The sequence below is a fragment of the Phascolarctos cinereus genome, unplaced genomic scaffold (assembly GCF_003287225.1).
Source record: "Phascolarctos cinereus isolate Bilbo 61053 unplaced genomic scaffold, phaCin_HiC Scaffold_726;HRSCAF=1367, whole genome shotgun sequence".
Lineage (NCBI taxonomy): Eukaryota > Metazoa > Chordata > Mammalia > Diprotodontia > Phascolarctidae > Phascolarctos > Phascolarctos cinereus.
In genome coordinates, this window is record NW_027556098.1 from 318090794 (window position 1) to 318162882 (window position 72089).

At 39.6% G+C, this 72089-nt stretch overlaps 2 protein-coding genes and 1 pseudogene across 2 annotated transcripts in view; 1 reads left to right on the forward strand and 2 right to left on the reverse strand.

The window, feature by feature from the left end:
- Window positions 1-1583: 1583 nt before the first annotated feature.
- Window positions 1584-26570, reverse strand: THAP12 (THAP domain containing 12). Its single transcript, XM_020989532.2, has 5 exons — window positions 26151-26570; window positions 9186-9306; window positions 5874-5981; window positions 5087-5123; window positions 1584-4446 (listed from the first exon to the last, which is right to left on the reverse strand). The coding sequence occupies exons 1-5, from the start codon at window positions 26237-26239 to the stop codon at window positions 2498-2500; spliced, it is 2304 nt and encodes a 767-aa protein (XP_020845191.1). The 5' UTR covers window positions 26240-26570; the 3' UTR covers window positions 1584-2497.
- LOC110210708 (large ribosomal subunit protein uL23 pseudogene) lies at window positions 20464-26071 on the reverse strand (annotated as a pseudogene).
- A 44130-nt stretch (window positions 26571-70700) lies between the features above and the next one.
- The window catches only part of GVQW3 (GVQW motif containing 3), a 25773-nt gene continuing 24384 nt past the window's right edge, over window positions 70701-72089 (forward strand). Inside the window, 2 exon segments of the mRNA XM_078156926.1 lie at window positions 70701-72026; window positions 72029-72089. The exon segment at window positions 72029-72089 is cut by the window's right edge and continues 84 nt beyond it. Of these exon segments, the coding sequence (XP_078013052.1) occupies window positions 71720-72026; window positions 72029-72089 (368 nt within the window). The 5' untranslated portion in view covers window positions 70701-71719.

Here is a 72089-nt window from a genome sequence, read left to right on the forward strand (position 1 = left end):
CTAATACAGCAATACAGAAGTTGCTTTCTGAAAATTCCAAAGCCATATTATACTATAAAAAGTTAAATAATAGGGAAAAAGTCCTTGGAGGCCACGTAGTCCAACTCTTATTTTACAGGTGAGGAAACTGAGACTTAGAAGGGTTAAGTGGTTTACCCATGGTCACATAGGGAGTAACAGAGCCAGCATAAAAGGTGGATCCTCGGACTCCAAATTCAGTGATTAGAGTTTTGATATAGAATTTACAACAGCAAAAAATATCCAGGTCTAACATCTCACCTGAGGCAAATGAACGTCAACAACTGGTAGTCAGGTGGAACTTAATATGGATACAAGTGTCTTGTGTGTGTTTTTTGGCCTAGACCTGTGATTTCATCGATATGGGGAACTCCCAGCAAGGAAAATCCCTCTACCAAGGCAGAGCTCTCACTATGTGTTTATTAGTCTTAAGACAACCATGAAGTTCTACCTCACATCTATTAGACTGGCTGCCTATTACAGCCACGACGGGGCTTGTTTTTTGAACAAGAAAACAAGTACACTGATGCACTATTCGTTCCATGAACTGGGCTAGCCCAGGAGTGAGGAACCTGCAGCCTCAAAGCCACATGTGACCCTCTACGCCCTCAAGTGTGGCCCCTTGACTGAATCCAAACTTCACAAATCAAATGGCTGCCCTTGAGGACCCAGAGGGCCACACGTGACCTCGAGTCCGAAGGTTCCCCACCCCTGATCTGGCCATTCTGGAAAGCAATTTGGAACTAGACCCCAAAAGTCACTGAACTGTGCATATCATTTGAACCAACAATACTGCTACTAGGCCTACACCCCATCAAAAAAGATCAAAGAAAAAAGAAATGGATCCATATGTACAAAAATATTTACATAGCTCTATTTGTAATGGCAAAGTGCTAGATACCAAAGAGGCGTCTATCAAGTGGGGAAAGGCTAAACAAATTTAAGACATACTGTGCCATGGGAAGTGACAGAAAGCATGATTTCAGAGAAAATTGGGAAGATCTGAATGAAATGATGTGGAACGAAGTGAGCAAAACCAGGGCAACAAGATTAGGCAAATGAGTTACACAATAACAATGGCACTGTAAAGACAAACAAGTCTGGAAGAATTAAGAATTTTGATCAATGCAATGACTGATCATATATGATTCCCAAGGAATGTGCTGCCCACCTCCTGACAGAAAAGCGATGGACTAAAGATTCGGAATTAGAAGTATATTTTTGGACACAGGAAATTTGGGAATTTGTTCTGCCTGCCTAATCATATTTGTTACAAGGGTTTTATTTTTCTTACTTTATTTTCAATTGGAATGCTACTGAGGTTCATTTGGGGTAGGGAGGGAAAATAAGTACTTGTTAACTGAAAAATTAAATAAAATATTTTAAAAACTTGTAGAGTTACTGAGAAGTTAAGTGATTTGTCCATATTCACACAGCCAGGATGAGTAAGAGATGAGATCTGAACCTGGGTGGATCCTGACTCCAAAGCAAACTTTCTATTCACTATGCTATATTATCTCTCATAGTGTCTTATTACAGTAAAAATAACAAAAATTACTTGAGCATTAAAGAAAATTCACATTTTATTTAGAATGAAATAAACTATACAAAAGTTGTTTTTCCTCACCAAAAATAACAGTAATATTTTCCTCTTTACTCACTCCTAGACAAACCACAAAATCCTAATTTGCAAGTTCTCCAGGCTAGGTTTACAAGTCAAGATGAGGCATGGAAAAAGGCAGAATAAACACAAACAAGATCAATTGGGTTTTTTTTATGTTTGTGAGATTGGCTTCCAGTTCATAGAACAGAATGTTTGATGTATACCTGTGAAAAGTTCATGAAACAGTTACTGTGGAGCCCCAACAGAGAAATGTAAACCACAACAATCATTCATTTATGAGGAACAACATTGGCTCTATCACTTAAATTTTAAGTGAACTCATTCATTTACATTCACTTGATGAAGTTAGAGTCAACATGAAAATGTGTATGAGGTCATGGTTTGAGAAACTCTTCTCCAATATATCTTTTACTGTCAATGGTACAACATTAAAAAAAAAAAACCATAGGAGTCAGTGGTCAGTAGTGAGCTTCATTTTAACTAAATTTTTTTCCCACTTCTCCTCCCAATACTTTTTCTTTTTAATAATAACTAAGAAATCCAAAGCCTGATAGTCAGATCCCTGGTAATCACATATGTGCAGAATGAAAGTAACTAAAAATATCTCCAGAGCGGTAGCTACCAGCAGAAATCACAAAGAAATAAAATGTTGTATTTCTACATTTGGAAGGTCAATTTTCAAAGAATTTCAGTTCATAGAATAGCAGTTTAACATAAAGATTAACAGTGGCTAACGAATCCAAATGGAGATCCAAAGGCAAACTTATCTTCAATGATTAAGTGGTCTAATCAATATCTCAGGACTTCTCTCTCTAATCTCCAATTCAGGGAGAAAACCTATTTTGGTCAATTTCCTTAAGTATTTTCAGTTATCTCTGAATTACTTGTGGGAAGAACTTCTTCTTGGAGGTCCAATTTACTTGTGTAGAGTTTGATGTAAGTATCGACCATTAAATCTAAGTCATGTTTTATATCAAAGTTTATGTTAAGCAAAGCCAAGTTACTCGATCGGTGAGCTGTCAAGGTATCCCTCAGGTATGCCTTAAGACGTTTTCGACCATTTTCATACCTCTCATTCTCAACCTTCATCACTGGGAGTATGCAGAGGACTTTAAGCAATGCATAAACATTAGGAAAAAATTTGATGTCTGGCAGATGCAGGGCTTCATAAATTGTTGCTGGAAGCTCGATATCTTTTCCTCTGTGTTTCCATTTGATTCTCCAACAATGGAGTTCTGCAGAAAGAGTGTCTGGATTAGGAAGGTCACTTTTGTACATATCAGCATGGTGTTCCTCCGATGTATTAAATTTCAGCTGTCCCATGACAGAGGGTACTAAAGACAAACATTTCAGTGCTTTGAGGTGCTGTTCAGAGAAGATATCCTTTAGCTCCTGAATGATGTGCTCCACAGTTGGTACACTAAGTACCTCTTTGTAGTAGCTTTCAGATGTCACTTCAGGTTCCAGGTTAGCTTGCTGAGACCTGCGAAATTTTCCAGGAAGTTTAATTTCTATATCTAGCTTAGTTGCCAAATTTGTGGCTTCCTCAAACCAAAATTCATGATAAACTTCGATATTTTCCATCACTTCATTTAAAGAATGTAACACTGCTGTCAAACTGCTGGCTGCAAAGAAGACATCAGAGGTCTGACCCTGGAGATTCTTCCCAAAGGCTCTTGTAAAAGAAAGTATGTTTTTTAGAACCACGACAGTAACAATGAAATCAAAATCTACTAATGCACTACCAAGTACAAATGCTTGGCCAGCAATAAAGTTATCCCATCTAACAGTAGTGTCGCTGTTTATATTATCTAAACATAAAACAAGCGCTTGTAAAAGGTCCACTAAAATCTCAAAGGCGTCATGCCTGCCTGTCCATTGAGAACGGCAAATCTCCTTTAGCTCATTACCCTTCTCCTCACTATTCTGAAAAAGGACAGAGATAACACTATCAAGTTCCACCAGCAACTGTGGTGACCGATGGAAAAAAGAACAAACTTCTTCAATTATTCCCAAGGCAACAGATACTCCCACCACAGGAATGGATTTTGCCAACCATGTGTTTAAGGCACAGGAGGAGCAGAGGGTATAGACGGCTTGGGGGTATTTCTCCAAAAGTCTCATGGCCACAACTTTCATCTTTGAAGAAAACCCGCTAGAGACAATATAGGCCTGGCCCCGACAGTACTCCATATTCAGGCCCCATTTTTCAGTAATAGTGGTATGAAACTTAACAGCCAAAATTTCAGCATCGGCTTCATAAGGAAGAAAACCTATAAATTCTTCTCTCAAGTTATGAGAGTCATCCACAAACCTGACTAACACTGGCAAGTGCTCTTCTCCAGCTATGTCCACTACATCATCTGTAACAATGGAAAAGAAGTGAGAGTCCCGGACTTCCCTGAGCGTCTCTTCTCGGATGCAGCTCTCACAGATCTCCAGCATTTGCTTTTGCTGGGTTTTAGAGCAGAATAACATGTTGACTGCTGTTGTCTCAAAGCGTTTCCGCAAGACCTCATCACCAGCATTAATTCTACACTCAAGCAGAGCCTGGAAGTTATCTGGCATAAATATGCCCTCTGGAATTTCATCAGTTTCATGTCCATCTAAGGGTATATTTTGTTTACCCATAAGGATCAAGATTTCAAACAAAGATTTAAGGTAGTCTTTGTTTTCCTTCTCCTCTAGTGTTAAAGGTAAGACTTCTTCATCCTGTTCTCCTCCTCCTTCTGCAACTGCATTTTGAGCACTAGTGCTGTTATTTGTTTCTTGATTGGTCTGTTCTTGTTCAGAAGTCTCATCAACTAGAAGACAAAACATTAAAATTAATTTTATAAAAAGATACAAAACTTAAAACCAAATACTTTCTACACCATGCTTTCTGACTCAATTAAGAGACGGCTGAGAAAAATGAATCAGTCTAGGCATTTAGCCCAAGCATGGAATCGCATAATGTTAAGATGGGAAGGACAGTGCCTTTGATTTCATCCAGTAGAACTCTCTCACTTTACAGATAAGAGAACTGAGGTAGAGTTTACACACTCTGCCTGAGCTCACACAGGGCCTAGCACAATGCCTTACACACCGAAAGTTCTTAAGAGATGTTTTTAATAAATTATTTGCTGAGCTTGAAATCAGTAACAGCACTAGGACTAAACCCAAAGTCTCCCAACATCTTGCCCAGGGCCCTTGCCACTGTACTATGCAGCAGGCAACTTTTTAGTCATCAATATTTTGATAAGAATTTACACACAGGTGGCTCAGGGTGGGAGATATATCATCTATGCTCCTCAGAGAAAAAATGAATACAGCTGAACTTTATCATATAAAGTAATCATAGGCTACATATTTCCCATTCTAAAGTTGAGCCATGGACAAAAGAAACACGGTCAGTGTCAGACTTTTCTATATTATATTATTAACATAATAATATTAACCGCTTACTTTTTCGCTCCTTCAGTGACTTGATTTCATCTTCGCTCTAAAGACAAGAGAAAACCTCTTTTAGTAAACAATTCCAAGTATATTATATGTGAGTATTTTTTCTTAACTATTAATTCTCTCAAGATCATAAATACATATATGAAATATATACTCAAACAGGCAATACTTAAAATAAGTCTAGATTTGATAAAAATGAGTTAGCAAAATCTTATAGCAGAAATCCTAGAGGGGGAGGGACAGCACCAGAACATCACTTTGTACTGCATCTAGCATAGCAAGTCAACAAATAAAATAAATAAGCACCCAGGGTGAATACATTTATAGGGCAGACAAATAAACACGTAATCCATGCAAATATATATGTTTACAACAATTTAGGAAAACCTATGGGTCCACCATATAATAATCATTCCACATTTTCTGAAAGCCTGCTCACAGTTAATAGGGATGTATATAATACACCCTCTTTACGTTTTCCTTATCACTAGGTAAGGAAAACATGTGGCATATCTCCTTCCTTCTTAATGCCAAGCAGCTGTAAGAATGGGTTAGTATTGTTCTTGGTCAGTAATACCAAAGAAGGCTAAACAAATCACTAAATTTAATTACAGAAAAGACAATTGCCCCAGGGTAAAAACCTTAAAAAACAAGACAAAAAGCAGAAACTTTATATGTAGATTACTACAATGCAAATTTTCAATTCCTTCCTTGTTACCCTACCTTTGAAACTACAAGTACCCTCAACTGATACAATCTTGTAATACAGAAGTGAGGAATTTAAACATACCAACTCCTTTATTCGTTTTCTATGCCTACTATGTGGATTGTTCAGATGACTTGTAAGATCAAATATTGTTGGTACAGCATTATCTCGGAGAACTGTTCTATAAGGGCTCTGAAAAGAAAAAAAAAAACCAATATTTTAGATCGAGGCCATGAGAATAAGATGCGATTAAATGAAACACAACCTGTTAACCAATTCCTCAGCATTCTTCCAACCATTTAAAGGGGTTTGGAACAATCGAACAATATCAATTTGGACAACTACCAACTCCTACCCCCAACCTTCAGTAAACTATATTTGCTTTCTCAGAAATCTAAGAGTTAAAAAGAAGCCACTTGAGATGGTATCTGAATGTGCCAGAGGCAGGACCTCAACCCAGTTTCTCCTGTTTCCACTGAACCCAGGTCATCTTCCTGATTCTGAGACTAGCCCTCTAGGCACAATACAGTGAAGCCTCTTTATGAAGGACTTTTTCTAAAAGACAATAATATGAAGTCTTTGGGACCCTTAATATACATACTGAGGACTTCTCTAACATCGTGACTACATCATTTCTCAACCTCTTCAACTTCTATGAACTCTTTCTCCAGTTTCCTTAAGTCACATATCAAGTATCAAACCTATCTCAAGAAACTGTATTGCTTCCATATCACCTCCAAGACCTAAACTTTAAAATTCTACTCTTAAACAAAAATCTATCTTTCCACTTTCACACACATAGAATCTACAAATCTCCAGCCCCTCAACCCTAATCTGCTCTCTCAGGCAAACTTCTCTCTCTGCCCTACTACCTGTCACCTTAATGATTTATCAACATTTAATTCCATTTTGCTTTTTTTTTGGGGGGGGTAGAATTGGGTAAGGAGGAGACCAGATAGGGAATTTCCTGCAGGGAAATTATTTCCACTGTCATAAATTAGCATCTGCTCTGCAACTTATAGTCTCAGAGAGTTGTCTGGGGGCAATGAGAAATCATGAGACTTGACCAGGGTCACAAGACCCTGTCAGAGTGTCAGAGGCAAAATTCAAAAATCAGGCCTCCCTCATTCTGCATCAGGCGCTCTTTTATCTACCATACCCTCCCAGTGGCCTACAACCCATCTGACATCTCTTCAAAGTTCTAACTGGCTATAATATACACCTGGATTTTCCACCAGCACCTCAAACTGAACTTGTCCAAATCTGAGTTTACTATCTCCCTCCTAAGATTTCTGCTCAGTATTTGACAACATCATCATTCACCCAGATTCCCACATTTGGGACCCAAGTGCTGTTTGTTTCTTCTTCCCTAACCTTCTTGCCCCATCGGCTATCAAGTCCTGTGAATTCTGCCTTTTCCACATATCTCTGATCCATCTGTCTCTCTATTCCCACTGCCACCATCCTTTTTATCACCTGCCTAATCCACTGCAACAGCCTCCTTAAGAACGTGTCTTCCCCCTTCAACTCTTTCCTCCACCAATTCTCATGCATGAATCTGATCATGCTCTTCCTCTGCCCAGAATAAGTTAAAACTCCTTCCTTAAGCCTGGTAATAAAAGTGCACCAAAACCTAATGCCAGCCTAACATTTCCAGTACTGGTAAAATGGACTACTCTCTATCCCCGAACACACCCTGTATTTTTAAGTCTTTATCGTTGGTCATTGGGATGCCTATGAATGAAATAAGCTACCTAACTTCTCACTGCCAGAATTCCTACATATAATTTGAAAACCAAATCAAACTTCTACCTTTCCCTATAAGTTTTACTTAATCCCCCATAGGTAACAACCATTCCCTTTGATCTACCCCCAGGACTCTGTACCTTAAATGTACCACCAATACTTTGGCCCATTAACAAATGCTGACTGACCTGACTTAATGTAGTTATCATATATTATAAGCACATTTTACACACACACACACACGTATATGTCATATATGTTATATACATGTATGTATCTTAACCCTCCTGTTAGAATGTAAGCTCCATGAGGACACAGGCCAAATCACACATTTACACAATGCTTTAAAGTGTACAAAACGTTTTTCTTACAACGCCCTCTGATGTAGATAAGTGTGCATTATTACCCCCAAGTTACAGATGAAAAAACTCAGAGAGGTAAAGCAATTTGCCCAAGGGCCCACAGCTAGGAAGTGGCAAAGACAGGCCTCAATCAGGTCTTCAGGGTTCTTGCCATGATTCCTCATAGCTTGCTATGTAATGCTTAAATTAACATTATTAAATAGAACCACCTGAAAAATAAAATCAAGACTCCACACATTTCTGACCTATGGAATGTTTTATTAAAGAAGAAAAATATACTTTTTTCTAGGAAAGGCAAAGCTGAGTCTTTACTTATACTGAATTCAAAATAAAGTCTACCCTAAATATGCATCTCTTTCATTATTTCACCTTGCTTTCCAATCACGTCACTAGTATTTAGGAACTTCAGAGGGGGTTGGGAAAAGGAAAGTATATTAATTCAAACTGGTCGATTTGCTACTTCTTAATAACTAAAAGGGATCTAAAAATTTTAAACTACTGGTTACAGTGCTTTTAGATTACTTATTTTAAGTTATTGATAATATTCTGTAGGTTTTTATTATTCAGATAATTCAACATGGATCTGTGATCTCATCAACAAGTTTTTATCAATAGTGCTCTCCAAATGATGCAAATTAGAATCAATCTATACTCTTTCATTCTGTATGATTCTTGTCCATTTCCTCCTAAATCACCTCTACAGGGGATCCACCTCCTTGATTTTGCATGGATACAAATGGCACATGTAGACTGTCTATCCATTACTCTTAGCTTTCACCAGATGGCCATTAAATGAGAAAAAAGAAATTAAAAGTAGGCTAACAACCAAGAAAATACAAACACATCAGATTCCAAGATTTAGTTTATAACAGATGAACTATGGCTAATGAACTTCCTTCTCTGATTAGCAAACCCAAGAAACAGTTTCAAAAAAACAAGATTTTTAAGGATAATATATAACTATGACAAAAATTTCACCTTTGCGTACTCCTACTTATACCCTCTCCCCTATACACATCCATATTCCTTTGTAATTTAAGAAAAGGGATATATTTCAGAAAAAAGAAAAAAAAAGAAATTTAGATAACTTTATTATATATTTAAAAGGAATAACAAGTTGCACATAACAGATTTGCAGTTTCACATGCAATCATCTTTTTTATTATGTTATGGAAATGCTTGCTTTAGTCCATAAATTAAAAATAAAATAAATAAATGTGGAAAAAAAAAGAAAAGGATACATTTAAAACAAGAGGAAAAAATTAGAAAATAAAGTTTTGCAACTTACACTTTTACAGATCATAGATGTCTCGAAGTGTTTGGCACAAAGCCGATAATGCTTATTGAGTTGATCAGGTGTTTTATCTTCTAAGTCAGCTCTTCTACAATTCTCCACCCACTTTTGGCATCTAAAAATAAATTCAACAAATATTAACGGAGAGTTTATTGCACAGAAGACCCTAAACTGGCACTAGGGATACAAAGACAAAATTAGCAAGTCTCTGTCCTTGGGAAGCATGCATTTTATCCAAATTATGAAGCAAGTTAATTTTTTTAAAAAAATTTTGTTTTAGGCAATTGGGGTTAAGTGACTTGCCCAGGGTCACACAGCCAGTACATGACAAGAGTTTGGTCTGAGGCCAGATTTGAACTCAGGTCCTCCAGACTCCAGGGCCGGTGCTCTATCCACTGTGCCATCTAGCTGCCCCAAAGCAAGTTATTCTAAGAGCTTGAGGCCAGAACCCAGGACAGTGCTCTTCAACCACATTCAAAAATCTTCAAACAAATAAGCATTAAGGCCAGAAAACAAGGCCTATTACTGATAAAATGTTTGTTGTTGGGTTTTTTTTTTTGGTTAAAGAATACTGAATAATAATTGTATTCAACCAAAGGACTGGGCATAGGTAGCTTCCCCCCTCCCCCTCCCCCCAACCGGCCAGTGATAAGATAAGCTTGACTGAATAATTTTGTATTTAAATTCTATAAAAGACTTAGCTTACTTGCTGCTTTAAATAGACGCTATTTGATTAGATCTTAGGAGTCTATATGTGGTAATACAGACATAAGGCAAAGTAAAATATTCAAATGTCCAAGGAAGAGACAGTATTTCTCCACGAAAATGACATAACACCTTTCCCCTAAACAGAATGATTAATGAACTAGATGCTCCTAGGACAGATTTTCACCACACCATTTATTCACCAGCTAATCACACTCACGTTATCAGCAATAAATGAAAGACCTGACTCTGGTTTTCTTAGCACTAATATAAGCTTCTATTTTTCTTTTTCTTTTTCCCTCTTCTTTATAGAACATTAGAGTCAAAACAGCTGTCAAGTTTTATTTTGGGCAAATAGAGCTTCTCCTTGCTCCTCTGTACCTCACCCTTACTTTTAAAAGGGAAGGAAAAATATAATCTTCACAGAATTTTAATTTATGATCTATGTTACACCGATACATTTCTAGAAAGCTTAAGAAAAAACCCTTGTATTAAGCAAAATACCTCAATTTTTAAAATCATATGTACTCAATCTTTGCTTAGTATTTGGCAGTTATAAATGTAAAAAAAAAGAAAAGAAGGCAAATTAACAGCTATACATTACCCTTATCACTAATATATTGAGGCAAATCTATAACCCATCTACAGGGTAATTATAAAAAAGTAAGCTCATACATAAGACTTCGTGCTCTCTAAGGATATGGGCTGGAAGAAGTATAACTCTAAATCCTGTCATCCTATGAGTTTAAAAATGGATAAACTCAGTTTGGGGCTAGACTGTTGGGCCACACAGCAAGTCATTTTGTGCCTGAGGGCTGGCACAATAGGTGTCTAGTAAGTAACTCAATTCAACAAACATTAATGAAGGCATTCCTGTGTCCAGGCACCTGTGAGATGAGAATTTTTCTTTTCCTTAGACCTTCCAGCCCAATGCAGATCAGCACCTTCTCTGCAGTTTAGAGTACCAGAAAGGCAGCTGGGGCACCGGGTGGGCAAGTGACTTGTCCCATCATCAGTGTCTGGTTCGGGGACCAGAATGCAGGTTCTCCTAAATGAGGTCAGTTCTCTATCCATATCTCCATGATGCCTTCTCAGAAGTTGAGCTTAAACAGGCAATGAGCACAAAAAAAGAAGTTTCTATCTTCAAGGGCTTACATTCTACTAGCAGAATATAACCTGTACACAGAAAAACAAATACAAGTAATATAGTAAGAGAGTGAGAACAAACTACATCTAGGAGGTGACACCTGAGCCGTGTTCTGAAGGCAGTGAGGGACGCTATCAGGTGGAGGTGAAAAAGAATGAGTTCTAGACCTGAGAAACACCAGGACAAAGGAGAAAGCTGAAGGTGGGAACAAGGGAGCCAGTGTGATGAAAATGACTGAAGGGAATAACAGGAAATAAGACGGGAAGATAGGTGGGATCCACGTGCAGAAGATTTTACTATTTCCTATTTTATCCAAAGGGCAAAGGAAAGCCACTGAAGATCTGTGCATAAAGTAAGAACGTGGTCATCTGGGCTTTAGGAATATCCATCTGACAGCTGTGTGAAGATGGGATGGATAAGAAAGGGGAGAGACTGGAAGTAGAGACCAATTATGATGCTATGGGAATAATCCCACCAATAAGTGTATGCCTGAACTAGGCAGAGCCCACAGTGTGTGAGCAGAGAAAGGAGACAGATGTCATGGATACTGTGCAGACAAAATTGACAAATGAATGGATAAGGGGGCTGAGGAAGAAGAATGAATCAAAGATGACTCCAAGATTATAAACCTGAGTGACTGGAAGGACGGTAATGCCCTCAACAAAAATAAGCAAGTTCAGAGAAAGAATAGAAGGGGCGAGGGGGCGTGGGGAAGCGGGGAGGAAAAGAGGTGGGAGGACAGCACTTCTGTTGTGGGTACATCTGGGAACTATTCTCTCTTTACATTCTCATGATCACGATGCCAGCCAGCTCTCTCAAGGTTTTATTTGTTCTGTAAGTATGATTCCCAGATCAATATCTTCTTCCAGTCTCTCCCCTGAGCTCCAGTCCTACATCACCAAATTCGTATTAGACCAAATGTCTATTTAAATTGGATGACCCCACAGCATTTCAAATTTACCATAACCAAAACAAAACTCATTTTCCCCAACACTCACCACTCTTTAAGGCTTTCTTATTTCTGTTGAGGGTACCACCATCCTTCCAGTGACTCTGGTTTGCAACCCAGAGAGCCATCTTTGACTTTGAATTCTCCTCACTCCTTCATATACAATCAGCTGCTAAATTTTATGGTTTCTAACTCTATCAAATTTCTTGCATTCTTTCAGCTCCTCTCCCTTCACAAAGCTAACACCCTAGTTCCAGCCCTTATCATCTCTCACCTGGGCCTCCTAATTGGGCCTCTTCAACTAGTCTGCCATTTGTTCTCCCTGCCTCTGGTATCTCCCCTCTGAAAACATGAAATAAAATTTCTGATGAGCAGGGAAAAGTGGGATTGTCAAAAGAGACCAATGTGGATGGGCAGCAAAGTCTTATGCTTAAAAAAAAAAATACAGAAAATAAAAACAAATCCAGATAAAAGAAGAGGAATACACAACCATGGCACAATACTATAAAAATAGTGATGAGTGCAAAAGCTCAGCATGAGCTGAGGCTGACGAGGAAAACTAAGGACAACACAAAATGTTTTTGTTCTTAAGCTATAGTAAAAAAGGAAAGAAAATAGATTCTTTTCTTAGGGTGGATGTGATCATGAGAAATGATGACAGAACAAAGGCAGAGCTTCTCAATTTTTATTTTTCTTCTGTCTTCTCTGCCAAAGAAAATGGCTCTTTGTACTGGAAGGGACAACAAAAATGGCTGATGGGAAGTTGATACATGAGATAAATAAAGAAATAGTAAGAAAGGACCTAATGGCCCTTGATTAATTTCATTTCCCAGGCCCAAATAAACATCTTTTGGGTGCTCAAACATTAACTGCCATTACTGGGTCGCCATCAACAATATTTGAAAGATAGTGGACTATTGGTACCATAAGATTAGAGAAGGGCAAATGTCATCCCAATATTTAAGAAAGAGAAAAGAGGGGCAGCTAGGTGTGGAAGTGGACAGAGCACCAGCCCTGGAGTCAGGAAGACCCGAGTTCAAATCTGCCCTCAGACACCTGACACTTACTAGCTGTGTGACCCTGGACAAGTCACTTAACCCAATAGCCTAGGCAAAAAGGAAAAAAAAAAAGAACAGAATATAGTCTGCAAACTACAGGGTAAAGGAGTTTGACTTGGATTCCTGTGAAATTCTTAGAAAGATCATTAAAGACAAGGTTAAGGAACATCTCAAAATGGAAAATGGCTTCATTAAGAACAAGTCATACCAGAATAAACTCATTTTCTTTTTTGACAGGATTACTGAACTGGAAGATGAGGAGGAATGTTATAGAATACAGTTTACCTAGACTTTAGCAAAGATTATGATCAACTATTGCATACTATTTTTGGAGAAGATGTAACAACGTGTACTAGATACAATTAGACAGGATCAGAACTAGGTGGAGGACCAGACTCAAAGAAGAGTTATTAATGGTTCAATGTTTTTGTGGCAAGAGGTCTCCAGAGGAATACCCAAGGGATCTTGTGCTTGACCCTGTACTGATCAATGAGTGCAAAGAGGAAGAGCAAAGAATAAGATAATTGGAAAGGTAGAAAGGGCTCGGGCTGTGAAGAGCTTTAAATAGGTTAAGTAACAAACTGGATGAGGGTTAGGCTCCAAAAAGATCGTGACATACTACAGCATTGGATTGAATTTAATTAATTTAATGAAATGTAGGATCAATGCAACATCTTACACTTGGGGTAAAAAAAACCCACAACTTTACTAATACAAGAAGAGGGAGGCATGGTTAGATAATAGTTTGAGAAAAATCTAGGCGTTTATGTGGACTTTCAAGTTCAAGGAGTTAGCAGTATGGTCTATCGGCTAAGAAAGCTAATGTGATCTTGGGTTTATTAGTTAGTAAATGAAGCACAGCTTTCAGGAATAAAGAGGTGACGGTCCTGCTATATTCTGCCCTCAGCAGACCTGAACTAGAGTACTGCCTTTGGTTCTGGGCACCATTCATATGAAGAAAAGAATTGAACATGGAAAATATTCTAAAGAGGGTAATCAAAGTGAAGGGCCCTGAGTAGATAGATATCATATGACCACCAGTTGAAGAAAAAGGAGATGATTAGTCTGGAGAAAAGGGTTAAGAATACTCATATAGTAGAAGGAATGTTATGTGCAGGAGAGATTAGGCCTATTGTATTTGTCTCTGGGAGGGGCAGCTGGGTGTGGATAGAGCTTGAAGTAAGGAAGACTCATGTTCCCGAGTTCAAATATGGCCTCAAACACTGGATTCTCTTCGCCAAGAAAACCCCAAATGGGATTACAAAGAGTCAAACACAACTGAACACCGACAATAAAAAAAATCGTTTTAGGAGGTCTGAACCAGAAGCAATGTGCAAAAGTTACAAAAAGGTAAATTTAGGCTTGATGTCTGAAAAAAAGTTCCTAACAATCAGAGAGATAGTCAAAACTGTAACAGCTGCCTCAAGAGGTGAGGAGGTCTCCGTACCTTGGAGGTCTCTAAGCAAAGACTGGAGAATCACTTAGATACAGTAGGGATTCTTTTCTGATATAGGTTGGATTAGATGGCTACCAAGCTCTTCCAACTCTCAAAATTGCATACATTTTTATAACTTCATCCTTCCTACATATTTGTCCCCTTTATACATTAGCCAGTGACCTTCTCACTGATCCTCACACAACACTCCACCTCCTGCCTCCTGGCTTTTGCCCAGGCTGCCTGAAGGCCTGTGACATACCCCCTTATGTCCATTTCTTAGAATCTCTCATTTCCTTAGTTGTTTGGCTCAAATAGCACCTTCTACAAAGAAGACTTTACTGATCCGCCCAGTGGTTCCCCCTCAAAGTCCCTGTATTTACTTTATATATATTTCAATATGTACATTTGTCTCTCCTGTGAAATGTACGTTTCGTAAGAGCAAAGGCTATTTCATTTCTGCCTCTGCACCCCAAGAACATAATAAAGATGCTGGTAGAGAAGTGAAGTCAGCAGTTAAGCTGCAGAATTGAACTACAGTACAGAAATGATTACTGGATATTAAAATTTTAGAATCTGCATAAAGGTAATTAAACCTATCGAAGCTAATGAAATCACTAAAGGAAAGAGTACAGAATGAAAAGACAAAAGGCCTGGAAAAACTGCTAAAATGGTAAAGGAAATGATGAGTAAATATCTTTTTTCTTACTGTTGATGGGAATTCTTAGTGAATATTGTAAACTAGTAGGAAGTTTCCGAGTTCTTAAAGTAAGAAGTGCTTGGAGCTTTCAAATGTGTCTAACTAATGGGAGTGAAAAGCTGGGACCTTCCTCCCTTCCGAAGTTGGTAAGAAGGGATGCGAAAAAAAATGGGAAAGAGGAATTGGAAGTTGTTAGCCAAGGAGAAGATCCAAACCTAGATCCTGGTTCAGTGGCTTCTGGGCCAGTTCTTTCAAGATAAAAAAGGCTTCCATTTTCCATAACTTCACAATTCTATACTCTATATGTTACCTTCTACCTTCCTTCTCTTAATTGCTACTAGGGAAAACCTTTGAAAAGCTAACGCTCTGCCTCTTAACCTTAAAGAAAAAAGAAGGCTGAACTATATTGGGCTAGGCAATGACTGGAGAGATACAGAAAGCCAACAATAGTTGAGTGCCAGCAAGTAAAGGCAAAGTGCAGAAAAAAGGGAAGACTGGGCAGGATTAGGTCTGAAACCAGAAGTTAAATGATTTGCCTTAAATTAAATGATTTGTCTTAGGTCTTTAGATTCTCAATCACTAGCTGGCCGGGAGAAAGGGAAGAAAGTTTTACATAACACCTTGAATCTGAATAGCTTTTAAACAGCTATTGAGGTATCTAAGGACAATCAAAGGGAAAGTGGTTCTACAATTAACTCCTGGGTAACAGCTAGTGCTTTAACTTTACCAAAGAAATTTCCAAGTAAATTCTAAGTTCATTCATATGTAAATAAGATGTAAGGTCACGGAAAGGAAACAAAGTCACACAGGAAGAGTTAAGTCTGGCCTCATTAGGCAACATAAACCCTTTCTAATCATTCCAGCCAAGCTAAGAGCCAATAGCAGAAGTGACCAGACAACTCACTTTCTGGACCTGTAAACCTTAGAGATGAAAGGGAAATTAGAAGCCATTAAGCCTAGCCTCAAACACTTTAAAAATGAGGAAACTAAGGTACACAGAGGATAAGACAGTCAACAGACATTAAATGCCTGACATAAGCTGGGCACTGTACTAAGAACTGAGGGTACAAAGAAAAGTGAAAAATAATCCCTACCCTCAAGGAGTGTACATTTAAATAGGGTAGACAATGTGTAAACAACTAAGTAGATCCACATTATAGTCTAAGCAGATGAAGGTAATCAGAAGGGAAAAGGCATGAAGCAGTTAGAGGGACCAGGAAAGGCCTCCTGCAGAAGGTAAGATTTGATAGATGTCTGGAAGGAAAGAAACCAAGCAAACCAAGAGGGGGAGGTAAGGGGGCAGAACGTTCTAGACAGAGGGAGCAGACAGTAACAAGGCACAGGTGACAGAAGACAAGCGTCCCAAGCAAGTGACTGCAGCTGGTCTGAAGAGCGATTTAGGGGGGAGGGAAGTGTAAGAAGGCTGGAAAGGTAGGAAGGAGCCAGGTTATGAGAGCTTTAAATGTCAAACAGATGGACTTTATATTGATCTTGAAGGTGACTTCGGGAGGGGCCGGGGGAAGAAGAGGTTGTGGCATGGCAGACTCATTTAAAAAAAAAAATCTTGACAGCTAAGTGGAGAATGAATTGGAGTTGGGAGAGTGTTAGGGTAGGGAGACCAAGTCTATTGCAACAGTCCAGGCAAAAGGTGATAAGGCAACGCTTAACACAGAGAAATATTGTGCAGGCAAAAACAATATTTGACCACAGAATGGATATGTGGAATAAGTAAGAGAAGCCAAGGACGACGTTAAGGTCGTGAGTCTGAGTGACTGGTAGGATGGTAAGTACACTTGACTGTAATTGAAAAGTTTAGAAGGAGAATTGGGGAGGGGAGGGGAAGAGATAATGAATTTTGTTTTAAACACATTGAGTTTGAGAGAATCAACAGACAATTGGCAATGGCTGATTATAGTACAAAAGAAAGACTAGGGCTGGATAACAAATCTGGGAATCATCAGCACAGAGATAATTGAAATCATGGGAGCAGATGAGATCACCAACCAAGACAGTATATACAGAAAGGAAGTGGGGGCCCAGGACAGAGCTCTGGGGGCCACCCAGAGTTACAGGGAGTGATGTGCTTTAATATGCAAAGGAGAGTGAGAAGGCATCAGACAGATATGAGAATCTGGAGAGAGCAATGTCATGAAAACCTAGATTGGATGATTTTCCCAGGGTCAAATAGCTAGTAAATGAAACAGGATTTGACAGATACTAGTTTGTGACCCTGGGCAAGTCACTTAACCCTGTTCACCTTAGTTTCCTCATCTACAAAATGAGCCGGAGAAGGAAATAGCAAACCACTTCAGGATCTGTGCCAAGAAAACCCCAAATAGCGTCACAAAAAGTCAGACACAATTAAAATGACTAAACAACAACAATGTCCTGACTGCAAGGACAGTACACCATCCACTATTTCACACCATCTACGCGCCGCGCCTTTGCTTAAACTATTCCTATGCCCCGTATGTCTTCTCTTCCCCTCTTCCCCTAGTAAATTTCTATGCTATCATCTTCCATTCATCTCAAGTCAACTGCTACCCTCACAAAGAGAGCTTGTCCTGATCTCCAGAACCAACCTTCTTCCTCTCAGACCAACACTGCGGTATTATCTCACCTCATTTGTCTCTATTATTATGTAGTAATCTGTTCTGTTGTTGTTCTGTCATTTAAATCATGGCTGACCCTTTGTGACCTTGGCAAATATAGTAGAGTGGTTTGCCATTTCCTTCTCCAACTCATTTACAGATAAGGAAACTGAGGAAATAGGGTTTAGTTACTTACCCAGATAGTAAGTGTCTGAGGCCAGATTTGAGCTCAGATCTTCCTGACTTCAGATCTAGCACTCTATCTACTGTGCCACCTGGCAGCCCAGTAATGCTTATTAATCAAAGAATCTCTTTATCAGCTAACCCATGATCACAAATGTCAAACTATACCAGGAATTCAGCTATTTACAGTATCTACACCCTGACAGAATTATAGCTGTGGACAACAGAATGTTATCAATACCTCATTCTACCCCTTCATTAAACTAAGGTTTTTTGCCACAGGGCATTTTATAGAGCAGATTCTCGAATCAGAGTTAGAGGGATGTTTGAGGTCCTAAGGCCTGAAACCTGGGGGCATACCACTTCACAAAGTGGCTCATCCCACTTCTAGACAGCTGTAACTTAGAAAGCTCCTGTATCTAGTCAAAATCTTGTTTAAAGAGATAATAAATGTTAGATCATTCCTTCATTCAACTATTCAGCTCTTGAGAGTCATCACCTCCTGCAACTCACCATCTAGGAGGGAATAAAGACAGATATAAACACAACAATAAAATAAGGTAACATCCAAATGGGACAGAAGAGGTGAATGCCGGAAAATCCAAGGAAGGGAGAAAATCCAATAAAGAATATAAAAGTTGGCTGGAGGAAAACCCAGCTATATTCAACTCATCTATCTATACCTGTCAACGTACATTAAAAGCTTCCCTATATTCCACTTAATCAAAAAAGTGGTGGTGAGTAATAGCCCTGAAAAAGGCAACTGTCCATTTAGCAAATATTTGTAGAAACAGCTTCCAGGCATTAATCAATCACAGGTTTAGCAAAGAAAAGAAGATATCCAGTAGAGGGAAAACAGGATGTCATAGTGTCTGAAAACCACATCTGAAATGCAGTCTTGAGAAAAAAGAAAAGATTTTCTTCAGGTTGTTCTAAAAGCAGAACTAAAATCAAGTTTCAGGGAACAAGGAGACACTTTCTAATGACCAGAGCTGCCCCACAGCGAAACTATTTCATCATGAGCTCCCTCCCTCTCTTTGGAAGTAGTCAAACAAAGGCTGGGTAAACATCTGTCCACAATGTCTTAAAAAAATGTGTATCCCAGTGCTTAGCACAATGCCTCACAGATAGTAAGTACTTAATAAATACTGGTTGACTAAGGCACCCCCTTAAGGAGCTTCGGAATTATAATGCTGTTCCTCTAAATGGAGTGAGATGTAAGGTTTACAAATATCTCATTTGATCTTCATAATAATCCTGTGAGGTAGATGCTACTATCCCCATTTTTGCAGATGAGTAAACTAAGCCTGAAAAAGGTTAAGTGATTTGCCTAAAAAGTAAATGTCTGAAATAGTATTTAAATTCAAGTCTTTCTGACTATCCACCACTATCTTAACTTCCTCCAAGACAATTCATCAGAGTTATGTGAAGACAGTAGAATATCAATTTTTTTATCTAGAAAAAGAAAAATTAAGCTTTACTGATTAAAAGCCAGGCTAACACATTGGCACTCTCCCTCAGTCACGTGTCACAGAAGGAAGGCTGAGGGAAGAAGAGTAAGTTCCACAACGGTGAGTAACTGAGAGCAGTGTTTTCCATCATTCACTTCCAGCACACTGTGATGTACTGCAGTTCACATGTACCTGGTTAAGTGATTTATGAATTATACAATCTAGCTTAAACTAAACTGACCCTCACAAAATGGACAAGTGGCTTAAACAGATTCCTGCAAAGAAACTAGATTAAAGACAACTCTGCTAATAGGATCACAAGTGAACAAGAAAATGGCAGAGCTAACAACCTTCCTACATCTGGTACAAGCTCTATATAAAAACAATGTCACACTAATCAGATCTGGAAAAAAAAAAGTCAGCCAAAACATTTAAACATCAAAATTATTTGAAATATGGATTTATATCTACTACTGTTAAGAATGGACCTTGCCCTAAATGTGTTTTTGTGTTATGAGAATTTAGCTAGCAACAGTATGAAGACCTCATAATTAGGCAGGCATTCAAAATGCTTCTGTTGACAAAAATAAAGCTGAAGTATAATTTTCTAACCTATTTAAAAATCTAATATGAGTTTCAATAGGTTTTGAACCTGTGGAAAAAAAAGCAACATCTTCCAATTAGTTTCCAAGAATAACTGATTTAACACCAGGGAAGATGGAAATTTATTAGACAAATTTCAATTAAACAACATGATTAGTGGATAGGACTAAAAAATTAGCATCAAGATTTTAGTAAGCATAGGCAACAATGTACTTCTTCCATTTCAATCTATGGATCTTTTGGTAAAAGTTTCAGTTAAGATAGCCAACAAAATCAAGTGAAAATAAACTGAACTTAGAATCAGACCTTCAAATCACTATCAAAGTACTGAGTCAAGATTTTCAAATATAAAACTTATTCAATCACACTGCTGCTACTAAAAATATTACAAATATTTTTGTGCAAGTGAAGTTTTTATTTCATTAATAAAAAATTTTAAAATGCCGTTTATTTCATCTTTATCTCAACCTTTTTAATTTCAATTTTGAGGTTATGTTTTTAATGTAAACATTTTAATACAGTACACTTAAATAACTTATAAACATAGGTAAATACAGAGAAGCACAGAAAGATTACATGAACTGATGCAAAGGGAAGTCAGCAGATCCAAAGAAACTACACACAAAAACTACAACAATGAAAAGGGAAAAAACAACCACATACACATATCAAAAGCGAATGCAACAAAACTATAAAGAAAAGGCATGGCTGAAAAAAAGAAACATCAGAAGATACTGCCAGCCTGCCTGTTTGCAGAGGTGGGAGGTCTATAAATGTTGCACATTACACATATTCTCAATTTTTTTCATCAGTCATGTTGATTTTTTTTTCTTTTGTCTTAAAAAAGTACTACTTGTTTATGATATGGTTCTCCAGGAGGGGGAGGGATCCCGGGGTGATTCAGTGATGTAAAAAACAAAAGATACTAATAAAACTTACTTTAAAAATATACACATATTAGGAAGTGCATACTTTCTATGTGTGAAACAGATGTGAAAGAGTTTGGAGGCCACTGGGAGCTAGGTAGTGCAGTGGACAGAGCAAGAGGCCTGGAGTTAGAAAGACCTGACTTCCAATTCAGCCTTAGACACCTACTAGCTGTGTGACACTGGGCAAGTCACTTAACACTGTTTATCTCAGTTTCTTCAACTGTTAAATGAGGTAGAGAAAGAAATAGCAAACCACCCCAATATCTTTGCCAAGAAAACCCCAAATTGGGTCAGGGAGGACTGAACAACAACAGCCTTGCAATCACTAACAGAAGACCAAGCAGCTTATCACGGCCATCAATATAGAACCAGAAAAGGCCTCAGAGGAAGTGGCCTCTAATCCAACTCCCACCAATTTCCTAACTTTTAAAATTTTTTTTAATTTTTATTTTTTACTGGAAAACTTTTTTATTGTAGGTGGAGTAGGACAGCTGGACACAGTTTAGATGATTCCAATTTTGTTGGCAACATCTAAGGCATCATAGTCTGGAGCAAGTCGGACATAGGCCTTCTTCTCTCTATCAGTGTGTTGACCTTGGCCACATCAATGTCATAGAGCTTCTTGACGGCCTGCTTGATCTGATGCTTGTTGGCCTTGACGTTCACAGTGAAGACCAGCGTGGTGTTGTCCTCAATCTTCTTCATAGGGGACTCAGTGGTCAAGGGAAACTTAATGATGGCATAGTGGTCAAGCTTGTTCCTCTGAGGGACACTTTTCCTGGGGTATTTGGGCTGCCATCGAAGTCTTAGTGTCTTGGGTGGCCGGAATGTGGAAGACGTTCGGATCTTCTTCTTTTTGTGGCTGTGAAAACCCTTCAGCACTGCCTTCTGGGCCTTTAAGGCCTTGGACTTAGCTTCTGTCTTGGGGGGGACAATCGCTTCCTTCTTTGCCTTTCCTTTTTTTAAACAGATGAAGAACTAAGGTCCAGGGAGGTTAAGCTGCCTGAGTTACCACAGGGAGGAAGCAGCAAAGGCAGAATTTGAACCCAGGTTCTCAAATAAAGAACCAGTACTCAGGCTATTGTATCACATCTTCTGTCAGGGACAGGAGGAGTTCAATGATAAGCAAACAGTAAAGGAGAATGGTGTGGATGTATTCTGCCCCACTTTAGAAGCAGGTGGAGATGGAAGGAGACAAACAGGGAGACAGATAATTCAATTTGATTAAATTCAACAAAACAACTGTATTATGTACAAACCGTGCAAAGAACAGGGGGTAAAAGGATGAAAATCACTCTGCCCACAAGGAGTTTATAAGCTAGTAGGCAAAGATAAGACGCTGTACAAAATCAAGGCAATTACCAAGCAAAATAGCACAGAGGGAAGAGAAGAGGGCTCCAGACACAGCCTTAGGGAAACCCAAGACTAGTGGTAATGACTTGCAAGAAGACCCAGCAAAGGAGACTAAGGAGTAGTTAGGTAAGAGCACCAAGCAAGAACAGGGTCTTGAAAATCTAGAGAGAAGAGAGTAAAGGAGAAAAGAGAGTGATTGACCATGTCAAAGGTTATAAAAGGAAAACGATTAAGAAAAGGCCTTTAGATCTGGCAATCAAAAGATTATTAGTAACTGTGAAGAGAGAATATTCATGTTGAATGAGGCTGGAAGTGAGACTACAGTCACACAGTGAGAGAAAAGGAAGCAGAAGCACTGGTAAGAGCTGGCCTTTTCAAATTCACCCAAAAATGAGATGTGGGATGAGAACAGATATGGGACAAGAGGGACCAGAGACAGATGGATCAAGTGAGGGTTCTTTGTGGAGGGGACCTGAGTATTTTCATTGGCAACATTCTCAGCTGAGACAGTGGGCAGATGGGAGCCATGAGAGGGTTGTGGAGAGATAAAAGGTTTGGAGAAGCCATTATGGTAATAAGCTCTGTGGATATGAAGAAAGGCAAAAAACAGCCCCTGCTCTCAGTCTAATGGGGGAGACAACTTAAAAATAACTCTATACAAACAATAAAGAGACAGGCTAAACTGGGAGAAATCTCAGAGAGAAGACTGTAAGATTAAGGACTGGGAAGGCTTTGTGCAGAAGGTGGGTCTTTAGCTGAGATTTGAAGGAAGCCAGGTAAGTTGTTTGTGTACAAATCTCTCCACTCCCACAGTCACCTCCTCCCTAGCCTATGGCAACAGCTTCAAGTCTCTCTCCAGTCTCCCCATCCTCTTTCAACTGCCAAACTCATTTTCTCAAAGCTTATTTCAGACTGTCACTCCTCTACTCACTCAAACTTCACTGGCTCTCTATTACTTTCAGGATCCTTCAAAACCTAACACCCTCCAATCTTTCCAGTCCTCTTACACTTTACTCCCCACCACACACTCTTCAATCCAGCAGCACTGGTCTTGTCGAGGTTGGTTGGATAGATTTAGAGCCTCAAGGACCAGAGTATAGGATGGGGTCTTCTGGAACGAATTCACAGGCTCAAGCATCCTTTGAGTCAAGGTGGCAAGTATGCTAGTTAGGTGATAACATACAACTATGTCATTCACTACTGGAAACCAGGGAAGGGGAGGGGGGAGAGAGGGTTCCTAAAGGGTATATTTTTGGTCTGTTACGTCCATAACAAGATAGTTTAGGCAGTTGACTTCTGGAATTATGTATACGGTAACTGTGGGCATCAGTACTTGATAGTTCTGCTGGTACAAGATATTCCTGTTCATACAAGGGAAATTCTACAGAGGTCAGCTTGTTCTTGTAACAAGGAGAGACAGTTTGCCTCACTGGGCCCATTCATGAGTCACTGCCAAAGATCGTGTCCTTGAGCTGCAGGGAAACTGTCAGGGATAGAGTCTTGAGGCTGGGGAGAAATATGATCTTGGAAGTGGGGTCCAAGTACAAGCACCCAAGAACTCCATCAGTCTTCTTGCTGAGACACTGTCCCTCAGCTCCAAGTCTTTCTCTGGCTGTCCTCCGTGCCTGGAACGTTCTCCCTCCTCATCTCTGCTTCCTGGCTTCCTTCAAGTTCCAACTAAAATTCCAACTTCTATAGGAAGCCTTTTCCAACCCCTCTTAATTCTAGTGCCTTCCTTCTTTCAATTACTCCCTATTTTATCCTGTACATAGCATGTGTGTATGTTGGTTTGCCCCATTAGATTATGAGCTCCTTGAGGGCAAGCATTGCCTTTTGCCTCTTTTTGTAACCTTAGCACAATGCCTGACACATAGCAGGAGCTTAATAAATGTTTACTGACTGAAATATAAAGTCTTATATTAAAGGTTCTCCTTTCTGATTCCCACCTTCTAGTTTCTCTGGCTTTCTTCAAGATTCAGCTCAAAACCCACCTTCTGCAGAAGGTCTTTGCTGGTTCCCCAGCTGCCACAGCCTTCCATTACTCTGTATACACCTATTTACATTTTGTTCTACCCATCAGAATGTACTCTCCTTGAAAACAGAGACTGTTAAATTAATAAATGCTTCTCAACTGACTGACTGGAGCCGGACTGCAGAGGATTGTGAACACCAGAACAAATCTGGTATCTTTTATTCCATAGGCTGAAAAGCTGGGAAGTAAGAAAACGGAGCACATAACCTTCACAACATGGGGAAGTAGAAAGAGGACTAAATTATGAAGCAGACAACTTGGGTTTTAAACCCTGCTCTTGAACAAATGACAAATGGCTTGCCTGTTCCAAGCCTGTTTCCTTCTCTGTAAAATGATAAGTTGAACCAGACGATCTCTATTCCCTTTCAAGCTCTTGTAGTCTGTTTTTTTTTTACTCTCTAATTTAGTAAGTATATTAATACACCATATATACTTAATATATTAAGTATATTTATATATAATTGTCATTTGCAGAGTCCAGGTCCAGATACTGGGGAAGATACAAAGTAAGACTTGGTGTAAGACCTCAAAGAACATAGTCTGATAAGGTAAAAAAATAAAATCACACACAGAAATAACTATAACTATAAATGTTATAATACTATAAATGTATTAGAGAGGTTCATTGCAAAGTGTTGCATAAATTGGAAGTTGCAAAGGTTTGTGTAGAGGGGAAGAAAGAGAGATCAGAAAAGGATTCCTGAAGGAGTTGGCCAATCTATTCACTGAATAAATATCTATTAAGTGCCTACTATGGGTAAAGCACTGTGCTAGGCAATGGAGGATACAAAAAAAAAATTAATGACATTCCCTACTTTCAAGAAGCTTACATTTGAGGGAAGGAGTTAACAAAATAATAAATGCATACTCATATGTACTATATACTATATGTGCATGTATATATCTTACCACATAAAGTGTGATGATGGCAAAAGAGACATCCAAAGGGTATGTTGGGCAAGTATAATCTCGTTTAATTCTCACAATAACCCTAAGAGACACCTGTTATTATGCTCATTTTACACGAGAGGAAACTGAGGCAATCAGAGGTGAAGTGGCTCGCCCAGCTAGTCAGTACCTATGGCAGAATTTGAACTCTTATCTTCCTGACTCCAGGCCCAGTGCTCTACCCACTAGGTCCTACCCTCTCATTTAAAAGTACAGGAAGAAAGAAGCTCATTATACAGTTATGTGTGTCCGGTAGAATAAAAGCCCCTTGAGGGCAGGGCCAACTGATCCCGCCCACACCCCGTTTATGTCTAGATGTTTGCACGTGGTCTCCCCCCCCCCCCGGCTGTGAGCTCCTGGAGAGCAGGGATTGTTTCTTTTTTTGTGTCGCTTATCTCCCAGCCCTTAACAAGCACAGTGCCTGGCACACAGTAGGCGCCTAACAAACGCGTGCTGCCTCGTCTCCGTGCTCTCCATAGCCGGCACAAAGCAGGAGCGCAATGAATAACCACTGAATGCAGTCTCTCTCGGGTCTGTACCCCATGGAAGCAGAAAACATCCGCAGCCTCTGGCGCCGGGGCCGTCCCTAAAAGCTTGACAAGTGGTGGCCGCGGACGAGCAGTCCCTTCCCCAGGGCGCACGTGCGCGGCCTGGGTCGCCCCCCAGGGAATACCGCCCTTCCCGCGGCTTTCCTCCCGGGGTCGTTCCGACAGTCCGGGGTCCGCGCCTGCGCACTCCCCCCTCCTTGCTCGGTCCCGGGGCGGGGGACAGCTCGCGCCAGGCGGGGGCCCGGCATCGCGCCTGGAAGGAGTGTCCGTCTGCTGGCCCCGGCCCCAGAGCGAGGGGCGCGGAGCGGCCGCTCCGGGGGCACTCACCGGGCCGGGTCCCGCGGGAACCTGAAGAAGGCCAAGTCCGACTGCGTGCTCTTCCGCGTGCAGTTCGGGGCCGCGCAGAAGTTCGGCATCGTCGCCCGTCCAGCCGGCCCGGCCTCCTCCCCCTGCCCCCCGCCGGCGGCCTCCCGGCCCCCGGGGAGGCCGGCCCGGCTGGGCTCGGGGGGGAAGGAGGAGGAGGAGGGGAGGGGAGAAGAGGAAGGGAGGGAGGGCGAGAGGAGGTGGAGGAGGAGGAGGGGCGCCGCGGGCCGAGGCCGGGCTGGGGACGCAGCTCCACAGTGCTGTGAGCGGCCGGGAGGATTTACCGCCGCCGCCGACGGCTCTAACCCGCCCGTCCGCCCGAGACGCTGCCGCCTCCTTCCCACAATGCACCCTGTCTCCCTCCCCCTCTTTGCTGCTGGGGGCTCTCTTCCCTTCGGCTTCCTCTCCTCCCCGCCTTTTCTCTGGGACTTCAGTCCTGGGAGCACGCGCAGTGAGGGCCGGGCTAAGCAGACAGCGAGCGGGGCGGGGAAGGGCGGTGTCTGGGGGCGAGAAGCACTGGCGGCGCGCAGGCGCGGGGAGCTGAGAAGCCGGAGGGAGGCGGGGGCGGGGCGGGGAGTGAAAGTGGAGAGAGAGCGCGCGCCCGCCGCATTCTCACCTACTTAGGGCAGAGTGCGCACCTGCCTTACCTTAAGAACTGCTAGCTGTAGTGCAGATCCAGGGTAGAGTGCACGGCAGTCTGGAGTGAGGTCTTTGGAGACCCCGCTTCATTCGCAAGGAAAGCTTTTCCACTGCATTGGAGCTGACCAAATAAACAGACGCTGGGAATAAAGCAATACAGGAGACCCATTAGGTGTTTGTTTTTTAAAGAAAGCTGAACAGAGACCGAAAACAAGATCTGGCCGCTTAATGAACCCTGTGACCTTGGGCACGTCACTCGTGCAAGACCGAATCTTAGTTAATGATCTCGAAGGTCCCTTCCACCTTTAGTCTAGTTGGTTCGGAAACTCATGTCCACATGTCTATGTTGACAATCTGACTGTCAAGGGCAGTTAACTGTCGTCTTAAACACTTTCCTGTACTAGAATCCCCGAGGAGAAAAATATCAAGTCTGCCCAGCAGCGAGCTGGAGAAGATTCATGGGACATAAAATGATGAGACTGGTTTTCTTGCCGGGCTTGAGAAATCAAAGACTTTGCAAAGGGTTTCAGCTTGCTAAAAGCCATCCTTCCAAATCTGGCCAGTCACTCTTGTGCCAGCAGCTGTAGTGAACATAAGTGGTTCTTGTTTCAAGAGTTCCCCTTAGAAAACCTAGAGCAAATTATATTTAGAACAAAGTAATAGTTTCACATTTTGTGAGAGGCTAAATCTGCAAGATGAGGCAGGTTAAAAGCTTGTGGGAATGAAGAAGCGATTTTTAAGAGCAGGGGTTTTTGATGGGCACGAAAGGCTTGGTGGAAGTAGGGAAGATGATTATGTGATCACTCAACAGCACCAAAGGAGATATTTTAAAGGTCATTCAAATTGATGCTTAACTGTGAGCATGAGGATAGAAGAGTTAGTTACATTTAGATAAAGAAACTTTTTTTAATGGAAAAAAAATGATTACCTAGATTGTACCTTGCATTTTGAAAAGTGAACAGAAACTAGAAAGATATTCTTCTCATAATTCAAAGAAATCTGTACAAAATGCATTTTTGAAGGAAAAAAACAACTTTTGGAAAATGGTTTCATCTGTAACTGTCAGGGAAATGCCTCTGCCTACTCAACTTTCCCTTTTCCACTACTCAGCCTATAACAAGTGTTATAGTCATTATCACCAGTAATCCTTGGATCAGCCTTTGCCTTGGTGAGATGAATAAAAATGTTTCAGAAACTTAAATAAGCCAGTTTCCTCAGTATTCAAGTCTTCTCCTTGCTATTGGTGTTAGAGCTATATTTTTTGTGCCCTGCTCATGCTCCACCCAGTTCCTCCGGAGGCTGACCTTTTGCCTATTTTTTTTTTTTTGCATATGATCGTCCTGAAGCTGGTGACTGTTTTTATTTCAAACACACTATCTGCCTATGTTGTCTGGTTTTTATGTACTTTAGATGTCTACTGTTTACCTGCTCTCTGATTCATTACCACCCTGTCATTTCTGGTGGCTCTGATGTCTGAGCCAATGTTTCCTACAAACTAAATATTTGACTGAATTCCGAGGCTATCCCTCAGCCCTATGACTTTGAATGTCTACATATCCAAAGCATTCCAGGACAAACTCATTATCCTGAGAAAAGAGGTTCTGTACATATAAAACTCACCTCTCAAAACCAAGCTTGCCTTGGCACTATCTTAAAAACACCATCTTCACTCTTCCCTTTCTAAAAAATTTAGGGGCATCTAGGTGGCACAATGAATAGAAAGTCAGGAGGACCTGAGTTCAAATGTGGCCTCAGACACTTGACACTTAATAGCTGTGAGACCCTGGGCAAGTCACTTAACCCTGATTGCCTGGCCTCCCTAAAAAAATGTTCTAAAACAAACAAAACTGGGAGTCCGTTATTGAATGTTCCCTTTCAGACTTGCCATTTGAGAAAAGCTGGTTCAGCCTCAGTCTATATCCATGCACTTGAATTGCATTTACCTGGGCCAGTGGCTGTATTTTAATAGTCTATGTGAAGGAAAAGAGGACCTGAAATAGGTTAGTAGTTGAGAGAAGGGGATGGATGGATGGATAGATAGATGTGAGAGCCATTGGAGAAATAGAATAAAAATATATATAATTGATTGCTAAGATCTAAGTCTATGAACTAGACTCCAGCTCTAAAACTATGAACCTATAATATATACTGAGAAATAAAATATTATAAAAACAAAAATATAGTAACATAACATTTAAAAAATATTTTATTTAAATGTAAATTGTTTCAGAGTAAGTTTGATTATTTTGATCAATTTTTTTAAAGTGATAGATACATTGCTTGGGGGTAGATCACTAAATTTATTGTAGTCAATGATGGAGAGAAGGTAGAACTACCGAATTCTATTTTACTTCTGCTTTCTTTACCAGAGAGAAAGATCTGTAGTCTTGGGTATAAGGACAAAACAAATAAATAGTTAGCAGGGAGTTGAAATCCATCATAAATTGGAAAGTAAGAAATCACCAAACTTCCCTCAGTGAGTTCAGGTCACCAGACCTGTCAGTGTACTAAAAAATGTAGTTCTGCTTGAAAATGCGTATTTGTTATAAGGATTTCCTCTTTCTTTCTTTCTTTCTTTCTTTCTTTCTTTCTTTCTTTCTTTCTTTCTTTCTTTCTTTCTTTTTCTTTCTTTCTCTGTTTTTGAGTGGGATAGGGAGCAAAGAAGATGGGGAAAATTAATTTTTGTTTATTGAAAAAATAATTTTAAAAATCCTAATAAAAGACACAATAAAAAAGAATATATATAATTATATATAACTACTTAACTATGTCAGTTATCTTTGAAAAGCCCTGGGGAGAAAAGGGAGAGGAAAAATGGAGAAGGGAAGAGGTGTCGCCACAAGGAATAGAGATAAGCAAGTCTACTGAGGCAGCAGCTTTAGTGGAAAATGCTGGATTTGATATCAAAAGAGATAAAAACTCAAATTCTTCTTTGACTAGTTGTAGTACCATGAACAAATCATTAAACCTCCCCGAACTTCAGTTTCTTTATCTATAAAATGTTATCTTTATCTATAAAATATGAATAATTATTCCCATATTACTTATTACCCCAGCAGCTAGATGATATAGTGGTAGATTTCTGGGTCTGAAGTCAGGAAGACCTGAGTTCAAATCTGGCCTCAGACACTTACTAATTGTGTGACCTGGGGCAGGTCATTTAATCTCTCTGCCTCAGTTTTCTCAACTGTAAAATAGAGATAATATAGCACCTCCTTCTTAGGGTTATTATGTTGATCAAATGAGATAATATCTGTAAAGTACCTGGCACACTTAGTAGGTGCTATATAAATGCTCATTCCCTTTCCTCCCCCTCCCTTATTTGTCTCTGGTATCTATAATAACACTCAGAGAAATTTGGCTTTGCTCTTTTCACAGGAAAAAACAAGTGGATGAAAAATGCCTATTGTCCAAGCTATGACATAGTTACCTATATGACCTATAGAGTACACACATCAGTATATAAACCTTGACTGATTGTCTTTCATTCTTGAAGAGGACCAAAATGACATCGTTATGTTAGTCAAGGAACAGTGATACATACATACGTACATACATACATACATACACAGACAAACAGACAAGACTGTAGCTGATCTGAACAATACAAGCTCAGAAGGCTCTGCCACTGATCAGGCACAAATAATAAACCTTAGAGAGACACCACGGATGGACAATTAATTGAATCCAGAATTAAACAAGAGGAGAGCATGAGCACCAAAGGGAAAGAGCTTTTAATGACCCTAAACTCCCTGAAATCAAGGTCTGTCTTTTTTAGTAACAATATTTTACAGATGGTATTGTATGACTCAGTTATGGAATACTACAGTCTCTATAGAATTAAGATTGAGTATCACTATCACTCAGAGGGTAGTGGAAAAGCACATGGTGGATAGGAACAGGCTTCAGTGGATAATTAGGAACTAGGGAGAAGGAATCAGGTAACGGTATCAAAGGAATATATGATCAAAAGATCATGACTGGTCATGTGGCAAGATCAAGGGAAAAACCAGTTGATGGTCCACATTCCCTATACTGGTAACCTCACAATTCAAGGGAAATCAAGGATGTTGAGTGTACTCACTGTGAGTGAACTTACTGGGGGGACATGGACAAGAATTTTATAGGATGGGTAGGTGGGGATGGATTGCTATCTGCATCATTAGAAATAAGATTCACATCAATGGAATCACAGATCCATTTGAATATTTTGCTACTTATACACAAGCTTGTTATGTGGCTCAAATGTGTCTTAAAACACTGTATATAAATGTGAGTAGTCAGTATGTTCAAAAAATGGAAGAGGCTGGAGTCTTTGAACAACAAACTACTGTTTTTTTTATTTCAATTCCAGGTGAAGTCCTAGAATATATTAATAAAGGGATGGTTTGTGGGCATTTAGGAAAGGGATATGGTGATCAGAAAGAGTCTGGCTTAATCAGGATCAGGTTATGTCAGACTAACTTAATTTCTTTATACAGCCAAACCAAAGAAATAAACTGGCAGATCAGAGAAATGTCACAGGCAAAAATTTACCAAGACTTCAGCAAAGCATTTGACAAAGTCGCTCATGCTATCTTTGTGATAAAGACGGAGAGAGATAGGCTCCAGGGATGGGGACCCTGCAGCCTCGAGGCCACATGTGGCCTCGAGGTCTTCAAGTGTGGCCCTTTGACTGAATCCAAACTTCATAGAATAAAGGATTTGTTCTGTAAAATTTGGACTCAGTCAAAAGGCTGCACCCAAGGACCTAGAAGGCCACATGTGGCCTCGAGGCTGCAGGTGCCCTACCCTTGGCGCTAGACAATAATATGGTTAGGTGGGTTTGGATCTAGTAACCAGATCTAAAAAATTAGTGTTAATGGACATGCAGGAAGATTGATGGTAGAGTGCCACACACACCCCATAAGCCCTCCAGGTTTTGTTCTTTAAAATCTGGGTATTTGGGGGGCATCTAGGTGATGCAGTGGATAGAGCACCGGCCCTGGATTCAAGAGGGCCTGAGTTCAAATACAGCCTCAGACATATAACACTTACTAGCTGTGTGACCCTGGGCAAATCACTTAACCTCATTGCCTACCAAACATAAATAAAAATAAAATAAAATCTGGGTATTTTGGTAGACTTGTTACTCTATATAAGTGAATCATATTTACACATATTTGCACATATTACACATACCATATTTACACTTGACAAATGTAAAATCTTTAATATGAGCCAAGGAAGAATAGAAGCAGAAGATGTTGAGTTTGAAACTGTAGGTCAAAGTAGCCAAGGGATAAAGATAATATGTACAAATATCTTCTCCAGGCAAGACACAAGGAGAAAGGTGGGCTGTATATTTTAAAGGACTGATTGACACCCTGAAGTCAAACTTTAACAACAGCAACACTTTTAGAGAAAATGACGTCTATGTACTGCCTGTCTGAATGTATACTTTTGGCTTGGTAAAACATAGCAGATTAAGAAGGCATCCAAACAGAAACCATACAACGTTAAAGAAACATAGGCCTCATCACCCCAAGGAAGCTAAAGGAGTTGAGTGCTTCCTTGTCAAGAAGGAAAAAGAAAATTAAAGGTAGCTCCAGGGCACCAATAAACTGGTTAAAAATTTATAGAAATACCTTTGGAGCAAACAGATCTCACTTCATAAAGTAATAGTAAAGGTTGACAATAGGTATTTATCATTGGATTTGTTGAATATAAGTGAATATAAGTGAATTTAGCTCCATATAGACTCTATGAAATGGTTAAGACTTCAGAGTAGAATCAAAACCCTCCTTAGGTGACATCTCCAATAACTCAATCTTCAGTAATTTATTTCTGCAGGTTGCAAAAATATAACATGACACTCCAGACAGCTAGAATTATGCACTAGAACCTCACTCTCCTTTAGGTAACAAATCTTCATACTACAAATACAAACCCCAAAATATCCTTGAGAATTCAACAGACTGTGCTGGAATGGGAATGTCATTATAGACAGAACCAACTGCTGCCCACAATCATCTGTTCAGCATTTATCCATAATAATTTTAGAACAACATTCTAAATATATGTTGCTATATTGACTACTCATAACCTCCAAACTACACGGAGTGAAAAGCTTTCAAAATATGGAAACCTTGCAGAAGACATTAAAACTAGGTGGGAATAAGACAAAGTATATGCCATTCCAGTCTTCTTACACCTTATTTCCTACCACATACTCTTCCATCCAGTGACATTGGCCTCCTGCCTATTCCATGAGAAAGACACTCCATCTCTTGGCTCCAGGCATTTTCTCTGTCTGTCCCCCATGCCTAGAACTCTCTCCCTTCTCCAATCAGACTACTGACCTCCCTGGTTTCCTTTAAATCCCAACTGAAATCCTACCTTCTATAGGTGCCTTTCTCGAACTGCTCTTAATTCCAATGCTTTCCATCTTTTAATTATTTCCTATTTATCCTGTATATAGCTAGCTTGTTTTGTATACATTTATTTGCCTGCTGTTTCCCTCCTTAGATTGTAAGCTCCTTGAGGGCAGACACCATCTTTTCCTTCTTTTTCTGTCCCCAACACTTAGCATAGTGCTTGGTATGGAGTAAGCACTTAATAAATGTTTATTGATTGACTGGTTGTTCTCTTGATTGCTACTAGAGTTGTCCTGAGGATACTTTAAGTTAATAAGGTTATATTCAATAATTTTAATCAACTACAAAGTAGTCATTTTATCCATTGGTATAATAGTCTACAGACAATTAAACATAAAAGGAATAATAGTAGAATAATGATTTGTCTCTGGACCATTTCTAGCCAAACTTGATAAGAGAAAAAAAAAAGATAAGAACAAGATAATAACAGCAGTAATCCCTTCAGTGGCCAGCCCACCAACTATGCTGCAGGGATGAACAACTGCAAAGTAGGAGAATACCCGATAGGGTGGGTGCCTTCAGGTGGATAGAGTAGCAGTGAAGACATTGCAGGAACCTTAAAATGCTGGCAAATTAGGTTCTGGAAATACCACTGATTGGATTAGCACCCTGGATAATGTAATGCAATTGCTATTAAGAGTCAATAAGAGGCACAGCCAAGATGGTGAATTAGGGGCAGCCACCCAGCTGAACTCTCAACATTCTCCTCCAAACAATTTTAAAATAATGCCTCAAATCAAATTTTGAAGTGCCAGAGTCAACAAAAAGCTGAGGTAAGATATTTTTCTGGCCTAAGAAAACTTAAGAGGTTAGAAGGAGAATTCTATGACACTGGGGTGGGGTCTGTCCAGAGCCCACAGAGGTCTCAGTGGTAACAAGGGCAGCAGCAACTTTGGGAGCTTTCAGCCCAGAGATAGTAAGGGGGTGAGACAATTGGTCAGAAAGGGATTGCAGAGGACCCTTTGATGTCTCTGAGTACAGCTAGCACTGATTGGCAACTCTATTGCATAAACACAGTTCTGGGTCACAGTCCCAAAGCAGTTTTAGGGTAGAGAGGAGTGCTGGTGGTCAGTGACAAGGGAGCAGGGGCCCTGTTTACAATTCCAAGGCAAAGATGAGTATTACTATGTCCAGCTACAGGAGAGCAGGAACTCTTCCTTGGCAAAGACCAGAGAGCAGACCAGGAGAGCAGTGACCACACCTTTCTCAGTATCATACCACCCTGGAAGTACCCAAAACTTGCATACCCAAACTAGCTCTGAAAACAGCAGCACAAAAAAGCCTGAAGCTTGGCACAGGACCACCCCACCCCCAGGGGAACAGAACTCAACTTTAACATAAGTTCAAAGTCAAAAAACAGGCTGGAAAAAATGAGCAAACAACAACAACAACAACAAAAAATATCAAAAAAAGCCACTATGGTGGCAGAGAGGACCAAGACATACACGTAGAAGAAGACAACAATGTGAAAACAGCTAACAAAAGAAGCCTCAAAGAAAAATGCTAATTGGACCCAAGCGCAACAGAATCCCTGGAAGAGTTAAAGAAAGCATAAGAGTGACAGAGGAAAAATTGGGAAAAGAAATGAGAGTGATGCAAGAAAATTATGAGAAGAGAATTAATAGCTTGGTAAAAGAGGCAAAAAAAAAATACTGATGAAAATAACAACTTAAAAAACAGAATTGGCATGATGGTAAAAGAAGCACCAAAATTCACTGAAGAAAAAATTCTTTAAAAAGCAGAATCGGCCTATTAGAAAAGGAGGCACAAAATTTACTGAAGAAAAACATCTTCTTAAAAAGCAGAATTGGTCAAATGGAAAAAGAGGTACAAAAGCTCACTGAAGAAAAGAATTCTTAAAAATTTGAATTGGGCAAGTTATTGTGCTAATGATTCCATGAGACATCAAGAAACAATAAAACAAAGTCAGAAGAATGAAAAAAAAAAAGAATAAAAATGTGAAACTTCTCATGGGAAAAACAACTAACCTGGAAACAGATCGAGGAGAGATAATTTAAGAATTATTAGACTACCTGAAAGCTATGATCAAAGAAAGAGCCCGAATATCATATTTCAAGAAATTATCAAGGAAAACTGCCCAGATACCTTAGATCCAGAAGGCAAAATGGAAATTGAAAGAATAAACTGATCACTACCTGAAAGAGATCCTACAATGAAAATTCCCAGGAATATTATAATCAAATTCCAGGGCTCCCAGTTTAAAGAGAAAATACTTCAAATAGCTAGAAAGAAATAATTCAGATTTCAAGGAGCCATAGTCAGGATAACACAAGATGTAGTAGCTTCCACATTAAAGGAGCAGAAAGCTTGGAATATGATACTCTGGAAGGCAAAGTACCTAGGATTACAACCAAGAATCACTTATCCAACAAAACTGAGTATAATCCTTGGGGGGGGGGGGAATGGATATTTAATGGAATAAAGGACTCTCAAGCATTCCTGATGAAATGAAAAAAACAGGGCTGAATAGAAAATTTGACTTTCAAATATAGGACTCAAGAGAAGCATAAAAAGGTAAACAGGAAAGAAGAATCATAAGGGATTCAATAAGGTGAAACTGTTTACTTTTCTACATGGGAAGATGATACTTGTGACTCCTAAGAATTTTATAATTTTTAGGGCTGTTAAAAGTTTACATAGATAGCAGCCATGTGTGTGAGTTGATTATGCTGGAATGATCTCTGCCCCCCAAAAAAATGGAGTAAGAAAGAGGGATGCATCGGGAGGAGGAAAAAAAGAGGCAGAATGGGAAAATTTTCCCCTATAAAAAAGGTGCACAAAGAAGAGCTTTTATAATTCAGGGGGAAATGGGGAAGGGAGGTAGAAGGCAATGCTTGAAACTTACTCTCATTGGAATTGGTTCAAAGAGGGAAATATATTTATTTCCCTCTTACACATACACTCATTTGTGTATAGAAATGTAACTTACCAAAAGAGAAATAGGAGAAGAAGGAGATAAGAGAAAGATGGGAATGATAAAAGAGAGGGCAGATTAAGGGAGGCTGTGGTTAGAAACAAAATAGACTTTTGAAGGAAGGACAGGACAAAAAGAAAGAGAAGAAACAGAAGATAACAGGATGGAGGGAAATACATAGTTAGTAATCATAACTGAATGTGAATAGGATGAGCTCACCCATAAAACAGAAGTAGATAGCAGAATGGATTAGAAACCAGAATCTAACAATATAGTGTCTACAAGAGACACAGTTGAAACAGAAAGATGCACACGGAATTTAAATAAAGAGCTGAAGCAGAATCTACTACACTTTAGCTGAAATAAAAAAGGCAGGGTAGCAATCATGATCTCAGACAAAGCAAAAGCAAAAATAGGCCTAATTAAATGAAATAATTAGGGAAACTACATTTTGCTAAAATGTACCATAGACAATGAAGTACTATCAAAAATTTTTACAGCAAGTTTCTCTAATAAAGGCTTAATTTCTCAAATACGTACTGAGTATAAAACTGTCAAATTTATGAAACAAGAGCCATTCCCCAATGCTTAAATAGTCAAAGGACATGAATAGGCAGTTTTGAGAAGAAGAAATAAAAACCATCTATACTCATATGAAAAAATACTCTAAATAACTTTTGATTAGGGAAACACAAATTAAAACAACTCTGAAGTACCACCTTACACCTATCAGAAATGATAAATGCTGGAGAGGAGGAAGGAAAAATAGGCACACTAATGAACTGTTGGTGGAGTAGGGAACTAGTCTAACCATTCTGGAGAACAATTTGGAACTAGGTCAAAAGGGCTATAAAACTGTGCATACCCTTTGACCCAGCCATACCACTAGTAGGTCTGCATCCCAAAGACATCAAAGAAAAAGGAAAAAGGCCTATATGTACAAAAATATTTATAGCAGCTCTTTTTGTAGTGACAAATAATTGGAAATTGAGGGGATCCCCATCAATTGGGGAATGACTGAATAAAATGTGGCATATGATTGTTATGGAATGCTATTGAAATGACCAAGGGAATGGTTTCAGAAAAACATGGCAAGACATATAGGATGGAAAGTGAAGTGAGAACAACCTGGAAATCATTATACACAGTAACAGCAATGTTGTAATGATAATCAACTGTGAAAGACTTGGCTACTCTGATCATCGTAATGATCCAAGACAATTCCAAAGAACTCATGATGAAAAAATGCTGTCCACCTCCAGAGATAGAACTAATGAACTCTGAATGCAAATGAAAGTATAATTTTCTCACTTTATTTTTCTTGTTTTTTTTAAAAAAAACTGGCTAATAAGGGAATATGTTTTGCATGATTTCACATGTATAATTGATATCATTTTGCTTGCCTTGTCAGTGGGTAGGGAAGGGGTGGGAGGGAATGAGGGAGAATTTGGAACTGAAAATTAAAAAAGAAAAGAACAATTTAAATAAACAAATAATAAATTATTTAAAAATTTGAATAAGTCAAAGAAAGAGACACAGAGCACATAGTTTCAAGCTGATCCTACTCAAAACTATCCTGATAATTAGCTCAGTACGGAGAGCAGTTGAGTAAGTGATGCTCCTTCATATTCTGGTATCACAAGAGGCAAGGTAGCCTGGAATAAATCAGAAACAGTCATACCCTACCCACTAGAAATGCCTTAGTGGAAATGGTGCCGACCATAAAAATGAGCTCAAATGAGCTCACAAGTGCTCATAACATAGGCTGAAGATATGAATGCCTTCATTTTGTACCAGTCTAATACCATAACAAAATTGGAAACATCTTACCAGTTATAGACAAAGGCTTCATGCTGTTTTTGCTAACAGTACTCTCAGCTCTAAGTCACATAACAACATATTGCAGACCAATACAGGGCAATCATAAGAAATAATTTCTTCCCTTAGCCCAGATTAGATGAAAGTTGCCGAGCTACTAAAATCTGAAGATGGAAAAATAAAAGAACCTGATGTTATTGAAAATCTTCAGTCAACACAAAACCCAGAAAGGGGCGGGGGAGCATTTATTAAGTGCTTACTATGTCAGGAACTGTGCTAAGTGCTGGAGATGCACATATGAGAGAGAGAGAGAGAGAGAGAGAGAGAGAGAGAGAGAGAGAGAGAGAGAAAGAGAGAGAAAGAGAGAACGAACTTATATTCTAATGGGGAAGACAACATGTAAACAGGAGCTGAAAGTGGGGAGAGATGAGGAAGTTACTATGCAAGGCCATGGTATCCCAGTCAGTGGAAGGGGATTGTGCCACAGAGGATGAAAGAAGTTCCAGGGTAAGAAGGCAGCCAAGGCATGTTGGTGAAGTATGGAGTGTCAAAAGCAAAGCTGGAAGAGGAATATAAGATGGCCAACCTGGGCCCCTCCCCAGATTGGAGGCCCCTAGAAGAATTTACCAATGAGAGGAAGGAGCCAGAAGGGAAGCAGGATGTTCCAAGGTGAGAAGGCCACAGGCTCAAATGGAAGTTTCAGGGTAAGAAGGCAACTGAGGCATATTACCTATTCTACTTGATTATGAAATTCTGTCTGATAATGAAATGTATGATAAAAACGATGCCAATGTCTCAAACGATTTTTGAAGAGGAGATAGGCGTACTTTAGACTGAATTTTTGAAGGCTCTTTTTTGAAACTCTTTTTGGGACTCGTTTTGAGTTTAAGGGCACAAATCCAACTGGTAGACCAATTATGTGAAAAAGGGTAATTTTTAAAAACTGGCATTTGCTTAGATTAGAAACCAACCCACAGGGGCTGTTTATGAGAATCAAATAAAATAACACATGTAAAATGCTTTGAAAACCTTAAATGCTCTATAAATGCTACTAACTATTATAACCATCATAAACTCATGCATTCTTCTACAATATTTGACAAAAAGTATTTTAAAAAATGTTTTAGGACCTGCGCATAGTAGTATAATGGGGTGACCTCTGCCACAATAAGAATCATAGAGGAAAAAGTGGAACTTGGTTAGGGATGGACATCAAATACCAACATGGCCCAAGTGACTTAAAAGCTATTTAAGATCTACAAGAAATAATCAAACATTAGATAAATTTTTGGCCCAAGATGCAGGAGAAAACATTTTTTGAACATAGTGCCAGATTTGTTTTGCTTGACTATGCATATTTGTTACAAGGGATTTGGGTTTGTTTTTTCTTTTTTTCTTTTTTTTTCAGTTGAGGGAGAGGTAGAAGGTAGAGAAAATAAACTTTTGTTAATTGAAAAAAATAAAAATGAGATTAAAAATATCATGTGGTTACTACAAAGTTAGGTGGAAGATACATAGACTCATAGCACTTTAAGGGACCTTAAAGACCTATGATTGCTCTGCATCATCTGCAACACATAGTTGAGTGTCCTGGAGTTGAGTGGAGTATTAACAACAACTCTAGCTTGGTTTTTTTTTCCCCTGGTAGTGCCTAGAACTGTTCATCCATGCTCCCACTGAGCACCTCTTTCATTGACCACTTGGTGATGTGCTTTATTGCTTCAGAATCACTTTATCTAAAGTGTCAATAGCTCAGTACAGCAGCATCCCAACAAGGGCACCAGAGAGCTCAAGTTTTTGTGCCTCTGCCATTCATTAGCTCTCTTATCTCAGAGAAGCCACTTCACAACTCAGGGTCTGTTTCCTTAGTTCCACAATAAGGGAGACTGGACACACTGATCTTAAGGTCTTTTCCAATTCTAAAAGTACTACTTTTATAGCCTTTCAACTTTCATATGCATTTCCCTCTAATATATGACCATGCTTAGGATGTAAATACTTGATACCCACTTATGTACTGATCTAATGTCTTTATCCTACTATCTATATATTCTATATGTCAGTTTCCATTTGTTTCTAATAGTAAGCCTCTAAAGAGCAAGGAACATGACTTTCCAGTGCCATGTATAATTAAGTTATAAATAAATGCTTAATGAAGAGGAGTCAAGCTCTGCTTGATCATTCAAAATTGTGGGATTAAATGAATGTCTTATTTCTAAAAGATTACATCAATATTTAGCAGGTACATATGGCAGAAAACTTTAATGCCACATTCCCCAATTAAAGGTAACCATTAAGAAAAATGGAGCAGAATCTGGAAAACGAAAGTATATATCAGAAATTCTAGGTTCCCTTAATCAACAATTGAGAGCAAGAGTTTAAAAACTGAGATGATCCAAAGAGTCAAAGCAACATAAGGAATAAAATAAAAATTCAAAATAAATTTGTAAAAAGCTTTCTATAGAGACTTGAGAAGTAAAAAAAAAAAATAAGAGAGAAGAGGGGGGATGGGAGGGAAAGAGGTGGAGGGAGGGAGGAAGAGAGAGAGAGAGAGAGAGAGAGATTGAGAACCCCTGATAGGGGATGTGGAAAATTTCTGGTCTAAATGATTGCAAGGAGTTAAACACAATAAAAAAAATTAAGTTGGATCAAATGCAAAACAGACTTTGTAACAATAATATCATGAACAACAGAACAGTTATGTTAAGAGATATGGAAAATTCTAGTTTGTCTGCAAAACTGTCAAGTAGTATGTCTGTCTGGATGAGACACATAATTCCAAGCTTAAACCCTCCCAATAGTGCATGTTACTAGCAAAGTACTTTACCAGCCCCTTCTCAGATACAAGAAGGCATCATATCTACTACTAAAAGATGAGCAGACTAGTGACCCCTCCAAGCAATGGGCCCAATGTTTATGTGCTTTATACAAATAATTCATAGCTTATATTAGTAAAATATCAAAAAGCATCAAAAAGAAAACACTTCATTAGCTTAGCAAAAAAGGATGTATTTTTTAAAAGTGCCAGGGGTATAAGGAGGCAATTATTATTGATTCAGTAATTATTGAACAAGTCACTTGAAAATGCCATGATATTTATACTGCCTTTATTGATTATTGCAAAGCTTTTGACTCAGTTCCATATTCATGATTGTTCATATACTGAAAATATATAAAATAGATCCACATATAATGAAAACGTTAGAATGTATGATGACCCCACAGGAAACTGTTCTCTGTTTAAGACATGCCACCAACACAATCACATCAAGAATAATTGATGGAAAATGTGGCATTTTTCAGGAAGACAGTTTAAGCCCCTTATGGTTTAGCCCAGTTTTAAACTCATTAATCATCTCTCCTACATTGAACTGAGTATGGCTTCCAATTTTAAAAGTTAGTTGTATCAAGGCATCTTGTTGTATATCCCTGTTGTACATGGATGAAGATTATATGGTCCAATGAAAAACACACATACATGGATGACAAGGTTATATGGTCCAATGAAAAACACACTAAATAGCTTTTCTATCTCATGAATTCCTTTAATGATATCAAGATATCATTTGGACTCTATAAGTATAAATTTTTTAATGTCAAGGAAAGGTAGAGACTAAAGACTTTTAAGTTTGAATCTGGAAGTCAAATTAAACCAATGAATGAAAACAATACTTAGAAATACCTTTATTGATCTCCACACAGGGCACATGACACATAAAGCTATCAAGAAGAAATCTGTAGATATAGATGTTGAGACTATAGCATTTTGAGATGAAAGGTCAATAGGAAGAACATATTTAAAGCAGTTAACACTTATGTGGCTAGGTAGCACAATGGATAGAGTACTGTATTTGCACTCAGGGAGACCTGAGTGTAAATCCAGCCTCAGACACTAGCTGTGTGACCTTGGGCAAGTCACCTGACTGCTGCCTGCTTCAGTTTTCTTCTCTGTAAAATGAGAATCATACTAATAACACCTACCTCCCAGCATTGTCGTTAGAAGAAAGCAAATATTTTTAAATGCTTTGCAAACCTTGAAGTGCCACATAAATGCTAGCTACATAATACCAATTGTTAACTGTAAAATGGACCATGACAGATCAAGAAAGTACCTTAACAAAAATCTGCACAATATTAATCAAACTCAGGGCTCATAGACCTAAGGCAATTATGTTAAAAAAAAAAAAAAACATTTCCTCATCAAAAAGGAAGAAGAGAATTTATAGACTTTCTCAGAAAACATGTCAAAGGGCTAACAAGGAGTGCACTCCAGTACATGCCATTGGATTTGTCATATGTAACCAAAATTGTTTTATCTTTGAAGAGCCATGAAAAAGGTAGAATCCAAGAATGGACTCAGAAGGCTCTTTATGGGTAAACTCAATCAACAGTATGTTGATCAAGCATTTAATAAATAGCCGAGTCACGCAGATTTGTTTATAGAAATGGAAGGATGTATGCTACTAGGTGAAGACCACAAGAAATTATAGGTTCTAGCCTTAATGAGCCTGGACTTAGTATTCAATGTTGGTTATTCAAGGAAATGGTAGAAATTGCACATCATTGTAGGCTGCAAAGATTTAGTAACCACTGCATACCTAACTAGACAAAACCTGGTGGTTAGAATTATGCATCAAAAGTTTACTTTCTTTCAAAACTTAACAACAAATTCCTATACTGTAAACACAGACCTCAAAATATCCTTGAGAATTCAACAAATAGGCAGTGCTAGAATGTACCATTTTCATAGACAAAATCATTAATCACAATTGCTCCAATGTGACATTGAACCATAAAAAATTAAGAATAACATTCAATGTAACATTAAACCGTAAAAAAATTAAGAATAACAATATTGGCACACCAGGTATTCATAATCTCCAAGCTACATGAAACAAAAACCTTTCTAAATATAGACATCTAGGGGCAGCTAGGTGGTGCAGTGGATTGAGCACCAGCCTTGAAGTCAGGAGGACCTGAGTTCAAATCCAGCCTCAGACCAAACACTTGACACTTATAGCTGTGTGACCCTGGGTAAGTCACTTAACCCCAATTGCCTAAAAATAAATAGATAAATAAATATAAACATCTAACAGAAGAAATAAAAATCATCTACTGCCTGATACTAGAGCTGTCTTAAGGATCTGAGCACATAGAAGGTGAGTTAACAATCCAATACTTTTGCTCAATTACAAAAGCAGTATTTTTTCCATGTATTTGTCTGTCTTTGTATCCCAATGCCTAGAATAATGCCTGGCACATAGTGAGGGCTTAATAAATGCTAGTTGACTGACATCCACAGAACATTAAATGTAAAAGAATAGTAGCAGCGTAGCAACTTGTCCCAGAACCATTCCTAGCTGAACTCCACTGAAAAGGTTGAGAACAAGATTAATTAACAATAATATTAATGGTTGAAATTGAGTATAACCCTTTTGGACTTGTGAAATATTTTACACACATGACTCAAGCTGAGACTCATAACTCTATGAGGTAAATACTACAGATATTATCCCCATTTTAAGGTTAGGAAATTCAGACTAGGATTAAATGACTTGCTTATGATCATACAGCTAGTAATTGTTGGAGATAACATTCAAACCCAATAAATTTCCATACCAGGAATTCTCCATATTGATGAAATCACAGGTCCAGACCACCAAAAAAATATTCCCCAAGTCTTTTCCTCAACAGCCTAAATGCCCCCAGTTCCTTCAAATGATCTTGACATGAAAAATACTCCATATCAATAATAATCTATTTAAGTCAAATTAAAATACCTCTTAGATTTTACTTCATGCCCAGGAAATTGGGCATGATGTAAAAACAGTTTGAGGTTATTTAAGAAAGTGACTAAAGTTTTTGTATCCTTTGATCCAGAGATTCCATTCCTAGGTAGATACCTCATGGATATAAAAGACAGAAGGAAGCTAGGTGGCACAGCAGATAGAGTGTTAAATCTGAAATCAGAAGACCTGAGTTCAAGGACTGCTTCAGAATTTACTTGCTGTGTGACCGTGTGCAAGTTACTTAACCTGACTCAGTTTGCTTACTTGTAAAATAAGAATAATAATAGCATCTACTTCACAGAGCCGAGAGGATAAAATGAATTTATATATATATATATATATGTATGTATGTATGTATGTATGTATAAAGAGCTTTGTAAACCTCAAAGAACTTTATGAATGCTAGCTATTATTATTTAAACTAAAAGTCTCGTGTAAACCAAAATATTCACCGAAGCACTTTTTTTGTGATAGAAAAAATCTGCAAACAAAATGGGTATACACTGATAGAGGAAAGGCTGAACAAATTATGGTATATGAATTAACAATATTACTGGAACATAAATAATGCACATGAAAAATTCACACAAACTTGTATGGACTGATAAAGAGTAAAGTAAACAGAACCAGGGAAACAATATACACACTGACTATAGTACTGTAAATGAACACTAAAATGGAGTTAAATGTTATATAATTATAATGAGCAATGAGAGATGAGAAAATGCACCTCCTCTCCTTTCATTGGACCAGAGGAAAATACATGCAACATTCCATACCATATTGGTCAAATAAGCTCACTTTTGATTGATTTTGCTTTATTGATTTTCTTTATAACAAGGAAAGGGGCGTGTATATTGGGAAACAACAGTGATATAAAAATCAAAGGAATCAATGACGATTTTCTGCAAAGGGTAAAAACCCTGGCATAGAATCTTTTGAAAAACTTTTTGTGTAAGTGGGAAGAAAATGGTCTTCTAAATAATAGCCCAGTCATCCTATTATTTAAAATACATATATGTATATTCAAGTCACTTAACATTGTTTCTCTTGGTTTCCTTATCTGTAAAAGAAGGATTATAATAGCACCTACCATTCAAAGTTGTTGTGAGAATCAAATGAAATAATATTTGTAAAGTGCTTAGCACAATGTCTGATACATGCTAAGTGCAGTATAAATGGTTAATTATAATCATCCTCATTATCATCATCATTCCTGTGCACTTTGACAAAGGACTATCATCTCCCTAGCTCTAAACATTAGTATGCAGTGTAAGGTCTTACTAGCTTTTTTTGACTGTTGCATCATACTGTGGATTAGAATTCAGCTTTCCATCCACAAAATGCCCATGTGTTTTTTTTTTTACCATTTTTTATATTAATGGCTATTTAGTCATATCTTTATTTTGTACTTGCACAGTTGGGTTTGTTTTTACATTTATCCCTATTAATTTTCATCTTAGCCTCATACCCATCCTTCTAATCTATCAAGCTCCTTTTGGATTACAGTTCTATCATCTAAGATATTAACTGTCCTTCTCAACTGCTTGTCACTTGAAAATATTCAGATTTTATCTATGCCTTCACCTAAAACATGGATAAAAATATTGTGGGGAAAATAGGACAAAGTCATATCCCTGCCAAGGTTCTACAAGAAACCTCCCTCTCCAGCTTAGCACTTACTTTTTCATTAATCAATGATCTTGGAGTCAGTCAATAGGTTTCAGACCAATGTAGTTGTTTTATTACTTGGTACAGGTCTATATATTTTCCATAAAAATATTTTGAGGGACTTTGTCAGAAACCTTGCTGAAATCTGGCTGCAGTTGAAGGGGTGCCTTGTCAGGTGAAACCCTATTTTCACTGCGACCAACTCTGGTTCATGATCTGGTCCATGATCAGGCTGTCTCCTGGCTCCCAATTTGTTCTTTTGTCTCCTATCATCCTGGTTCTTCCTTTGCTTTGCCTAACAGGTTGGAGATATTTCTCCACATTTCAACCTTTCGAAGCAGGTTTGTGTTTGATTTCCATTCCTCCCTGTTCCCTGGAAGTTATGGTGCCCTGACTACCTCCAAAATTAACAGAATATCCATTGCTGTTATAGCACATACTATTCTGCAGCAAATCTTAGACATTTATGAAGGAGTTTTTTGTTTGTTTCCAGGAACCCCATATTTTTGTATTTAGGACTGAGGATCAACATTTCATGGAATTTTAAAACGAGGAATGTACATATCAGTGAAATCAAATCTTCTGGGAACTTGTGGTTTGGGATGGTGTCAAATGGTATGTTACTTAGGATCACAGTTCCCGAGCTGAGAGAAACCTCTCATGCTAATATCATTGACAGTATACTTTTACTATAAAAATGTAAAATATGCTTGCGCAATGAAATTTAAAATCAATCAGCAAGTATTTATTATGTGCAAGGTACTGCAGATAAAAAGACAAAAATGAAGTTATTCTTAAGGAATTTGCATTCATTTGGAGGAGATGGAATGTTGTGTATATATATGTGTGTATGTGTGTACATGTATATTTGTGTACGTGTATTATATATACTTATACAAACAAACATGCATAGGTATATAAAAATAGATAGTGGGTAGTTTGAGGGAGAAGGCCCTAACAGTCAGGGAGAGCCAGGAAAGGCTTCATGTAAAAGGTGGTATTTATGCTGAGTTTTGAAGGAAATAAAGGATTGTAAGAGATGGGGGTGAAGAGGTCTGCATTTCAGGCATGGCGGGCAGCCTGTGTAGAGACAGGAGATGTGCTATATGTGACAAACAATATGAAAGCCAGTTTGATAGGGCTATACCATGCTTGAAGGGAAATCGTATCTGGCAAGGCTAGAAAGGAAGGTTGTGAGGAGTTTTAAATGCCCGACAGAAGAGTTTATAGTTGTTCCTAGGGATTATAGGGAGCTACTGGAGTTTACTGAGTAAGGGAATGCTATGATCAAACCTGTGCTTGAGGAAAATCACAGGAGCAGTTGTGTGGAGAATGGATTACAGTAGGGAAAGACCTGAGAAAGGGTGACTAATTAGAAGACTATTGCAAAAGTCAATTTGAGAGGTTGTAAGGGTCTGAACTAGGGCCAGGGGTGGAGTCAGAGAGAAGGAGATAGTGTGAAAGGAGGAAACAAGCATTTATTAAGCACCCACTATGCACCTGTAGGTATGCTAAGCACTTTACAAATATTATTTTGTTTGACCCTCACAACAGCCCTGGGAGATAGGTTGAGGGCAGTGAGGCAACCAGAAGTAAAATGACTCAGCAAGGGTCACACAGGATTTGAATTCAGGTCTATTCTGATTCCAGGCTCACTGCATCATCAAGCTGCCTCAGGTTGATTTGTAGGAGAATGAGGAATCTTAGGGATGATTCTCGGTGTCTAGAAGGATGGCGATGCTTTTGATAATACTAGGGAAATTTCTTGAACAGTTGAAGAAATTGAGGTTAGTTATTAACTATACTTTTTTCACCTCTGTAACATATCCTGGCTACATGACACCAAAACAAGACCAAAATATGTTTTGCCTTCTTCATTTATTTATTAATTCAGCACCATGGGAATGGAGGGGGGGAATGTTGCTGGTAAAGTGGGTTCAGTTGTGCATTAAGCATAAGGCTGTTGAGGTATTTACCTGTCTGCAGTTGCCAGTTAATCAGTTTCTGGACTTGTTTGCATTGAAGTTTGAGTCATCACACACAATGATCACATAGTCAATCAATCAACATTTATAAAATGCCTACCATGTACCAGGCACTGTGCTAAGTGCCAGGGATACAAAAAGAAGCAAAGGCAGTCCCTGTCTCCAAGGCGCTCACAATCTAATGAACAGGACAGAGATGAAAGTAGAATGAATGAGATTTGGTTCAGTGGGCATGAGAGAGTATCAGGCGATAAGAAGCCCCAGTGGTTCCCCCATGGAAATGGACTAGGGGGAATGAATTGCCATACAGAAGAGAGATGAGGTAATAGCCAAGGATGGGGAAGCCTGGGCAGTGAGTGTAAGAAGGCTGGGGGCTGATGCATGGGACATGGTTTAAGGACAGGCAGGAGATTGGTATGTGTTCTAAGTCCTTGGGCAGTAAGACCAGTATCAAGAGGCCATGTTTTTCAAGGCCAGTCTGGATGGCAAATTTCTGAGCTCTCTGTATTCTCTTGAGGGGAAGAGAGTGTGCCTGAGAGGTACAAAGGGACCTAGAGCACTCGCTGTGATTGATAGGATCATGGCTACAACTGAGACATTCCTAACAAACTGAGATTTTTATAATATGGACTTATTACATGAGATCTATCTGAATTTTCCAGAATACAAGAACACAGTGAAGCCAGACATCCACGTCCAAAGCAACTTCCCAGGCAAAAGTAAATTTTTAAGTAAATCACCCAAATAATTGCTCCACATGCTCCATTTCTCTTTGCAGGGACTTTACCTGATTTTGACTTACTTGAAATGTTGCATTTGAAGGAACAAGGAGCAGCAAGACAGGGAAACAAGAAAGGCAGCATATCCTTGTTCTGGAATTTCTGATAATTCCCAAAATGCTTACAATAAACCATATCTGTTTCATCTCTTAACCTCTTCTCAGTTTCTCCAGCACTGGCCTACATTTAAGAAGCCGAGAGAAATTCCTACAGTATAACTGTGCATTGACTTCATTGTAGACTAATCTTGTGATGTCTTAGCATTGGACGAGTGGGCTTTTCTCAGGCAATTTGGTAAATGGCCTGAATTGGAAGCAGTTAGTTCACCCTGATAAATATGGAGTACAGGAAATAAAAAAATGTCAGCATCATTTGCTGAGTAAGGTTAAACAGCTGTTGGTGTCATCGAGAAGGAAGGCTAAAAGTTAGAAACAGATTTTATGAAAGGAAATGACTTATCTTTCTGTATGTTGATATTACAGCTGATTACCCTCACAGGGTAGGACAGCTAGGTGGTACAGTGGTTAGAGTGCCAGGCCTGGAGTCAGGAAGACCTGAGTTCAAATCTGGCCTCAGTCACTTACTAGCTGTGTGACCTTGGGCAAGTCACTTGCCCCTGTTTGCTTCAGTTTTCTCATCTGTAAAATGAGCTGGAGAAGGAAATGGCAAACCACTCTAGTATCTTTGCCAAGAAAACCCCAAATGAGGTCAGGGAGAGTCACACACAACTGAAATGACTAAACAATTGTTGTTAGGAGTTTTTCCTTATATCAAGGCCAAATCTAACTCTGAAACTTCTATCCAATGGCCCCAGAGGGTAGAATCAGGAACAAACAGTGTGAAGCTAATTCCTCTCTCATATGATACCCCATCAAGTAATTACAGACGTTATCAAGTTCCTGCTGAGTCTTCACCTCTAGGCTAAGTATCCCCAGTCTCTTAAAGGAGTCCTCATATGGCCCAGAATCCAGGTCTATCACTACTCTGGTTGTCTTCCTTTCGATGACCTCCAGTTTATTAAATATTTGTATGTGCCTAGAACATAGTAAGTGTTATATAAATGATTATTTCTTTTCTTCCTTTTCTCCCTCCTTTTCTTCTGTCTCCTCTCCATTTCCTTTCTCTTCCATCTGTTGTCCCTCTGTTTCTTCCTTCCTTGGTTTCTTCCTTCTCTCCTTTCCTTCATACCTTCCTTCCTTTCCTTCCTTCTTTTCCTTCATCCCTCCCTTCCTTCCTTCCTCCCTCCCTCCCCCCTTCCTCCTCACTTCCTTCCTTCTCCAGATCCATTTTACCCAGGGCAGAGTATAAAGGGACTATTATCTCTTGGATGCTATGCCTCTCTTAATGCAGCCCAAGACCACAGGTTTTTGTTATTGTTGTTTCAGTGTTTTTTAAAATTCTGCTTTTTTGGCTTTCTTATATGGCCGACTCATTGAGCTTGCCATTCTCTAAAACACCCAGATCTTTATCACAAAAAATACCATCTACCCCATCTCCTTCACTTTCATTTGTGAAGTTGATTTTTCTACTTACCAGACTTTACAGTGTTTTCTCCATTCAATCTCATTAGGTTCAATCCAATATTCTAGACCCCCAACAGGTTTTTGGATTCCTATCACCCAAGTGTGTTAGTTCTTCCTCCTAGTTTTATATCAAGCACAGGACCAAGAATAGACCCTAGGGGCCATCCATCTCCTGGAGACCTCCTTCCAAGTGGACCTCCCTCCCTCCCCATCTCCATGAATACCGTTTGAGTCCAGCCATCCAATTAGTTCTGAATCCATTCAATGGTACTATTGTTTAGCCTCTCCATCTTCTCTACAAGAATAGCATCAGACATTTTGTCAGGTGTTTTGCTAAAATCTATCAAAATGTTTTGTGAATATCTTTAGCATTCCCCTGATCTACCCATTTAGCGACCCTGTCTAAAAGGGCAAAAAAAGAGAAAGAAATAGAGCTAGTTTGACTTAATTTGTTCTTGATGAAGCCAAGCTGGTTCTTTTTGATAATTTCCCTTTTTAGACGCTTGCCAACCACCTCCAATAATCTCTTCTACAGGGGCAGCTAGGTAGTGCAGTGGATAGAGCACTGGCCCTGGAATCAGGAGGACCTGAGTTCAAATCCGGCCTTGGACTAAACACTTGACACTTATTAGCTGTGTGACCTTAGGCAAGTCACTTAACTCCAGTTGCCTTAAAAAAAAAATCTCTTCTACAATATTACCAGACTTAATTTGTGTCATGGGATTGCTAAAAATGATTCATTGTAGGAAATTGTAAAATAATTTTTGGTATCTGCATTATTTAATTTATACAATTTTAATTTCCATGCAACTTTTCTGGAAACATTTGGGGGGTGAGACAGGCCTATGCTTTCACCCTTTTCTAATATTTCCTCTTTTATATTTCATATATATATGTATACATGCATAAATATGTATATTTATTCCAATGTTCTGCTGTCCATTTTCTTTTCTGTATTGTATTTAAGTGTAGAAAGAGGGCCAGTTCATCAGAACATCTATGGCAGATGCAGCATCTATTTTATGTAGGCTGAGATGGCTTATCTTTAAGGAGGGCAAGGCTATCCTCTGAATTTGATAGGTCCAGGGTACTAGGGTTTGAATCATTGGTGGGTCTTCCTGGTTACTGAAAGCATAAAAAGCCCAGCCTGGGAGGAGTCTGAATTCCTTAGATTTGACAGAATCCTTACTATTGTGTGGGTTAGATGCTGTCACTATGGCAAATGTAAAAGCAGAGGAAAGCAGCATCCATCTGAATCAGTAATTATATATATTTATATATATATATATATATATATATATATATATATATATATATACATATTTTTTTTGGTGAGGCAGTTGAGGTTAAGTGACTTACCCAGGATCACACAGCATAAGTGTCAAATGTGTGGTCTGAGACTGGATTTGAACTCAGGTCCTCCTGACTCCAGGGCTGGTGCTCCATCCACTGCACCATCTAGCTGCCCCTAGTAATTATATTCTTTTAACATTTTTATTGTTAAATAAATTTTAAATTGAATTTTGTATAACCCACAAATGTTTCATTGAATTATGATCCTGAGCCTAAACCACTGGACTGGCCTAAGTTATGTCTGGCCTAGATTAACACTTTTGATCAAATGAATTCCTACCATCATTCTCTCTTCCCCATACCCAACCAAAGGGTTGGGTAAGAAAGATAATGAGGTTTTCATGTCTTAAATGATTCGATGGAATTAAAGGTCAACTCACTATTGGCTGCCTGAAGGGTTAGCCATATCCCTGGTGTCTCTTTAAAAAGTCATATTCTCTAAAGAGTTAGTTAAGAAATTAGCAGCTTTGAAAAGTGTTAGCTCTAGCAATCAAGAAGCGAACCAACTCTTGAAGAACTCAGCCCATGAGATGAAATTGTTCCCTTCCTCTTAGGGAGAGGAAATTTCTCTACCAACCCCCATGGGGCATAGTGTCTCATATTGGAGTTACTTGTGGGGTAGGAATAGGCCCAATCAGTCAAGGCATGAGATTGGAGTTAGCTTGAATTCTCAAGAATTGCACTGTATCTAAGTAACACGACCAAAAAGATAGAGAACTAGACATTTTCTCCAGTCCCTACTAACTCTTAAAAAAAACCCAACCCAAAACCCAAAGAAGAATCATACTCCAGAAGGAAACCAAGAGGTGACATGTAGAGATGTACAGGTTCAAAAAGCTCAACTCAGTGACCTGTCCAAGTAGAGACACTGCACCCAAAGAGAACAGCATGAGGATATTGGGGCCCTTCAGTGCTAGAGGCACGAATTGACTGAGTATACTCTGTGTGTGTGGTGTGAATTGCCAGCATGCACTCTATGTGTGTGCCCATTTTTCTCACTAACACTTTCTACTTATGGGAGATTACAGCCCAGGTTACGGGGGACAGGAGAGGAAGATGTGTTTTGTAGCCACTGCTTTTACAGTACTGTCTCAGTAAATGCCTTTGATTTGAGCTACTTGTGTCCTCCAGCTGACTATTAAAGGTAAAAGCACTAGTTGGGGTTCGTGAACTATACTTTTAAGCATGTAGAGACATAAAGCATCTTGAACCTTGCCCTCTATACCTAACCTATGTGAGTTGAGAGAGAGTTCCCAGAGGGGATACTATATTATGTTTAATAATTTTAATCCTTGTGTTGTGTCTCTGTTTTGTTAACGTTGTACACCAGGGATTCTTAACCTTTTTTGTGTCATGGATTTCTTTGGCAGGCTGAGAAGCCTACGGACTCTACTCAGAATGTTTTTAAATGCATAAAATGAAAAAAATTATAATGATAGAGGAAACCAATTATATTGAAATACAGACATAAAAATTAAAAAGAAATTTTTTAAAAAGTTCATGAACTCAAGGTTAAGAACCCTTGTTCTAGGGAGGCAAAGGAGTCCTAATAAAACTCCCAAAAAAACTCTTATCTGCATTTTCTCATTTCTGGGTGTGTTCATAACACAATCTGCAGTCATGAAAGTCATCCCATAATGAGAACATTTCCCAAGGCATCAGCTCGTTTCCAGATGTCCTGAAATTCATCTTTGTACTTCATTTATATGTGCCACTGGGCTATGCCTGTGTGAGTGACGTTTCCATAGTAACAATTGTATTTCAGACAGGAAAACAGAGGGAGACCCTGGGGAAAGGGGGAAACAGTTTTGAAATGCAAATAGCAATAACATGAGGTTAAAAATAAGACACGTAATCTACGGGGTAAAGAACGACTCTCCTGTCATTAGGTGATACAAATTTATTGATTAAAACCCACCTCTCTGGATATGGTTATTCAATGCCTTCCTGAGGCACAGATGAGACTATTCTGAGGTTATAACGATGAAATACAAGCTCTTGTACTTTCTCTTTAAGAAGAGAAGGCTCTGAATGTGGGCTCTGTGATAAATGTCAATCATCTGAGGACCAACCTAGTTTGTGGAGAGGCTTTTCACCAGAAGGTGGGCTACCAGCTGATGAATTTTTTCAGATACTGCCTCTCACTGAACCCATCTACTTACGGGTTAGAGATTTTGATCCACACACATGAAAATGTTTTAGAATAAAATCCATAGTGCTATTAGGAAAAAAGAATAAATTCCATAATAGGAAAAGCACAACCATCACAATACCTGAGCTGAACGCAACTTTGCCACTGCAAGTCCTGTGTCAGGAATCAGGGCTGTAAGGTAACAGTTTATTTAGATCATGTGGTCACTTTACAAATAAAGAAACTGATACACAGAGAGATTGGTTTCATTTATTCTTTCATTATTTCAACAACTGTGCTTAGCAACTAAGAAAGACAAAAAGTTTAGCTAAGATGTACTGCTGCCCTTGTGGAGCTAGTAGAGATAACTGCAAAACAGTATCAAAGAAATGTGTTGGAAAGATCCAGGAAAAGATTGCTACATGAGGTCTAAGAGGAAGGCATAGACCAGGGCAGTGAGGGAGGGCTTCCACATGCATGGGTGGGATATGAAGTCTTTAATGACAAAGAAGGAGTGAAAGGATATTTCAGGTGGAGGGAAGTATTAGCAAAGGTATGGAAATGGGAAAGTACAAGGCATATTCAGTGGGGACAAAAAGTAGTTCATAGGATCACAGACATAGTGCTGCAAAGGACCTCAAAGGGCATCTAGTCCTATTCCCTTATTTCACAGGTGAGAAAACTGAGACCCAGTGAAGTTAAATGATTAAGGTCATACAGATAGTAAGGATCAAAGGTGAGGTTTGACTTTAGTTTGTCAGTGGGAGAAGGGAATTATGTAAAGCTGGAAATATCAGGTAGGTGGTACCAAATTGTTGAGGCCCTGAATGGCAAAGAGATATGAATTTTATTCTGTGAAAGCAGATTCACATAAATATGTAGATGACGGAACAGGGGCTAGCTGCAGAAGTCGGATTGCAAAGGGCTGAGGAAATTGGAGAGAGAGCCATTCAAGATTTCTAAGCAAAGTAACACAACCAGTTTTATAGAGGTATAACAGGTAGATTTGAGAGAGAAGAGAATATAGGTAAGAAGACCTGTTAAGTGGCTATTACAGGTCCATCCTGGTTGTAATGAGAGAAGTGTAGTGGTACTAAGAATAGAAAAAGGAGGAATAATATGAGACATATTGCCAAAATATAACTACCAGGACTTGGTAACTGGATATGAGAACTACAAGAAGAGACAAAAATATGCCAAAGTTTTGAACATTCAAAATCTGGTGATTGGTGGTCCCAGTGACAGAAATGTCAGAAAGAACAGGTTTAAGGGAAAATAACAGTAAGCTCGATGTGGGATGCGTTGAATTTAGGGTACACATTAGACATTCCTGATTTATCCTCTGAACTTTACAGTTAGGGATGAGATTGTAAAGTTCAGAGGATAAAACAGGCCTGGAGATGTTGATTCAGGACCAATCTGCACAGAAGTGGTAGCTGAAGCTGTAAGAGTGAATGAGATTGCCAAGGCAAAGAGGACTAGACCAAGGACAGAACCTTGGGGAGACTCATCTTTAAGAGGTCAATGATGACCATAAGAAGGCAGATTCACATGAATGTATAGATGATGGAACAGGGACTGGCTGCAGAAATCAGATTTCAAGGGGCTGTGGAAATTGGAGAGAGAGTAAGGGACTGGAGACGTGGGATACTGACAACTTCTTCCAAGAAGAAGAGGGAAATAGGAAAATAGTTGGATGGTATAGAAAGATCAAAGAAGAATTTTTCTTTTAGGATTGAAAAAGTTTACCATGTCTGAAGTCAGATGAGGAGCCAATGACAGGAGGAAATTGATGGACCAAAGCCAGATGATAAATGAATGGCTGAAAATCTCTGGACTTCCAGTTTACCTCAGTTTCCATTACATTCCACCTCTCTAAGACTCATAGAATCATAGATTTAGGAGTGGAAGGGATCATAGAGACCATCTAATCCAACCCCCTTATTTTATAGATGAGGGAACTGAGGGGCTGGGAGTACTTGGTAATTATGAAGTGCTCTAGAAATCTTGAAGGACAGATACAGTGTAGCTCAAAGTGGTTGGATTCACTTCCTCATTAAACTACACCCAGGTCTACAAGGCACCACCACAATTTAGCAAGGCCATAAAATGTCCTTGGGTGGACATTCTGTATGAGGGAAAAAAGTAGTTTGCTAACACCATCAATAAATAACCAATGCAACGAACATTTATTAACCACCTCCTTTAACATACTGCAGGTGGTCAAATGATTGTTCAATCAGTCTAGATAGGCCATAAGTGATCCTGGGTAGTCTTTCAAAGATAATAATCCTACTGAGTCCAGGGAAAGGTGGGGCTGTATGTGTGTAATAGAATGGTGAATTTGGAGAATGAAGTCACAGTCCGCACTGAATGGGGCTGAAGGTTCAAAGAGGGATAAGTTGGTCATTATCTTGAGTCAAATATAGTGTTCAGACCACTAGATTGGGAGTCAGGGGACTTTGGTTCTAATCCCAGTTCTGCCACCAAATCACTGTGTAACTGCAAGCAAGTCACTATTTTCCTTCTTTGGGTTTTAGCTTCCTCATATGCAAAGCGAAGGGGCTGAATTAGATGACCTCAAAACTCAGCTCTTGTCCAACTCTGACATTCTATACCTTCCTCTCAGGGCTGAGCGATAGGCTTTTTGGTTTTTAAAAGGCACTCCCCAACTCCTGGCTCCCAATGATGGCCATCTCTTCCCAGAAGTCTTTTGGGGCAGACATACACTACTTCAGACGATGCTGTCACTGCACAAAACATTCTTGGAACCTCTTGGGGGAATCGCCTTGAAAGCCAGTTTATGAACCACACAAAAAATAAATCACAGAGTAATAGGATGTCAGTGCTGGAAGCAACCTTTGGAGATTGTCTGGTCCAAACTTCTCATTTGACAAATGAGAACTCTGAAGACCAGAGCACCAAAGCAGCTGGCCAAGAGTCACACTCTGAATAAGTGGAAGGGCTGGAACTAGGATCCAGTTCTCCTGGAAGTCTCATTATTTCATATTCACCTTTATTTTTGATCCAAATACTAATTCCCAGATCAGTCACCCACCTTATTATAACCAAACGCCTTTGAATGACTTTTGGTTGTTTTGAGAAATTGAGTTTTCTCTCAAAGGACAAACATTTTCCAGTACTGGAGAGAGTCAAAACACATGTTAGAGGTCTGAGAAGGAGCCACAGAGACATTTGGAGCAATGACAGCATCATGGGAATAATCACATGGCCTCCTAAAGGGAGTAGTTTGAAGGGGGCAGCACTCACTTGGATGTGATTTCTGGTCTTGTCGACTTGATAGTTCCACTTCACACAAAGGCCCATCCATTTCCTCTTGTCACTTCCCCACTGGCCCTGGATGGGAAGAACAACTACACAGCCACAAAGCAGCAGCACCATGAAGTCAGGTTAGGCAGTGAAGAATATCCCACGGCAGCAGAGATTCAGGCCAGTAGAACGCCAGCTCGACCTGGGGCCCATTCAGGGGATGCCGGTTGGGCAAACAACACTGTTTTCCTATCCTGTGCCTCTGGCTCTGAATCATGTGCAGATAGTAACTGGAAGGATGATAAGAACTCAGAGCATCTCACAGCATTTCAGGACTTACGACCATGGGAAAAGGTCTGCAAAATGTCCCTACGAACCCCAGATTAAGCAGAGAGGAAAGCAAGGGGCCAGGGAGCATGGCAAGAGATGAATATTTGCAAGGCAGGGAACAGGGCACAAATATCCCAGGAAATTGGGGTCAAATCTTAGGTAAAATGGGGAGTGGCAGTCCAAGGAAGCAAGTTTGTTTTTTGTGCCTCTCCACGATTCCATTTTGTGACTGTCTCTCCCCTCCTTCTTTGTAATGTGCCCCTCCCCGATACCCAGGAGACCTGACTACTCACGGTGCCTCACTGGCGTGCCTAACTCACGCCTACCCTCTCCTGGCAGTCAGCATCTTAGGGTCTGGATTAGGAGTCTTGAGCCACTAGATTGGATTTATCAATAAAAGATAAAGTTGGACCCTAAGGAAGTGGCTACTCATTCTCTCTCCTTACATCGCCATAGTCAGGGAATCAGTTAGTCAGTCAATAAACATTTACCAAGCACCTACTATGGTCTGTGCCCTTGAGGAGCTTGCAGTCTCATGAGGGAAGACGACACACAGAAGGAAGCTGAAAAGGGGGAGGAGGACTAGGGAGGAAAGTTACCTGGGTGATGATGAAGCACAAAGGGATGCAGCTGGGTAGGAAATGAAGCAATGGCTGGCTTTGGCCCCCATTCCACGCAGGTTCTGGGGGGAGCTCTCTGTCCCACCCTTCATTCAGAGGGACCTCAGGGACAGGGCTTACTGAGGAGGTGTGCGCTCCATGACTCCATGACATGCTCTTGCAGGATGAAGAGGCCTGTAGGGATTCCCGCCAAGAAGCAGAGAGCTCCTGGCATTCCCCCCTCCACAGCAAGGGCTTTACAGGTAACCTAACAGTGTAATGTTAAGTTCTCTGGCCTTAGATTTTTTTTTTTTGCTTTTTGGTGAGGCAATTGGGGTTAAGTGACTTGCCCAGGGTCACACAGCTAGTAAATGTTATGTGTCTGAGGCCAGATTCGAACTCAGGTTCTTCTGACTCCAAGGCCAGAGCTCTGTTCACTGAGCCACCTACCTGCCCTATTAACTTATATTTCTTCTTCTTCTTCTTCTTTTTTTTTTTTTGGTGAGGCATTTGGGGTTAAGTGACTTGCCCAGAGTCACACAGCTAGTGAGTGTTATGTGTCTGAGGCCAGATTTGAACTCAGGTCCTTCTGACTCCAGGGTCAGTGCTCTATCCACTTTGCCACCTAGCTGCCCCCCTGGCCTTAGATTTAGAAGACCTAAGTTCAAATGTCAAGTAGGTTATTTACCAGAGGCAGCAAAGTGGTGTAGTGGTTAGAGTGCTGAACCTGGAATCAGAAAAAACTGAGTTCAAATCCTGCTTCAGACACTTGTTAGCTGTGTGACCCTAGACAAGTTGCTTTGCCTCTATAGGTCTCAACTATAAAACTGGAATAATAATAATAGCCCCTACCTCCCACGCTTGTGATAAGGATAAGGAGATATATTTGTAAAGTGCTTTGCAAACCATAATGTACTATATAAATGTTAGCTATTATCACAGGAAATGGTGTGTCAAATGTCCCTGCAATGGGTAGAAGGACCCACCTGGGAAAGGACCAGGGAGTATAACCCAGAGAGAAATTTTTATAGGGAAGGGACAAGAGCACAATACTTTTAGAAGTCAAAGGCTGATCCAAGGCAAATTGTGGTTGGGGAAAAAGCAAAATTTGTCTTCAGTGCCTCCCTCCAATTTCCTTCCATGCCTCTCCTTGTCTGGGGTGAAGAGTAATGGAAAGGCAGTCAGTGAGTCTTAAACTATAACTTCCAGGGAAAGACAACTGATCATGTAGTGTTCTATAGTGGTCCTATAACTCACCTGTTCCCTGCAGCATCCTACCTCAGCCCTACATGCTCAGCCCCGACTCTGTGGCAGATGTTTTGTCCTGTTTCACTGATTAGCAAGCAACCATGGTAGAGAAGCAGGAGGGTTTTCAGTTGTTCTCCAATCAAGTAGACATCAAAGATAATCAGTTTTCAATTGCTAAAGGTAAAACTTCATGCAGTTCTTCCTTCTTCTGCAAATGCCACCTGACTGCAACTCTTTTTCATTTCTGGATAGCTTATCATTGAGAGTCTTAAGGATCACCTAACTAAACACTTACATTTTACAGATGAAGAAACTGAGATCTAGAGAGGTTAACTGAGTCACCCAATGTCACACAGGTCATTAGTAGCAAGGCAGTGACTGGCCAACTCACATCACCTGAACTTTTCTGTTCAAAGTGCTTTGGGTTGTTCCTATTCTGAATTTTCATCAGCTAGAAGACAAAGATGAAAGTTTCAGTTTTTAAGACAAACTCACAGTTAGCTCCACCATAAAACTTACTACATTAATAACAAAAATGTATGATTATATTTTCTTCCCCATATTCACTAAATAAATTTGAGAGATGATAACTGAAAGAGGGGTGATAATTAACCCAAGCATAGAATACAAACATGTTAGAACCTTAGAGCTATCAACTTCAGTTCCTTTCTTACAAATGAGGAAGCTGAAGTTTAGAAAGACTATGCAATTAGCCTGAGATCGCACATCAAGGACGAAGCACAACAGGACCAAAACTCAGAAATCCCAGTACATGCCTTCTAGGCCTCTTTCCATGACATCATGTAGTAAATCTGTTTTAAAGCATTTGATGAGAATTTGGGGTGGCTGGGGATGGGGAAGGGGAAGTGGAATAACCAAATCATTTATACTCCTCAGGGAAAAGACCAATATAGTCAAACTTTAGTAAACAAAATAATTAGAAAGCCATAGGAAAAAGCTTGTGTGCTCTCTCTCGCTTGCTTGCTCTCTCTCTCTCTCTCTCTCTCTCTCTCTCTCTCTCTCTCTCTCTCTCTCTCTCTGTCTCCTCTCTCTCTCCTTTCCTCTCCTCTCCTCTTCTTTCTCCCCTCCCCTCCTCTCCCAATCTGAGTTTCAAGTGAGGAATCAAGTTTATCTAGAAACTTTTAATAAAAATAGTGAAGACATTCATAAATTTGTGAGTCAGCATGGCTGAGAGGAGAGGGCACCAAACTTAGGGTCAGAAGACCCATAGCTGGATTTTTGGTTCTACCACCTGTTACCTGTGGACAGTTACTTTGCCTCTGCATGCCTTAGGTTCCTCATCTGTTAAATATGAATAATACTTGTACTGCCTACCTCAAAGGATTATTGCAAGGAAAGCACTTTGTAAACCAGAAAGTGTTATTATCATAAGTTGCTTTTATTATCATCAATAATAATGCCTCGTTACATATATTCTCTCCTTCAGTGCCTTGATTTCATCTTCATTCTAATAACAAGAAAAATATCTCTTTACAGGGGCAGCTAGGTGGCACAGTGGATAGAGCACCGGCCCTGAAGTCAGGAGGACCCGAGTTCAAATTTGGCCTCAGACCAAACACTTGACACTTACTAGCTGTGTGACCCTGGGCAAGTCGCCTAAAATATATATATATATATATATATATATATATATATACATATATATATAATATACATATATATATGTATGTATGTATGTATATGTATATATATATATATACACATATATATATCTTTACAAAATGATTTCAAGTATATCAACTAAGAATGATCAGCCATCTTAGTTTTGCTCAAATATAATTTTAAGACTACAAATTCTAGATTCAATATTTTCATCAAAATGCATTAATAACAATATAAGGACAAAAAAGTAATTTACTTTCATGTAAACGTACATTTGCTAAGTGACTCAGTGAAGTCTTACTATACTTACTTAGAGAGAAAATGCATTATTACTGAACTGACTTTGAAACAGTACCAATCACAGCCCATTACAGACAGCAAAGCCATTCACTGTGAGCTTCTTCTTCTCACCTCTTTCTCATCTCCTAACCCTCAAATGCCTTCACCCCTGTTTCACATGATGAAGTAGCTTCACTCTTTCCCCTCCTTTTTTTTTTGTTTTTTTTTTTGGTTTTGGGTTTTTTTGGTTAGGCAATGGGGTTAAGTGACTTGCCCAGGGTCACACAGCTAGTAAGTGTTATATGTCTGAGGCTGGATTTGAACTCAGGTCCTCCTGACTCCAGGGCCGGTGTTCTATCCACTGTGCCACCTAGCCGCCTAGTAGCTTCACTCTATCAATGCTAACCCCCTCTACTTGTTCAAGTGATCCCATTCCATCCCATCTCCTCTAGCGGATTGCCCCCTCTGTCATCTCCACTCTTTCACTTATTTTCAATCTCTCCCTCTCTACTGGCTCATTTCCTACTGCCTACAAACATGCCCATGTGTCTCCTATTCTGAAAAATACTCTCACTGGATCCTTCCATCCCCTGTTAACTATATAGTTTTACATCTCTTCTGATGTTTGTGGCTAACCTCCTTGACAAGGCTGTTGCCACTTTCTCTCCTCCCACTCCCTTTCCTTTTAATCCAGCTTCTGACTTTATCATTCCACTGACACTGTTCTCTCTAAAGTTACTAATGATCTCTCAGTTGCCAAATCCAATGGCCTTTTTCTAATTCTCATCCCTTGTTCCCTCTGCAGCCTTTGACACTATTGATCACCCTCCCCTCCTTCATATTCTCTTCCTTCTAGGTTTTTGGGACACCACTCTCTCCTGGTTCTCCTCCTACCTATCCAATTGCTCCTTCTTTGTCTCCTTTGCTGGATACTTTTTTAGATCACATCTTCTAACTGTAGGTGACCTGCAATGTTCTGTCATAGGCCTTCTGTTTTTCTCCCTCTAGTCTACTTAACTTGACAATCTCACCAGCTTCCACAGATTTAATTACCATCTCTATGTTGATGATTCTCAAATCTACCTTTCCTGTCCCAGTTTCTCTGCTGATCTCCACTCTCACATTTCCAACTGTTTTTCAGACATCTCAAACTGGATGTCCAAAAGACATCTTAAACTCAGTATGTCCAAAATAAAACTTATTATTATTTTTTCCTCTAAACCCTCCCCTGTCCGAATTTCCCTATTGCTGTAGAGGGCTTCACCATCCTTCCAATTCCTGGGGCTCACAACCTAGAAGTCATCCTGGATTCCCCTCTATATCTTACCCCTTTCCCCCCATATCCAATTTAATTGCTCAGGCCAGTTGATTTCACCTTTGCAACATCTCTCAAATATGCCCCCTTTCCCTCCTAGGATACTGCCTGGATTAATTGCAGTAATCTGCTGGTGGGTCTTCCTGTATCAAGTCTCTCTACTCCAATCAGCCACTAAAGTGATTTTTCTAGAACTAAGGTCCAATCATGCCACCCACTACTCAGTAAACTCCTGTGGCTTCCTATTGCCTCCAGGAGCAAATACAAAATATCTATTTGGTAGTTAAAGTCCTTCAAACCTAGCCCTTTCCTACCTTTCCAGTCTTGTTACACCTTACTCCCCAACATGTACTCTTCAGTATGGTGCCAATGGCCTCCTGGATGTTCCACAAACAAGATATTCTATCTCTTGGGTTTGGGCACTTTCTCTGGCTTCCCCTCAGGCCTGGAATGCTCTCCCTACTCCACTCTGATTACAAACTCACTGACTTCCTTTAAGTCCCAACTAAAATCCCACCTTCTACAGAAAGACTTTCTTAACCCTTCTTAATTCCAGGGCCTTCCCTCTTCTAATTATTTCCTATTTATCTTGCACATAGCTTCCTTTGTATATGTCTGTTTGTATACCGTCTTCCCCATTAGATTGGAAGCTCCTTGAGGGAGTCTGAGTCCTTTTGCCTCTTTTTGTATTCTCAGAGCTTAGAAAAATGGCTGACATATAGTAGACGCTTGATAAATGTTTACTGAATTGAAACAAAGTACAAAGATGCTTGAGGTACACAGTGAAGAATTCTGAGACTGTGCAAAAGTCATTAAACCATGATTCTACTACCAGGCAAATATCTCAAGAGGATTAAAGAAAGGAATTATTCATATATACCAAAATATTCAAAATAACACTCCTTTGTGGTGGCAAAAAAATGGAAACAAAGTGGTAGGTACCTTTTGAATAAGAAAACGTTAAACAAGTTATGTATAGAAATATAATATTGCTGCCTCATTAGAAAATATTAACATGAGGAATTCAGAGAGCCATGGCAATACATGCATTAAGTAACATACAACAAAGAAGGCAAAAAAGTGGGCTTTTAGCCTGGTGAACCTTTTTTATTCTCATTAAAATATTACATCCATTTCTTCCTACATCTGCTTTCTCAAACTCTTATGAAACAGAAGTTTCACAGAGAGTAAAGAACATCTTTAATCAACCTGGGCTTCAGCTTCCTCATTTGAAAAATGAGAGGGTTGGAAGAAACAGTCTCTGAGATTCCTTCAAGTATCAGAGATATAATGTAATAAGATAACGAGACTATATACCAATAATCTAAATGAAAATAATACAAAAAAGCAGTTGAACTTAGATTAGCCAACTTAATTTATCTCAGATTAACCATAGTAATGATCTTGATTCCAGATGATAAATCACATAGCACTCCTCTCAGTAGCAGTGGGGAACCATGGTCATGAAGCTTTCATATAGAATCACAGGCCCTCAGAGTGAGAAGCAACTTCAAAGGTACTAAATCCAGTCTACCTCAGAACAGAACAAACAGGACTTCCCCTGCAACATCACTGATCACTGATGATTTGGCCTCTGCTTCAGAACTCCCAGTGAAGGGGAAGCCTCAACCTCACACAGCCAGCATACTCCATCTCCCACATCTGTTCACCAAGCCACCCATTCTATTTCTGGAAAGTTCCAATTGTCAGGAAGTTTTCCTTACACTCAATCTAAATCTGAGTCTCTGCACCTTCCACTCAGGGTTCCTGCTGCTGTCTCCTCTCCAATCAGCCTTCCATATAGCTGCCAAAATACTCTTTCAAAAGTAAAGGTCATTCTTTTGCTCAAAAGTCTAAAGTGGCTCCTCATTCCCTGCAGAACAAAAAAAAAATGTCTTATCTGGCATTTCAGATCTCCAATCTGAACCCTGCCCACCTTTCCAGCTTTCTTTCATATTTGAGATATTTGAGATGCTCTCCGTACTGGCCATTCCACAGCTGGAATATTCTGTCTCTCATTGCTGTTCATTGTCATAATGTATTCCCTCCTCATCTTCACTTCTCAGAATCTTTTTCTTCCTTTGAGGCTCACACCAATTGCTGCTTCCTTGGTGTGGCCTTCTAGGAGCCACCCCATTGTCAACACCCTCAGCTTTCCTGTGGTCCCAGTACTAGATTTATTTGTGCTTTACATGGTGTTGCCTAAAAGTCTGAGTGGCTCCCAGGTGACTGCAGGATAAATTACAAACTCCTGTTTGGCATTTGAAGTCCTTCACAACTAGGATTCAACCTATCTTCACATGTTACTTCACTGGTCAGTTTTACTCACCTGTCTGTCTGTTTCAAAGTAGGTTTTGATTGGCATTTGGGGAGGGGTGGGGATTGGGTGTGGCACTCACATTGGGAAATGACTACAATGCAAAAACAAACCCCAAAAATTCATCAGAAATCTTTTTAAAAGAATACCAACTAAAACTTCAAATACCTCATAACTTAAGTTAAAAATATATCACTAAATGTATGAAACTTAATTACACATAACTATAACAGGTATAATTCAAGACAAAATACCTATAACTTATAGAAATGTTAATACATTTGCAAATATTGTTTGCAAAGATTTAAATTAACCCAAGAAGTTTTTTAGCACTAAAGAAAAATTTCCAAGTTTTGCTTACAGTGAACAGGGATGTCCCCATCCTCATAATTTTGCTATCTCTAGGTTAGTAATGGGTGAAATGCCATTCTCTCCCACTTCTTTACCTATTGAATTCCTAGCCACCCATTAATTTAGGTCCAATTCAAACATCCCTTCCTTCATGATACATTGTGTCAATGCAGCCAGGTCCCTCCTTATTTTTGTAAATAAAATTATTATTTTTTATTCTTTACAAAGCTTATAAAACTACAGGTTTTTAACATATAATGCACTTATAACCAAATTGGCAAATAAAAAGATAAGAGACTAAAATCTTCTTACTCTTTCCATTTTTATCATCTGATAAAGGTCTCAAAGTCTGGCACACAATCATTCAGATTGGTGGGAATGAGGGTCTACACTAGGCTGGTGGCAGAGGGAACAGAGAGGAAACATTTAAGAGATATAGAGGAGGTGGAATCAACAAGACTTGGTAACTAATTCAAAGAAAACCCCAAGGTTTCAACATGGGAGACTGGGTGAATGGTGGTGTCACTGATAAAAATAGTACAATTAGAAGAAATAGATTTAAGGCAAAAGATGTACATCTTCTAGGCACTTTAGAAATTAATGCCTATGGCTCAGAATACCTAGGGTCAAAACTGAAGAGATGGACTTGAAAATTATTTCAAATGACTATTGAGTCTACATCAAATGACAGCTAACCATTGAGTGTAAAAGAGATTGCCAAGCAGAAGAATAGAGAGAAGAAAAGAGAGCCAAGCACAGAACCTCAGAAAACACGATGCTTAGGGAATCAGAGGCAAAGATAAGGAGTCTTTATAATATACTTAAAAAGAAAAGCAAGTTGTAGTTTGCTACAAGAGACTGGCAGCTTCATGTACAATCCTCTTTTTTCTGTTCTATTGTGTATATACAAATCTCCCTTCTATTTGCTGTCATTTAAGTGCAGAATAATTTTTTAAAGCATGAATACTATATTTAAAGTATCATAAATGAAAACTGCCCAGCTCTACTAGAACTTGAAGGCACAGTGGAGATATAAAGAATTCGTTATCACCTTCTAAAAGGGACCCCCAAACAAAAAGTCCTAGGAATGTCATAGCCAAAATCCAAAGCTCCCACTTTAAAGGGAAAATCCTGCATGTATCCAGAAAGAAACAGTACCAAGAAATCAGTCAGGATTACAAAAGACCTAATAGATTTTACTATAAACAACAGATCTTAGAATACAATATTTCTAGAGGCAAAAGATACAGGCTTACAACCAAGAATAACATTCTGCAAAGCTATGTATCATCTTACAGGGGAAAAAATGGAGTATTTCTAATGGAATAGAGGCCTTTCAGGCATTTCTGGTAAGTGATCAGAACTATATAGGAACTCTGAAAAGCAGGCACAAGAGTGAAAAGAAACCTTGAAAGGTAAATTCAGTTGAGTAATTAGAAGGACTTGTGTGATGATGTACTGATATTATAGTTGGGGAGAAGAAACAAATGTCCCTTCAGAACCTTGATGTCTTCAAAGGGTATTAATGGAGTTAAATAAGAAAAATCGAGGTCCTAGGGATGGATTGGTTCCATTTTGGGGATTTGAAAAGGGGAAGAGAAGGGAAGGTAAAAGGAACACACTAGTGTGCAAAGGAGAAAGAAGAGAGTAGAATCTGCTATTTGTCATAATGGGAAATATGAAAATATATAAACAGAAAGGAAGGTGTAGAGGGAGTGTATATCAGATGAAGCTTACTTCTCTGAAATCGACATAGGAGGGTTGAACACACACACAAACAATTTGGTGGATGAATATATCCAATTCAGTGAGGAAACAAGGGCGGATGGTGAGGGGATGAGAAGTGTAAGAGAAAAGATAATACTGGAGAAGGAATAGTCACAAGAAAAACAAACTTCCTGTTCCTGGAGAATTAAAGGAAAAGAGGTGGGAAAGAATTACTGTGAAGATGCTCTTAGATTTCCTCTTAGGCAATTAAGAGGAATGGCTGAGCAAATTGTGGTATACGAATGTAATGGGATATTGCTGTACCATCAAAAATGACCAAAAAAAAAAAAAGACCATTCCAGCGAACTGCAGGTAGTATGAACTGAAAGAGTAAAGTGAGTGAGCAGAACCAGAACAATTTATACAAAGATAGCAATACTGTAAAAACTAACAACTTTGAAAGACTTAAGAACTCTGATCAATGTAATAACCAATCATGTCTCCATGATGAAGCAGGTTACCCAGTTTCTGACAGAGAGGTGGTAGACACAAATGAGGTACGGAAAAAAGCATATAGTTTTGGACATGACCACTGGACAGATTAATTTTGCTTGACTATGCTTACATATTATAAAGGTTTGGGGATTTTCCCCTTTCCTTTCTCTTGGCTTTTAATTGGAGATAAGAGTCTAGAAGAGGGGAGTCATCAATAGTGACGCAAAAAAAAAAAGAATAGAGAACCATTGTAACATTTAAAAAAACATACAAAAGGGAAGAGAAAGATGTTTAGAAGCAGCACAGAGAAGCAGGACCATTTGGAGGTAATGTATAGAATTTGTTGTACACATTTTTTAAGAAGCAAGCAGTATGAAATGGGGAGTCAGTTTAATATAGAATCCTTTTTGTACTCTTCTGTGTGTGTGGAAATGCTCTTTTTTCCTGGTGTTTAACAATAAAAACACTTTTAAAAAGAGGTTGGAAATAAAGCAGAGGATGCTACAATATGCTCAGTGTTGTGGTTTGTAGTCTAGTTTCTTTTTTGGAAGAAAGAAAGGAATAAGGGACTGTCTAAAAGGGAAAATAACATGGGGAGTGGAAAAGGGATAGTTACACCATTCCTAGAATGTAGCATGCAAATAAACAACTTTTAAATGATTGAACCTTGGAGGATAGTTGTAGTGGAGTGAAAAACCATGAGATCTGAAGTCAGGAAACCTGGGGCCCTTACTGAGCCCATGTGACAGTATAACCAACAAGCATTTATTAAGTGCTTACCAAGTGCCAGGTCCTGTGGTAGATACTTGGGATACAAAACAAAAAATCAGTCCTTGCCTTAAAGAAACTTATATTCTATTATTACATGTATTTACATATATGCATATTACGAGTAAATAGAAAATATATACAAAGTAAAAAATGGGGGTGAGTGAGTAGAAAAGGACTAGTAGCTTGGGAGATAAGGAAAGCCCTCATTTAACTGGTAGCAATTCATTTCCTCATCTATAAAATGGAATTAATAATCCCCGCCAGTCTCCTTCATAGAGTTGTATGGTATGCCAAGGGGATAGCATTTGGAACTAATGACCTGGGTTCAAATCCTAACTCTTCCACTTACTACCTGGGTAACCTTGGGGAAGATACTATACCCCTCTGGGCTGAGCCTCAAATTTCTCCATTTGTAAAATGAGAGGGTAGGATTAAAGTCCCTAAGGATCCTCCCAGCTCTAAAGCTATGTTTATAAAACCTAATTAGGTAACTTATGCAACGCTATATGTGACCATAGAAGCATTACATAAGTGTCAGCTATTATTACACTTCTACACAAGTTCTGTTTCAATCTAACCGTGCTGCCAACTCCAGCTTTGATTGACACTACCTCCCTCAGCTTCCTCTGCCCTCTGCCTGAAGGGCTACAGTGTGGCATAACCAAACTCCTCTCAGTGCCTTCCCTTATAGAGAGCAGAAACTGGACTTTAAGGTTCCCTCCACTCTTCATCTGCTGCCCTGCCTGGTTTCAACTCCGTGAAACAAGAACCACTCCTGCCAGGTGCCCCAGGCAAGCACCTTTTTTTCTGTCTCCTTTTTCGCGTTCTCTGCCCCTGCCCCAATAAATTGTAAGCTCCTTGAGGGCAGAGACTGTCTTTTTCTTAATTGTATCCCAGTGCTTGGCACAATGCCTGGCACATAATAGGTATTTAACAAGTGTTTACTGAATTGAATTGAAGTAAGTTACCCCATCTTAAAGTGATTCCAGGTATTTATTTTGCTGAGACTCTGAAGAGTTATTAACCTGGTACCCATAAATTAAAAAAAATATTTTGATAATGCATTCTAATGTAATTATCTTTTTTTGTAATCCTCTGCATTTTGTTTTAAGCATTTAAAAACATGACTGTGAGAAGGAGTCCATAGGCATCACCAGATTATCCAAGGGGTCCATGGCACAAAAAAAGGTTAGAGACTACTGCATTAGTGCCTCCCTTTTTCCACTCTCTCTTTTCAGCATTTTTCTCTTGCTTGGTCAGATATTGTTGGCTGGGAGAGAGAGAGAGAGAGAGAGAGAGAGAGAGGAGAGAGAGAGAGAGAGGAGAGAGAGAGAGAGAGAGAGAGAGAGAGAGAGAGAGTGTTTATGTGTGTGTGTGTGTAGATGCTCTGAAAGCCCCAAATCCCAAGCAAACTTTCTAGTTCCTTATACTATGTGTGTGTGTGTGTGTGTGTGTGTGTGTGTGTAGATGCTCTGAAAGCCCCAAATCCCAAGCAAACTTTCTAGTTCCTTATACTATGTGTGTGTGTGTGTGTGTGTGTGTGTGTGTGTGTGTAGATGCTCTGAAAGCCCCAAATCCCAAGCAAACTTTCTAGTTCCTTATACTATGTGTGTGTGTGTGTGTGTGTGTGTGTGTTGTGTGTGTGTAGATGCTCTGAAAGCCCCAAATCCCAAGCAAACTTTCTAGTCTCTTATACTGTGGGTGGTCCCCAAGAGAACACCACTGCAGAGGGAAGAGGAAGGAGGGAGCTCAGATCAGACTGTCCATTCCACTCCAAAATGCACTCCAGACTCTCTTCCCAGATTTTCAGGAACCTCTTCATCCTGAAGCCTCACTTCAGTCCTGGACTTCACTCACTGGAAGTCCCCACTGTCCCAATGGACTCTGCCTCTGATTGGCCGTTTCCTCTCAGAACTTCCATTTTAAGAAGGACTCCCAGTCTATCCACCTTTTCTTTCCTCTCCAGCTGCAGTCCTGATTCTCCTCCTGCACCTTCTCCTCAATGACTCCTTCTTCAGCACTTTTATTCACTCTCTTCCTCCCCTCCTTTTCAGTTTTCATTTACGCCTTGTCTCCCCCCCCCCCCCGTGTTTCCTCACCTCTCACTCCCAGCCAACAATATGTGACCAAGTGAGAGAAAAACAAAATTCAGAGAAGGGAGAGTGGAAAGAGGAAGACACTAATGAGTAGTTTCTAACCTTTTTTGTGCCATAGACCCCTCTGACAGTCCGGTGATGCCTATTGGCATCTTCTCAGAATCATGTTACAATGTAAGCTCCTTACTCTCATTAGTCTAAATATCAACCACAATTCCATAGGACTAATGACAAAACATGCTACCCTGATAGAGAGAGGAAAGACTCAATGCAAAATGAGACAATTTTGGGAGGGGCACAGTCAGTGTAGAAACTTGTTTTGCAACAGGGTTCTTCTTTTAGTTTTAATTGGATAGGGTTTTTCTTTTGTTTTTATTTGAGAAAGGGGTACTTGGAGTGGAAAGGTAAGTGACAGCAGTACTTAAAGTGTTAGTCCTGGAGTAAGGAATACCTGGGTTCAAATTTGTCCTCAAATGCTTACTAGCTATGTGACCCTGGCCAAGTCACTTAACTGCTGCCTCAGTTTCCTCATCTGTAAAATAGGGATAATAATAGCACCTAACTCCCAGAGTTGCTGTGAGGATAAAATGAGATAATAATTATATATCGATCATCACAGCACCTAGCACAAAATAAGTGGTATCTCAATGTTAGTTATTATTGTTATTATTATTATAAAAGAATGGAAGCAGGAGCTGTCTTTCTGCTTGTATTTATATTTCCAGCTCTTGGCACATAGAAACCACTTGTTGATTTGACCTGACCCATAATGGGAACAATCTCCAACCCCATACCCCAGTGGAGAAGGGAAATGAACTAACCAAGTTGCCTTTCCCAGGCAGTGTAACGAGTCTAGGATATTCCCTACATCACTTCCCGAATCCCGGAGGCCGGCACTGATGACAGCGCGGGAACTCAGGCTACAGCACGTGAGCCTTTCTCTTTTCCCCGCCCCCATTTCAGTCCCGCCCTCCGCACCTGCGCACTCGCTCTTCCTGAGGGGTGTTCCCTCGCAGCGCGCAAGAGCCAATGGCTGAGCTGAGAACACACACACCCCCAGAACCGTGGCCACGGGAAGCTAAAGATCAGGTCCAATTGCGTGCTGCTTGGGGCGTCGTATTTTTCCCCTCCCTTTTCGGGAGAAGCCTCTGCTCCGTTGGAGGGAGGTTAATGAGAGGGAAGCGCCCGGCCTTATCTGGCCTCCGAGGGCCCGGGACCTGAAGATGGAAAACGCGAATGGTCCAGAAGGTTGTCATCAATCCAACTCTCCTTCCCATTGATGTGTTCCGGCCTTGCTGTGGGAGTCTTCCCTCCCCCGCGAGTGCGCATGCTCCAGGGCGTGGGTTGAGGGTATTATGTAAGAGCGTGATTAGAGTGAAGAGCCCGCACGGTGCGCATGCGCAGGGGCTAGTCTGGGGCGGGTGGATTGAGAGAGCATGAGCCTGGCCCAGAAGCTTAGTTCCAGCTCCTAATGGGTTACCGGGCATGTGAGCGATGTGCAGATAGACGCTGGAGGGATCTGTCTAGCTTTCCCTATGAGGCTGGCTTTCTCTCTTGTCATTTTGTCAATGCATGAGAAGTTAACCAGGGGCTCGCCTGGATGTTGAAATTTCGAACTCAGCTTGGTGTTATTACAGCTTTCGAGGGTCGGTTGGCACCCGTACAGAAGAAGAGGCTGTAAGGAAATTCGGAGGGTGTGACTGTAACTTAAGCAGGGAAGAAGAAACTGCAACTGCTTGCGATATGGGCTGTCTGAGGACACATGGAGACTCCTCTTCTCCCTAACCCTTCACTGTGCACCTGGTCATTGGAGGTCTTCCACTGATACACGTTGAATCTGTATTGTGTACTCTTTCTGTAGAGGAGATTTTTGTTCAGGGAAGAGGTGGACTAGATGCCGTCTGAAGGTCTTTCCAATGCTGGGATTACAGGGTTCTGAATTCCAACTCAACGCACCCAATTTAACAAAGTTGGCCATTGAGTATTGTGCTGGGACCTATAGCACAGTGCCAGGCATATAGTATAAATGCTTGTTTCCTTCCTTCTTAGAGTGAATAGAGAAGTGCCTATTATTTCAGGTGTCCCTTATAAAAATGAGTGGCAGACATTTAGAGCAAAGGCTTAGTATCGAATTTTGTGTGAAGTTCAACAAATCTACAGGTGAGACACTTGACATGTTAAAAGAAGCTTATGGGGATGAAGTAATGTCAAGAGCAAGGGTTTTTGACTGGCATAAAAAGTTTAAAGGAGGTAGGGAGGATGTAGGTGATTATGTGCTAAGTGGCCGTGGGGTCACTCACAGCACCAAAGAAAATATCGACAGAGTTAGAGATTTGATTCTTTCAGGTCGCTGCTTAACTGTTAGAACGATGGCTGAAGAGTTACACTTGGATAAGGAAACAAACTCATTCTGAAAGAAAACTTGAAGATGAAGAAAGTGTCTGCAAAGATTGTGCCAGACCT

Bases quoted from the DNA above. Each gene is read 5' to 3' on its own strand.
- THAP12 (XM_020989532.2), bottom strand. From the start codon at position 26,239: ATGCCGAACTTCTGCGCGGCCCCGAACTGCACGCGGAAGAGCACGCAG. The intron at 5,124-5,873 runs GTATGTTTAAAT...TCTTGTCTTTAG, and splicing joins GAAAACGAATAAAGGAGTTG to AGCGAAGATGAAATCAAGTC. The intron at 4,447-5,086 runs GTAAGCGGTTAA...TTTGTCTTCTAG, and splicing joins GTCACTGAAGGAGCGAAAAA to TTGATGAGACTTCTGAACAA.